Source organism: Elgaria multicarinata, chromosome 18 (genome assembly GCF_023053635.1).
Source record: "Elgaria multicarinata webbii isolate HBS135686 ecotype San Diego chromosome 18, rElgMul1.1.pri, whole genome shotgun sequence".
Taxonomy (NCBI): Eukaryota; Metazoa; Chordata; class Lepidosauria; order Squamata; family Anguidae; genus Elgaria; species Elgaria multicarinata.
The window spans coordinates 2130436-2201916 of record NC_086188.1 but is presented as its reverse complement, the minus strand read 5'-3'; the positions used below and the strand labels follow the sequence as shown (position 1 = coordinate 2201916).

General features: G+C 49.3%; 1 protein-coding gene across 1 annotated transcript; it reads right to left on the bottom strand.

Moving 5' to 3' along the window:
* Positions 1 to 32651: 32651 nt before the first annotated feature.
* RPH3A (rabphilin 3A) lies at positions 32652 to 66737 on the bottom strand. The gene is made up of 19 exons (XM_063143955.1): positions 66591 to 66737; positions 59500 to 59629; positions 58786 to 58872; positions 57744 to 57900; positions 57357 to 57371; positions 56126 to 56161; positions 52375 to 52515; positions 49752 to 49844; positions 48327 to 48386; positions 45410 to 45634; positions 42451 to 42530; positions 41429 to 41503; positions 39998 to 40107; positions 39373 to 39499; positions 37971 to 38027; positions 36562 to 36713; positions 35065 to 35146; positions 33247 to 33343; positions 32652 to 32782 (listed from the first exon to the last, which is right to left on the bottom strand). The coding sequence occupies exons 1-19, from the start codon at positions 66617 to 66619 to the stop codon at positions 32652 to 32654; spliced, it is 1884 nt and encodes a 627-aa protein (XP_063000025.1). The 5' UTR covers positions 66620 to 66737.
* Positions 66738 to 71481: the final 4744 nt, after the last annotated feature.

Below are 71481 nucleotides of genomic sequence, written 5' to 3'. Positions count from 1 at the left end.
GTCACTCAATGTTTTTGCTCAAGGGACAGGCTTAAAACATGGGCCCCAGACTGAGGAAGGAGCCCTGGAGCACTTCATGTCTGCATTCAAGGTCTGGGACGCAGACAGCACTGCTGTGCTGTGATAGCCGGCTGGCACTGGCAACCTTTTCACCAGCTCAGTGCTACGGGCAAATTTCAGACCGGGTTGGAATGAACTGCAAAGACACAACGGCACACGTCTCTCTGCTGCTGTGGAAGCAAACGTCGGTTCCGTGCCCCATCTCCCCTGCAAGCCGGCAACTGACCCACCCTTCTCCTTCCTATGGAACCCATCCCTTAATTCAGCCTTCCTCAACCTGGCAGCCTCCAGATGTCTTAGACTACAGTTCCCAACATCCCCACCCAGCATATCCAACGGAGTTATAGTTTCAGCTGTCCACTCACCGTATAACTTTCTTTAATCTCCCCGGCCACCTTTTCTTTAGTTTTGTTTTTTTAAAGGTCAGTTCTAAAAAGTTGCTTTCCATTAGTATAGATATTTTAGCCACACGCCCAGACACAGGCACACAGGCCATTTTTTACTCGGTGCTGGTCGAACCTGAATAAAACGTAGCACCGTTGACGCGGTTTTGCAGCTCCATTCCGCCCATAAACATGCCTTGAAAAAGGGAGGGAGGGAATCCCTCTTTGATCCCCCCAATTCTGAATCCAAAAAGGGGATTAAAGGTCATTAAGGGGCAATTATCCTGGGCTAGGGTCTCTTGAATACACCATCGAACAGACACACATATCAGCAATCCTGTTACTTGGGTCCAGGCAGAGTCATAAAAGTTCATCAGAAAGGGCCTTCTTTTATTGCCAGCATTCCTGGCACAATTTTCCTCGTCCCCCAAAGCCAGAAATCCTCCTCTCCCGCCGCCCGCCCTGGCTGCAGGAGTTTATATGAGCACCCGGCTTTCCCAGAAAGGGTTTTATTTATCACTTCTCCCAGAAAACAATTCCATCTCATTCAAAGCACCCGCTCTTCCACATCCCATCAAACCCAGAGGGTTCAAAAAGGTAGGTAGGTAGGTGTGTGTGTGTGTGTGTGTGTGTGTGTGTGAGAGAGAGAGAGAGAGAGAGAGAGAGAGAGAGAGAGAGAGAGAGAGATAATACCCTGTCAACCCGAAGCAAAAATCACCCTGCCACTTTTCCAGCTTCATGGCTTTGCAACTCCGGCTGTGTGTGTTTTTTAGAAAAAAAGACCCGCAAGCCATGTTGCTGACCCACAGCGATCATTCCTACTAAACATGTCACAAGCCAGATCTCTCCGCCAGCAGTGGAAGCGACAAGAAAAGAAGGAGAAAAATGCGACCCTCTGCACAAGGTACGAAGCTAAACTTTGTCCATCAGTCTGATGTGCAGCCCTTTTCCTGGCTTGGCCAGAGCTCTGGCTCTCCCGAAACATCAGAGGGTCAAAGGCCAGTGAGCCTTGACAGCTTTGCCTTGATGCCCCCCCACCCACCCAGGGCCTCCTTACCTGAGCACTGAAGCCTTTCGTGGGCAACTCAGAGGCCAAATCGCCACCTTCTCCTTAACTCGGGGGGTTTTCGTTGGGGCATCCCGGACCCCCGGGGGAGCCAGGAGGGAGAAGCGCTCTGCGTCGGTGCGCAAATCCAAGTTGCGCTGGGCCGGATACGCGCTCTTTGCACCCGGACCGAGAGGGTGCCTTCTTGGAGGCTTGCCAGGGGATGGGCAGAATGAGAGGCTCGCCAGAGCAGGGTCCCCTGTTCAGATGCAGCGAGAAACTCTGGTGCCGGAGCGTTTCTGGACAGAGGATGCTGCCAGGGCAGAAAATACCAGTCACTGCAGCGCTTGTCCCCTCATTCATCGGAGCCACACGCGGGGGGGGGGTGTTTCTTCCGTCACTGTCCCTCCTCTCCCGAACGGATGGTCTTCTTCAGCACCCTCAGCTCCCCAACCCACCAAGGAAGGTTACGCCCTTGAACACGGTTCCAAAGTGCACAAGGACTCGCTTATGGAACATCTCTCTCTGGCTGGCTCTCCTTCTCCTTCTCTCTCTCTCTCTCTCTCTCTCTCTGCCGCCGCCGCTGTAGCTCCACCAAGCGCTGTTCTATTCGCAGGCCTCTAGCACTGCCTGCTGCTTAACTCCTTAACTGCCACCCTCACCCTCTTTCGCGAGGAATTACCGGCTGTCTCCATCGTACCGCCACAATTCTCGGGGGGGGGGGGGGGCGTCACGGCAATTTGTTTGCCGGCGCTCAGATCGTCACACGAGAGGCTGACAGGAGGCCCAGTGCAAAAGGGAGGGGCGTTATCTCCAATGCACCGACACAGATTTCTCTGAGACTGTGGAAGGAGGAGATCAAGGAAGCCGGATCTTGTACCGTCCCGGTCTCTGCCCTCAGGAGCTTACAGTACAAATGTCGATGGTCGGAGAGTCATAGAAGAAGGGCTATGCCAGAATAAGACCGGGAGGGTGGTCAGCACCTGCAGAGGTATTGGTTGTGTTTGGATATGGAAGAGAGATGAAGGGTAAAGCCAGAGGATTCCTGGAGAAAATGAAGATGCAATGATGGAATTTTTCACTCTGCCATTTAGCTTTTCAAGGCCTAGGAGCCTCACTCAGAAGGACAAAAAGGAAGCCACCCTGTTCTCATAATCCCCAAAGTCCCCTTAGACAGGGAGGTGATTGGGTAACTGGGAGTGATCAAGCAGTGTTGTGTGGCTTTGGGCACATTGCTTCTCTCTTAGCCTCAGTCTGCCTCTGTAAAATGGGAGCAATCGCAATATTATTACCGCAAATGTCAGGAACTTGGTGAATGTTCACATTCACTGGTATTTAGACATGTCAAGGGGATTCAGTTTTTGCAAATCTGGATATGATCTGGGCTTGATCCGTACCTCCTGGACTAACGTGCAAACCAGAAGTTAACCGCGCACCAGTTTTCTCATGGCCCAGAAGCTCAATTGCAGTTCTTAGCCAAAAAACAAAACGCTCAAAATACACTTGCAGATGCAAAGTTTGAAGAAGAAGAAATACATTTTGTAATATGAATTTTGAGAGAAAATGCATTTAAAAGTACGTATTTAATGCAATAATAATAATAATAATAATAATAATAATAATAATAATAATAGCAGATTAATGCAGAAACAGGCCAGAACAGACTTATAAACAAATGCATGAAAAAGTGACATGACCAGAAATTGACGGATCTGTTCGTCTCTACTGGTAATTTTAGCAGGATGGTGGAGAACTGTCAGAATTCTGAAACTTAGCAGTTAGCTCTTCAGCACTGCTGGGTGTTCATCGTTTACCAATACAAGACAAGGTTTATTATAGCCTGAAAGAGAAGGATCACATGTGTTGTCAACCTGCCTCACATGTGCGAATCAGCAAAACACGAGTTTGTCAAGGTTCTGCCTTGGAGTTCATTTCAACTTTCAACTTGTACCTATATCAGATCACGGGCTGAGTTTCTTTTCTTTTCTTTTTCCTTTCCACTTCAACATTTGTGCCTCTTTAATTTGCATTTTTTCCAATATACACATCAATTCTGTGCATTTTTGAAACACACACACACATTCTTCTCCCGTGGATGAAAGTGTGTTTGTGCACATTTTTTCAGAATTACACACTTTTTTTCCATGAGCATTTTTCTAACGTACACATTCCCCCCCCCCCAAAAATGTTTTGTTTCTGTTAGGGAAATTGCTTTGCAAGCTGAGACAGGTACAGGTTTCGACCACAACTTTCTTTCAGGCCTGTGTACAGTTCCAGGGAGTGTGAAATGGGTAAATTCTGCTCAAAAACAAACCCAAAATAAATTCTCATGCAAAAACAGACAGGTCTCTGCCTTCAGGAGCTTACCATATATGTAAATTTATTTATTTTATTTATTTTATTTTATTACATTTTTATACCGCCCAATAGCCAAAGTAAATGTCTACGATGAACTTTCCTGGGCCACAGAAGATGGGTTGTCCAGCTCAGGACCTCAAAATCAGGTATCTGAACTCAAAGCCAGAGCAGCTAGACCCCAAAATGAAGAAAAGCTTTCTTCATTGGCCATGCAAGAGAAGAAGTCCAGAGTCTTCCAACGTCTACCAAATCTGGCCAATGCAAAGAATCCACATGGCCTACCAGCCACAAGAGCTAATGCTGAATGTGTGCGGCCTGTTCTGCTGCCGAGTCCTGTGTGCATGAGCGCACAGTCCCAGGTAGCTTGCTAAGGTTCGTCTCAGCCTCAAACCACCAAGATTTTCTGTTAAAATGCTGAAGTCCCCCACCCCCACACCTCCTGGCACTTTTCTAACATTCACCAGCGCATGGCAAGATCCAACAACGTCCTTCAAACTGTGGCTGGTTTTCTCCCTAATTTTCTGGTAAATGTTAGCCTGATGTGGCTTTTTAAAGCGCATATGGAGAGTCCTGCCAGGCCGGACCAAAGGCCTTTGTAGTCTAGCATTCTGGCCAACTAGATGCCCCAATGGAAACCCTGAAAGAAAGACATGGCTGCGACCAGCACCCTCCCTTTCATGTTCCCCAGCATACTGCCTCTGATACTGGGGGTGGCATATAGCCATCAGGGTTAGTAGCCACTGATGGCCTTATCCAAATGGGACGAGCAAAGAAAAACACAAATAAATAGAAGGCCGTAGTTTTTAAATGACTAATATATAAGGTGCCTGAAAGCACCCAACTACCCAACACACTAGTGAAGAGAGATGATCAACAAGAAACCCATTTATTTACAATGATACAAAAGTTATAAAAAGGCTGATGTATCCCATAGTAGTTTAACAATAGTGGTGTTGGGTACTATAACACAATAACACAATAATTGGAATGATATTCCTACTTAAAGGAAGGGCTTCTGGGAGTTGAAGTTTTAAGGATGTTTTAAAGATGTTTTAATCATGTATGGTATGTTTTTATTCAGTTTTTAATGTGTATTTTATATCATGTTTTTATACTGTTTGTTTTATACTTTGGATGGTTTTAGTTTTTGTGAACCGCCCAGGGAGCTTCGGCTATTGGGCGGTATAGAAATGCAATAAATAATAAAATAATAATAATAAGTCCAAAGATTTGCCCGCCCCTGTGGTAGAACCATGTCTGTGACAAACTGGTTGTCTCTTTGGGGTCATGGTTTCTCCCTCATCGAATATTTCTTCCTGCCTTAACAACTGAAGCTCTTATTAACCTTATTGTCACATCTTGCAGGATATTCTTTCAGTGCCTTCTTTGCGATGGCCCCCTGAGTGGCGGGAACAATAAAACAGCAACACTGGAGGAGGACTTGTAGAGGCCATCTACTTCAGCCTTCCCCAACCTCGTGGCCACCAGCTGTTTCAGACCACATTTCCTAGCATTCCTCTCCATTGGGGCTGATGGGACTTGAAGTCCCAGGCATCTGGATCTCATCCAACCCTTTGCTCTGCTGGAAATTCAGAGCCAGGGCCTCTTCTTGTTGCTGCCTCAGAGGTCTGCCGAGTGCTGAGCCAGAAATTCCCCAGGTTTTGACTCAGCTCAGCAAGCTGTATCTTCTTATATAACAACGACCTGCCAAAAGAAGTTTCCGCTTACTCTTGCTCTTCGAGGGGTGTGTGGGAGGGGGTTCGCTATTTTCACTTTAAAAATGATCTGCTCTTTTTCCCCTCCCCCCCCACTTTGTAATTTAATTTCCATCTCTCAAGGGCCCGATTCATACTAGGACCATGGCGCTGGGGGAGGTGGCAATTAAGCCTCCCAAGGAGGCTTTTTGCCCCAGTAGGGAAATTTTCCATGGACAGGAGGGCCGTTTTCACCAGGAAAATGGCCTCTTTCCTCCCCACCCCACCCCAGAATACCGTAGTCCTTGTCAAAGTCATAGAATCATAGAATCATAGAATAGTAGAATTCGAAGGGGCCTAGAAGGCCATCGAGTCCAACCCCCTGCTCTATGCAGGAATCAAAGCATACCTGACAGGTGGTTGTCCAGCTGCCTCTTGAAGGCCTCTAGTGTAGGAGAGCCCACCATCTCCCTGGGTCATGGGTTCCATTGTCGTGCTGCTCTAACAGTCAGGAAGTTTTTCCTGATGTCCAGCCGGAATCTGGCTTCCTGTAACTTGAGCCCATTATTCCGTGTCCTGCACTCTGGGAGGATCGAGAAGAGATCCTGGCCCTCCTCTGTGTGACAACCTTTCAAGTCCTTGAGGAGTGCTATCCTGTCTCCCCTCAGTCTTCTCTTCTCCAGGCTACACATGCCCAGTTCTTTCAGTCTCTCTTCATAGGGCTTTGTTTCCAGACCCCTGATCATCCCGGTTGCCCTCCTCTGAACACGTTCCAGCTTGTCTGCATCCTTCTTGAATTGTGGAGCCCAGAACTGGACGCAGTTCACACACACACACACACACACACACGTTACTTCTATTTGCTACAATCTAAAGATATGAAAAATCTGGATATCAATCTCAGCCATTTCGTCCAGTTAGGTTTTCAGACACAGCAGCTTCTCACTAAGAGAAAAGATGGGTTTGTTTTTCAAGGGAGAGGGTAGAATCCCCCCCCCCCGCTTTTAAAGGCTTTTTGGGGATGGTTTCCCACGTCATATTGATAAGGCCAGAGGGAAAAGGTTGGTGATTTTCAACAACAGAGATACTAGATCAAAAAAGTTGCTTAGTGAGGCAGCCAAAACAACAGCCACCCACACTGCTAAACTGAGATCATTGTGCAGGGTTGACTTTCATGCTTAAACGGCCCTTGCAAATCACCATTTTGTTGCTGCCTGGTCTGTTTTCCCAGTGATAAATGCACAGCTTTATCCACGCACCTGGATCGGCTGCCTTTGAACTGTTTCCATTGCTTTTATTCTGATTAATGCAGGGCAGTGGAAAAACCCAAGTCCACACACATCCAGAATTATAGAATACGTCCCCTTGAGAAGTGTGTGTGTGTTTTAAAAAGTTGCAAGACGCTAGTCCTCATGGCTGCAACGATAGGTTTTGGTGCAATTTCGAAAGCCTATTTTTATACCCTGTGAAAATGATTGTTGGTGGAGAGATAAAAATGGACACCTTCATCAAACCCAAGGTGGGGCAGAGGGAGGAAGGGGCAGACCAAAATGTCCAGAGATCGGGGAAATGGGCATCATCATCATCATCATCATCATCATCATTATTATTATTATTATTATTTACATACCACCCCATAGCCAAAGCTCTCTGGGTGGTTTACAAAGATTAAAAAGATTAGATTAAAAAGACTGAACACTAAAAATCAATATACAAGATTTAAAAACAAAAGCATAAAAACAGCTAACATTTAAAACTCTTTTGAAAACACTCATCAGCCCCTCCCCAGGACCAGGAGATAGAGAAAAGTAGGCAAAATAGGGGAACATATGCAAATTGGCTTGGTTTTGCATAATTTAGGCAGGGCGTGAAAGATAGTGATTATTTCTGAGTTTGCATCTGTACAAATAAATCAGCATATGCAAATCTGTGCCTTCTTTTTCATTTATTTTTTGGCAATGCTAAAACAGGGAACCCTCATCAAAGTTAAGGCACACGATTCTGCTTGAACCATTTCTGTATTATAGGACATGTGTGCACACCTTTAACCACAAGAGGAAAAAGGGCACCCCATTGGCTTTTAAATCAATGCACAATATATAAATTAATACCTTCAGCAACATTTAAGAACGGGGTAAGGAGAGGGGACCTCAGGAGCTATCTTTGGGGTGCAAAATAGCAGTGTTTCGACCTTCATTGGTGAAATTTCCGAGTGTTTTCTCTCCTATTCATAGAATCATAGAATAGTAGAGTTGGAAGGGGCCTATAGGGCCATTGAGTCCAACCCCCTGCTCAATGCAGGAATCCACCTTAAAGCATCCCTGACAGATGGTTGTCCAGCTGCCTCTTGAATGCCTCTAGGGTGGGAGACCCCACAACCTCCCTAGGTCATGGGTTCCGTTGTCATACTGCTCTAACAGTCAGGAAGTTTTTCCTGATGTCCAGCCAGAATCTGGCTTCCTGTCACTTGAGCCCGTTATTCTGTGTCCTGCACTCTGGGATGAGCGAGAAGAGTTCCTGGCCCTCCTCTGTGTGACAACCTTTCAAGTATTTGAAGAGTGCTATCATGTCGCCTCTCAATCTTCTCTTCTCCAGGCTAAACATGCCCAGTTCTTTCCGTCTCTCTTCATAGGGCTTTGTTTCCAGAACTCCTTCTCGTTAACTTCAGTATTTTGAGATATGTATTTTGGAAGATTATTATTATTATTATTATTATTATTATTATTATTATTGGTCACTTTGCATTGCAGTGGCTTCTATCGAGACCTTCAAACCATGTGGGGGGGAGGAAAGGTAAAGTCAGGTGAAACATCATTCAGAAAAGGAAAGGGAAAAGAACTACGGCGTTTGGTGCCTGTTCAAGGAACAGGGTCATTGGCCAAGGTGACGTGGCCGGGAGTGGAGCAATACATTGAACCCGGCTGCCCTGCCTTTCCATCTCATTGGATTCCGTTTAATTGAGTGGCAGCCTAAGAGGCCTTCTGTAAATGGGAATACGTCTTTAATCGGATCCACCCAGACACCTGCCTGCCCAGACGTGCGGATTACTCAGCCTGGCAATGCTCTCGGGCGCTTGGCCTTTTGCAAAGTGTCAGCCCGGGGCCTTCCTGGATCCTTAACATACATTAATTAATTAAGACCTGAGCCACCGTCAGCAGGAATTACGATCTCTCTCCTACAAAGAGGAGAGGCTGCTGCAAAGAGGCTTAAGATGACAGGTCCAAGGTCACGCAGGGTGTCAGTGGCAGCGGAGCTGAAAACGGCGGCGATGGAAGGAGACCGCAAGGTCGCATTGCTCAGTTCCAGTGTCCCGCTTCTTTCTTCTGGCTGGTACAGAATAACATTAAAGCTCTCTACTTGCTTTGCTTTTAAGATTCATCTTTCTGCAGTTATTGAGCGAGCATCTCTCATGATGCCCTCCTTCCTGTTGGAAAGTCTGGTGTGACATGCAACAGAGTTGCTTTACATAGAGAAAGCGTGGCCAAAGCATTTAGTACTGGAAGCAACAAATGCAGGCCAGTTGAAAAGAAGTTCAGATCAATGTATTTTATTAGGGCCTTTACACAGTGTTAGAAGCCTTTCTAATGAGAACTCACCAAGCTACAGGATATTCTCTATCGCCCCCTGGTGTCTGAAAGCTGGTCGAGTTATTCCTATTCCCAATTGGTTTTCCCCATACCCATATTTTTTTCTGGCGGGGGAGGAGAGAAAGAAGGCGTGCTTGTTTGTACCACCATGCAATCCCAGTTACTACTCATGGAGACATCTCAAGGTAGCAAGAGTAACATATAATTAGTTATCTAGTTATGTGCCTTCAAGACAGCTTCAACTTACGGTGACCCTATGAATCAGCAACCACCATTCACATCTGTTGTTAACCTCCCTATTCAGATATTGTAATTTCATGTCCGTGTCTTCCTTTATGGAGTCAATCCATCTCTTGTTTGTCCATCTGTGTTCTAGGAAGAAAGGAAGGCACAGACAAACCAGGGATCATGGTTTGGGGACCGGGATTGGTGCGTGGGCCCAAGCAGAGTGCCATAACTGGGTTGCCAGCCTCCAAGCGGCCTTCGATCTGTGCAAATACACATGGGCAGAATTCCTTGTAGCACCAGATCACGTGGATGCGGTCATCTGTTCTTCTGGTGAACTCCTAAAGCCAACATGTGCCTGAGTCAGCTGCTGCTGCTATATTACCAGCTATGAACAGCTGTAGTTCCCCAAATGCAATGTTCCCTTACCCACACCACCACCACCAAAATTTATATCTATGGGGCAGTCTCATAGGAACCAAGCATAATTTTTCGTTGGGGCAGAAAGTGATTCAAAGCCTTCTCTAGTTCATTGTGTATAAGCAGTTGGAGGTAGAAACCCCGGCTATGCCATGGCAAACATCTCCGAAACGCTCCACCTATCAAGGTTCTAGTCCCTAAGACATCCTATTATTATTCATGGTTTCCCCCCTTCCTGCTGCTGCTTGGATGTAAAACCCTAGCGTTGCCCGTTGACAAGGACTTGCCCATCAAGGCGGAAAAGCAAGACCGCTTCAGACTAACCCAGCCATTAGGCTGATGGCTGCTTTCTCCCATATTAACTGCTATTGTTTTAGTGTTTGGGGGATAAAATCCAGAAGAACCTTGGGGATTAATGCCAGAAGCAAGAGGATTAAAAGATTAGAGAGGGGAAAGAGTGCAGAGAATGCTGATCTGAGTGGTGGATACGGGCTTGTTGTTTTCCTATTCCATGCAAGGTTTGTTTGGGGGGAGGGGATTGCTGAAAAGATTGGCTAAGCCTTTGATACCAGGCTGGAGGTTTCCATGTCTCTGCTTTTCTAGAAAACACATCCCCAGGGCCAGGGGAGTGGAGAGAGAGAGAAGAGTCTTCTCAGCACACTTTCACCACCAGCCAGGACCAGCCATAAAGGGCAAGAATCCAACAGCAGCAGGAACAACTGCATCCGTGGCTTTATTGGCTTCTATTTCTTTATCGCTCACCAAGAGATAGGCCTAGAAGAACATTGGAGGATCATATCAAAAGTCCATCCCATCCAGCATTCTGTTCCCACAATGGCCAACCAGCTACCAGTGGGGAAACTCCCAAACAGGACATGAGTGCAACAACGCCCTCCCACCCATGTTCCCCAGCAACCGGTGTACACAGGAACACTGCTTCTGGTACTGGAGGTAGCATCCAGCCATCAGGATTAGTAGGCATGGATAGTCTTCTCCTCTGTGGATGCATCTAATCCCATCTAAGCTGGTGGCCATCACTACATCTTGTGGTACTGAATTCCACGCATTAACTCTAGTGACTAGTTGCCATTAATGACTAGGGACCTTAGTGACAAGTAGCTCTAAATGACTAGTATCCATTAATGTTTAATGACTAGTAGCCATTCACACTAGTAGCCATTCATGACTAGTAGCCATTGATAGCCTTCTCCTTCATGAATGTGCCTAATCCCATCTAAATCGATGGTCATCCCTACCTCTTGTGGTAGCATTAACTCTGGGCCATGAGAATGCACAGCTCATGCTATGAAGTCAGGCTTTGTGCAGCTGGGGAAGGGACAATAAACGGAAGCACCATCCTGACACCGTGGAGGCACCGTCGGCCCACAATTCCCTTGGCCAGGGAGTGGAATCTGGCCTGGGCCTCTGGGCTCCATTCCTGGCATCTCCACTAGTAGGTATGGAGAGGTCACCCCTTCTCACCAGAGTCCCTCCTGGAGGAGAAGGCTTCCTGGAGGAGGAGGCTATCCAGGGCTACTCGCCCTGATGGTTATGTGCTACTTCCAGTATCTGAGGCAGGAAGCCTGTGTGCACCAGTTGCTGGGGAACATGGGTGGGAGGGTGCTGTTGCACCATGTCCTGCTTTGTGGGTCCCTGGTCAACAGCTGGTTGGCCACTGCGCCAACAGAGTGCTGGACTAGATGGACCCTCTGTCTGGTCCAGCAACAGGGCTCTTCTTAGGTTCTCCCTGGAGAACCACTGCCAATCAATCCTGAGCCAGATAGACAAACAGCCTGACGCAGTCTAAGCCATCGTCCTATCTTCCATCTGCATGAACCACCCGGGAATTGTGGATCAGCTTTCTCCCAATCCAACGACCTCCAAATGCCTTGGACTAAAAATCCCCAGCCAGCACGGCCCATGACTGTGCTTGTTGGGGATGATGGGAGTTGTGGTCCCACACATCCGGGGGGGGGGGTGCCGGGTTGTGGGGAGGCGGTTGCAGACGACGCAGCAGGGTGGCATTTTTGCCGAAGCGTTCCATTCCAGAGGCGGCGACCGGCGTCTGCTCCAAATCGCGCCGCCTAAAAGCTGATCATCAAACAATTAAATTTTAATACCCAAGATTACGGAGGAGCAAATTTCCCTCTCCTCAGGTAACAGACAGCCTCTGCATTCCAGGCAGCCAGTCACCTGCTGGTTGCCATAACTACCAACCTATCCTCCACTGATCTACACCCACTTTCCCCCTTCCAGATTGGTTTCGGAGCAACATGTCAAGACGTCTTTATTTATTTATTTATTTATTTTAATGTATCCCCCTATTCTGGAGTCCCTAGAAGATCCGATTGTGGCTATTACTCAAAAGCTGCATCTTGGCTAGCCAACAGCCCCCCCCCCCCGAGTGATTTTTCCTGGCCAAAGCAAGACTTGGGGTTCAGTCTGTCTGGAGCTGGGGTGTGATTACCGGGATCCAGTGGAGGCTGGTGGCCCCAATGTCAGTGGGGCAGTGACTCTACTCTGGGTTTCAGTCAGAACCAGTCAGAAGTCTAAAGGAGCCCTCTCCAAGGTTTTCCAACTAGATCTTTAGACTAGTTAGACCTCGGGTCTGATCTGGCAGTTGCGGTTGCTGATATTCTTAGCCAGCCTGCCCACAACCTAATGTCCTACAGAACTGTTGGACTACACCATCCATCATCCCCAACTAGCATGTCCAGTGGGCTGAGGGTGATGGGAGTTGAGGTCCAAACACATCCTGTTGAGGAAGGCTTTTCTGAGACATGTAAGCACGGGGCGGTCAGCCTCTCCATCCAGGCAGGGCCCTTTCTCTCATCCTCCACAACCAGCGACCAGCCCCACAGCTAGCCCTAAATGGTGAGTCAGTGGGTTAGAATGAGGCATTTAGAGGGCAAACAGAGGACTCTGCACCCTCCTGGAAAAGACAGCCAAGCACAAAGGGTTGCTGCTGCTGGAGCCATACTGTAGCTCTTCGAAGACTTTCCAAGGAGCTGATTGGGATTGGGAAAGGTTCATAGAATCATAGAATTGCAGAGCTGGAAGGGGCCGATAAGGCCATCAAGTCCAAGCCCCTGCTCAATGCAAGAATCCACCCTAAAGCATCCCTGACAGTTGCTTTGTTATTTTGTCTTATGTAACTGCAGGCATATGTACTAGACAAAGGGAGAGATAAAGAGGGGGGGGGAAGGAGAGAGAGACAAATCGATCTCCTAATTTTGCCCTGGGGAGAGATTATCAGACTGCGGCCGGCCCATGTGCCACTCCCTCTAGCTCAGCCTCTGCCTCTTGGCAAAGTTAGAGGTGCACCCTTTAGCTCTGAAGGAAATCCAAAATTATTCTTACCGGACGTCAGGCAAGCCGTGGAACCGGAGAATGGTGGGCAAACTCACCCTGTGTGGATTCGCCATTTGCTCAGAAAGTGATGGGTTGGTCCAGGTGAACTCTTGTGAACTCTGGTCCTCCTTCCATGTGGAATCCCATTCTGGGCCTGTGAGGTTTTGCACATGTGCCATATCAAGGTGCATCTTGGGAACTGCAGTTTGGAATCACATGGTCCGGCATGACGTCACGGGTGGCCATGTTACGTGGCCCCTTCCTGTTGGGTTTTCGTGCATTGTTTAGTCACCAACACGGATCACTGGGACGAAGGTCGACCCACAGAGCTGCCCTCCTCCTCTTCCTCAGAGCCAGAGCTACAGAAATGACGGCAATGCAAGTTTTTGTGGGATCCAGGGGGATAGGACAACTGAAAATTATGGGATACCCAAGTACCCACTGTTAAGGTTTGTCCCCATTCCAGAATATCCCATAGTTCTTAAGAAGAAGAAAAGAATCTTGCTCTTTGATGGAGAGATAGAGGCTCTGAGCTGGCACCTCCCCACCCACGCACCCTGTTTTAATCACCTGGCAGTGTTGACTCCTTGGGCTTCTTCTATAATGCACTTTTTAAAAAATCAATGGGGAGCAAGCGGGGAGGTGGATGGATGGAGAAATTGCACCCTCAGTGAGAAGGTACGTTTTTATTCATCCTAAGCACTTCCAATTGCACCTTCTCATCTCCTGAGCAGCTTGATCGATAAGACGTTACCAGTCACAGCTTTTTCACTGGGGGAGAAGCCCATGATGAACGCACTTGGTCCGGGGCTCAGCACTCCCCCTCCCCCGCTGGGACTGATAATGTGGTGAAGGCAGGGCACTGCCGCCGTCGCTCAGATGTGATACTTCGGAAAGAAGCTGAGCCTTTCCGAAAGCCTCCCCGCCTTCCTTCCATTCACCTATAAGTGAATGACTGTTGTTCCATCCGTACTTACCTGCAGGGCCGGCCCAAGAGATTTTGCTGTCTGAGGTGAACTACAAGGGGGCGCCCTCTTCAGTTCCGTGCACAAAAGCTGACGGGACTGTTTCTTTGACACTGGTCAAGGGACAGCATCCTCCATTGAACTTGGACATAGCAGGCCAGCTTAAGGAGCACAGGACAGACGACGAGTCACGCAGCTCTCTCCTCCAATGCCTTGCTGCCACCTCCCATTATCTGCCGCCTGAGATGACGGCCTCACCCTGCCTAATGGTAGGGACGGCCCTGCTTACCTGGGAGTACATGCCTTTGAACTCAAAGATATTTACTTCTGAATAGACATGGGGAGGGGCGGTTCTCCCGTGATGCAGGGTGAGACCTGTGCCTCAGGTGGCAGATCACTGGTGTCGTCCTTCCCGCCATCACACAAAGGGATTCCCACCACAATCACCTGCCTTTTCCTGGCTGGCTGCAGTGCAACACCCCCCCTACACACACACACACTGCCATGAAGCTCATCCACCGGGAAGTGGCCAGTCAGGGTCTCTGGAACAGTAGGAATGGGTGAATATGAGGTTCTCCAATTTCCTCCTCAGGCGTCCCGAGGAACAATTCCTTACTCTTAAGGAAGGGTGCATCGGGTGTCCATGGAGGTTGGTGGCTCCAATGCCAGCAGGGTGGTGAATTCACTTCGGGGCTGGGGTCCAGGACTTTGGAGAGCTCCTTTAGAGGTTTGGCAGGTTCTGACCGAAACCCAGGAATGGATTCACAGCCCCACTGCAGCCAGAGCCACCAGCCTCAACTGTCTCCCGCTGAACACCAGTGGTTGGAGGGCCCTGCCAGGAGAGGGTCTGTGGCCCTCACGCCCTGCTTCTGGGCTTCTTGGAGGCATCTGGTTGGCCAGGGCAGGGCTCTTCTTTGGCTCTTCATGGGCATCACCGGGCCATGCCCGCCCCTCCGGGTTTGCATTCTTTGGCCGTGATTGGCAGGCTCACCAAGCCCTGGGCTTCAAGCCCGGCCCACCTGACAGCTAACAAGTTTTAAAAGTCCCGGCACACCCTCGGGAAACACCGGCGCCTTCGCGTCCCTCCTCCCTCGGGGGCTGTCCATCCCAACTCACATTGATCACGCCGTGAAAGATCGCTGCTCCCACGGCTGGCCCAAGAGAATCAATTAATTTGTTTCTGTCACTGCTGCGGTTGACCTGCTGCCGCACTCCCCCCTCTTCTTCCTCTCCCCCCTCCCACAAACTGCAACATCGCGCCGGTTTTACTCGGCTCCCAGCTGATCAATACGGGTCTCGTTGATGATACCTGGGGAGAACCTGCCGCTACCGTTGGATACCGTTTAATAAGGCAATCGCTCATCACAGCCCTCATCTGGCCATTTTTATTGGGTAGGGAAGATCATATTTCAGTGCTACCGCATCCGTAGCAGTACATAACTCTGGTCTATTATTACTTTTGAGGGGGAGGCAGCCGGAGTGCAGCCGGGGGGTTGCCGCACTAAGAGGAGAATCATCACCATCTTTCAAGCCTTCAAAAGAAACACACACGCACACACACACACACGAGATTCCTAGCACAGGTCAAGGGCCCCAACAGCTGACCAGGAACGCCATTTTTTAGGGTCAGATTCGGAAGGTTCCACACATACAGACGGAGCAGTCTTGTTTTCTGTTGCTCCCAACGGCAGAACCAACGGGTGGAAATTCCAAGGAAGCCGATTTGGGCTAAACGTTAGGAAACACTTCCTAAGAGTAAGAGCTGTTCAGAGGTAGAAGAACTTGCCTCAGGAGGTGGTGGGTTCTCCATTGCTGGAGGTATTTAAGCAGAGGCAGGGCCGCCAGTGGTCGGGGATGCTGGAGCTGCACCCTGCATATGGAGCGGGGGCGGGTGGACTTGATGATCTCTCAGCTCCCTTCCAACTCTAGGATTCTATGAGCAATTTGAGGTTCGAAACTTACACTTCCTGGACAGTACTGCTAGGAGCCGTCAGAAGATTGGGGCTCTGGCGGCAAGCGGTTTGCCGACCCCAAAAACAGGCAACCTGAGAGTAGCTCAGGCTTAGACACCAGGCCACAGTGAGTGGTTTGGAGCGTCATTGGTCTGTTCAGCCACCTGGCTGGATAACTCACTGGAGAATCCAGAGAAGAGGGCATTTCGAGGATGGCTGGATTTAGTTTCGTATATTGGATCAAAAGTGCAAAATTCGGTAAGTTCACCGTAAAATGCAAAGTGAACACATTTCTCCCAAGCGGAGACATTCTTCCCCTCCCTACCACCACCACCGTACCATCTGACGCATGTCCTGTTCCAGGCTAGAATCCCACAGGGATGCTGGCATCAGTGAACGACCGCCAGGCCAGAGTTCAGGACCCCGGTCAGCTCCATGTGGCCTGGCCCTCCGAGGCTGGGTACGAGATGCTGAGAGCAGCAGCTCAAGGCCATAAAATAACTAAAACAGCAAGAACCTTAAACTATTTAACTGACACATTAAATATGCTGTGAAAAGGCTGGGAATGAAAAGAGGACAGTGTTGGTGGCACCAGAGGGGCCTCACTGGGGAAAGCGTTCCATAAGCGGGGGGCTGCCGCTGAGAAGGCCCCCTCTCTTGTTGCCATCCTCCGAACCTCCCTCAGAGAAGGAGGCATTCAGAGGTAGGCCTCAAATGTCGACCGTAGGTTATGGGTAGGTTCATCCTGGTCACAGGTGATAAGAAAAGTCCCTTCTCCCCCAAAACCTCAGTGAGCCACTACCCAGCTAAGTAGAGCATCGGTGGAGAACCCCTTGCATTCCGGGATGGTGTTGGACTACAACCCCCATCATCCCTGACCATGGGCCAAGCTGGTGGGGATGGTGGGGGTTGGAGTCCAACAACATCTAGCAACCTATGAAACTGTTTAGTCTCAGTCAGACACTTGATCCATCCTGCCCAGTAGTGTCAGCACTGACTGGTAGCAACAGTTCTTCCAATAGTGTCAACACTGAGTGGCAGCAACAGCTCTTCCAGTCATGTCAACACTGACCGGCAGCAACGGTTCTTCAGGATTTCAGGCAGGATTCTTTCTTAGCCCTTCCAGAAGACGCTGGGGATTGAAGCAGGGGGCTTCTGCATGCAAAGACTGTTCTCTTCCTACTGAGCTGCAGGCCTTCTGAAGTTGCCACAAGTTCCCCAAACCTGGTGTAGACAATCTTAGATTCGATTAGATGGATCCACAGTCTGAATGGGTATATTCAGGGGCCGCCTCCGCTCCTAAAACCAGGAGCCCTCTTTCCAGAGACGTCGCATGGAATCGTGGTTGCTCATCATTTAAACCCCCTCCTAATATGTATTTAGTAGTATCTATGCCCCATTATCACCAATCAATATAACAGTTATTACTTAATGGGCTTAAAAATTTGTAATTCTTGTGTTTCTCTAGATCTGTGCATAACATCTCAGCTAATTGCTGCAGAACTTATTTGGGGATCTTAATGAAAATGCAAATACAGAGGCATTAATCAAACAATTATTTCTTAACCAAGAGACAGGCGATGCTCAACCTAATTAAGAAATAAACAAAGTTAATCAGGGAGCCGGCAACATCGGTTAATCGTACGTATGCGGCGTGAAAAGAAATATTACACGGTGATTTATTAAGGGGAGAGTTTCTCTCCCCCCACCCCGATCTGTTATTTCCCTGCAAATCCTAATCATGCGACGATGAAGATTCAAGGGAGCAAAACGTTCATTTCGTTTTTGTTCTTAATAAGAACTTTCTTCTCTTTGAAGGTCTAGTGGGCACCAGAGAACCAAAAAAAAAAGGTGGTGGTGGGCAATAAAACAAATGCTATTGCATCAGAAAAAGTCATAATAATCACAGCGATTCACAGGGATATGCCTGGGTTGTAAGACTAAGAATGCATTCGATCCATCTCAACGACCCACCTAAGCCCAGGGCATTATGGGATTTAATTTGCAGAGGTTGGCTTGACAAAACCTTTTTTTGTTCCGCCAGGCCTTTGGGAAATAGTCTGGGCCTCTGTTTATGCATTGGCCTTTTTTTTTAAAAAAAAAATGTTATTTGTATTTTAAATGTTTTTAAAAGTTTTAATATTGCATCATGTTTGATTACATATTTAACTTTTGTAGATTTCTATTTATATGTTTTAACTGTGTGTCTTTTAATTTGTAAAGCTGCCTTGAGGCCCAGCATTGGGGAAAAGGTGGGATGATATTATTATTATTATTATTATTATTATTATTATTATTATTATTATTAATAATAATAATAATAATTGTGCCAAGACATGCATCAGAATTACCTATTCTGCTTTTCCACCCTCCGAAACAAGAAGGACCCCGCAGAGCAAAGCATTGGACCAATGTCTGTATGCCTGCACATGTGCAAAGTTCCCAAACCCACTGCCTGGTGCAGATAAATAAATAAATGGCTCACTCCTGGACTAAGGCAAGATGGCAGCTGACTGGGAAGTACCAGCAGCTGCCAGAGGCAGGGGGAATGCCACAGCCCCGGGGGTGGTAGCTTCGATGTCAGGTCGAGTCCACCCCTACCATCTATTTGAGTAACGGTCTCCTTGTCAAGCCACACGCTACTAGAACCTGACCAAGCGTGTAAGACTTGCGATCTCCAGAGGAGAAACGGTGCCTCTCGACGCCCACCGCTATGGTGGAAAAGGCTGAGATTCCAGAACCCCAAAGGATGTCTCCTCCCTCCCCTCCTGACCCACGTCCTGTGTATGACACTGTGGGTGTCATGTACAATAACATCGAAAGTGAGCAAAGCCGCGGGAGCGTGCCGTGATGCGACGAGACGAAGCAGACTCTCCGACCCATCTCCTGTTTCCCGGCCTCATCGGGGCTGTCGGAGCAAATCCGCCCCGCTCTGCTCCAGGAAACGGGAGGCGGTGTTGAAGGATGGGCCGGCTGGCCAGAGCCGCTGTGCTGGCGCTTTGCCCTAACCGAAGGGCCTGCCCCCAGAATGCCTTGGAACGGAAGCAGGGCCTGCTGAGAGGCAGCCCCGGGGTGGCGCCCACCTGATCCCAGGATCCTTTGAAACCTTACAAGGCATCCTAGGGGCATCCCTCTCAGACTGCAGACCGCCGCCTTGTTCCGACACAGCGAGCCGGACTGTAAGATGATAGTAAATTAAGTGTGAGCCTGGAAGCACAGAGAGACACTTCTGGCTTCAACGGGAAACCCCTGCCTTAGCTCACCCATTCGTGAGGCTACCTTTGGTTAAGAGGAACTAACTTGCAAAGCATTGCACGGAGGGATACCAGCAATGTTCTCCCAAGCCTGGCTAGGGTACAAGGCTGGCGTCCAAAGTAGCCATGCTTGGGTCACTGCCATGGGCCCACATTCCAGGAGGGGCCTCACTGACCAAGACCCCTGGACATTGCTCCTCCTCACCCCCATGGCCACGCCTTTGTTCGTTTGCCTCTTGCTCTGGCCCAGGGAAGGGCTGCGGTGGTGAGGAGGCACAGGAGATGTCATGGCCTGCTTGCTCAGGGGGTCTCTGCCCGTGAAGCCAGCCCATGGCTGCAGGGGTGAGAAGGAGGGTGAGGAGATGTAGCAGCTGGTGGCAATGTGTGGGGGGGAGACAGGCTCACTGAGAGAGGCGGGCAGGTCGTTCCCAAAGGCCCTCCAAAACCTGGAACCAGCACTAGTCACGCTTGCCCCAAAGCTTTCATCCCCTGGTTTCTGCTCACAGAACAGATCCCCTTGCTCAGATCTGACCCCGTCAGAAGATATTAGCTAACTCTGTGAGCCTTACTGGGGAATACGACAGCTTTTTCCTTCCCACCCTAATGGGCTGGGTAACAGCATGGGGATGATGGGAGTTGTAGTTCTCCCATTGGGTGCTCCTTTTCTCCCTCCACTGCTGCTTGAAGGAAAAGTGGGAGTGTTTCAGGGTGCAAGTTGGGGCGGAGGAAGACGATTGGGGGATGCGAGGGCTGGAGAAGATGAGGGGGGAGCATTTTTCTGGGACCTTTCATCTCCCGTCATCCCCAGCCAGCATGGATAATTTCAGGAGTGCCGGGAGTTGTAGTCCAAAGCATCCAGAAGGCACCAGGTTGGAAAATGCCACCCTAATCATCCTGAAACCCCAGTGAACGAATCAGTGGGCGTGCTGGGCATCTTTTTATAAATGCATAATATCATGAAACAAATGAATTTGATGGCCCGAGGGTTAAGGGTGACCGAAACTAATCTAAAAATTGGTTGGCTTTGGAATCGCAGCAGCTGTTCTCGGCTCCGCAGGGTGGATTTGAAAGTCAGACCGTCACAGGCAGCGGTACAGTCTAACGCACTTGAACAAGCCAAGATAAAATTAAAAACCGCCCCCACACATCAGCAGCTCGCTCAGAGCACACGTCTGAATGCCGTCCACATAGGACCCCACCCCCAACCCTCACTTCCATCAGAGTGAATCAGGTTTGCACAAGAGCACTGGTGGACAGGGAAACCATGAAATATGTGCTCGGGTTCAGGGTGCGCCCACTTGGCACGGAAAAACGCCCTGTGCCCTTACATGGCTCAGGACCAGAATACCTGATGGGATGCCTCTCCCGGCACAAACGGGCCCGTAGACCACGCTCAGCATCTAAGGTCCTCCTCTGGGTGTACGAGCAGGATGTGACGGCGAATGCTTCTTCCGCCTGGCTTTGTCCCCGCATCTGGTATTCACAGCACACAGAGCCTCTATTTATCTGCACTGAGCTGGATGTGGAAATCAACTAAAACCCAGTTCTCCAAGTTCTTCCTCAAGACTCCGTTTGACCCGGAGCCATGCCAGGTTGGGAGTTTGTTCAATTTTTCTTTTCGCATGAAAATGACGGAGCACTTGGGGGTGCACGTCCCAAAGTAGGCCGTCTTCTCCCGTTGATGAAAGCTGTTTGTGTCCCACTGTTTTTAAAAGCACGTGGGTGTTTGGGTGTGTATTTTTTCCCCACAGTGAGCATTGTTCAAGCCCAGCTCCCACCCACTCACAGCCTCACATGGGAATGGACGAGCATCGACCTGAAATCGCACTCAAGTTTGAGTTCGACAGGTGCAGACAGGGTAAATTCTGGCCATAAACGAATCGAATCCCATCGCTCCTACATCTCTAGCAGTGGGATCGCTAGGGTTACAGGCAAGAGGTTCGCCCGGTCCTATTGGAGAATGCCTGGAATCGAACCTGGAACTCTGCTCTCTGTTCTCACCTCTTCACACAATGCGTCATCCTCTGGGTTCTCTCCCATGTGCCTCATTGCAATGAAGAGCAGTGCCGGGCATTTTTAACGGCGCAAAACATGTGCCCAAATGCAAGCCGTAATAGAGATGAGATGGGGAGAAATTAAGAGATGGGGAATGAGCAGTCCATATAGTGTCAAGTTGCTCCTCAGGCATCAAACGAAGCCCTACTCCAGCAGCCAACTCAGGAGACACCACAAGAAGCATTTTGTGACACAGATATGAGCCACGCGGGAACGTTAAACCTGATCAATATCTCTTTTCAATTAATGGAGCGCCGGCCGGGCCCTCAGCTCTGCAGGCACAATCTCCGAGTATTGCATAACTGTGTCCGATTGATCCATCAGCATTAAATGTTCCATTTTGAGGATTAACCAGGCTGGGTATGGAATCATTTCCTGAGAATCATTAACCTAATGAGAATGGCTTTCCATAAACTGCTTAGCCCGGCTGCAGGAAAATGGGTTTAATGATTCCAGATTTGGAGAGGGGTGTGTGTGCCAGGAACGGGTGAACACTGCCCTCTGTGGCAAGTGGTGTCATTGCAGCTTCTCAGGGGAACGTCTGGACTAGCTCCGCCCAGGAAGGAGTATAAGAAGACTTCCTGTCGTAGCAGAACTTTGCTTGAGCAATGAGGTCTACTTCAGCTCTGGTTTGTCTTGTTTTTCTGAGCTTGCTCTTTGGTCGTCCGGACGCCTAGCTTATTTTCCACTTTCTGGTTCACCCCTGATCCGGTTTGCTTTTGGGTCCTCCCACCTTGTTCCTGACTCATGCTAGATTGATGCCCATGGCCTAGCCTTGACAGAGAGGGAATATTTTTGGAAGACTTGTGGAAGTCTCTGTGCTCCTAGCCATCAACTGGATCTGAGCACAGGTCAACCAGCCAGTGCTATGACTGATCAGCCAAGAAATTGCATTTGCTCCAAGGAGAAACCACCACATCCATCTTTCCGACTGACTGAAGCATGTGTTCTGCTGCAGTTAACCAGAAGACCAAAAAAGAGAGACGCGTTGGAATGCATTGTTTCATGCTCTTGGGATATGAAGGCCATCTGATGATTTTCAAATGCTTGGACGTTGGCTTTATTTCAGTTAACAAGGAGATAAGTCTCTCTCAATCACGCAACTTCCTGCTTGCCAGGTGTATCTTTCACAAAGTTGTTTTTGAAGACGACCTCTATTCCAAAGCTTGCCATTCAGCAGAGGTGAAATGCTTTTTATTTTTATTTTTTAAGAAACCGAAGTCCCATCCAGAAAAAGTCACACGGGTCTTCAGATAGAACCTAGACCCACCCCGACAGTCTCAAATTTGCTTACAATAACAAAACATGATGATGATGATGATGATGATAAACTTTTAAGCTAGTGGTGAGCAACATGTGGGACTCAACGCTTTGCCACTGCCACAATTTGTGGTGGCAGCAAAAACCACACAGCCACGTGCCACTAGAGAGTGGCAAATAGGTCGTATTGAGCTTGTTCTCGAGTTAATTTTGACTAAGATTTGGAACCTTTCTTAAGATGTGGGGCTTGTCTGGAATCTGAACGTGGGCCTTCTCACAAAATAAGGAAGAATCCTTCCCATCTAGTGCCTTCCAGATGTGTTGGGCCACAACTCCAGTGGCTGGGGATGATGAAAGTTGTAGTTCAATACATCTGAACTGCACCAGGTTGTGGGGGACTGCTGTAGACCAACTGTTACAGTGGGAAGACATGACTCTTTTGGATGAAAGAGAAGACGAGTAAGGGATTTGGGGGAAAGGTGGGGTTTGAGAAGGGATTCGAAGGGCGTTGTGTACGTTACAATTACACTCCAGTTGTTTGTTAAGTAGGTATGGTTACAACAAACGTTTTGCTCCAGGCATCTTATTTTTCCCTTAAGAAAATGATCGTCCCGCCTCCTCCTCTGCTGGACCTTCAAGGGATCGTCGGGCACAATTTAAATATCATGGGAATTCCAGCCCGTGCTGAGTTTCTCACTCTGGTGTGGCAGTGAGTGCTTGGCAATTCCTCGCCTGTGCAAGGGGCCCAGGCCTCTTTCCTGTTTCAGCCTGATCACCCTATCTAACCTTGGATGGGTACCAGGAAAACAAACCCTCTGTTGCTGCAAAGGTGGATCCCTCCACCTCGGTGTGAGCTGAAAGGATACAAAAGCAATCTCCGTCTCCATCATGCTCTTCTCAGCCAGAGAAGCGATCATCTGTTCAGCTCTGCTTAAACCACCCTTAATTACTAAAGCCGGGGCTTACTTCCTTAATAAGGACGATCTGGGGCGAAGCATTGCCCTTCGCATCCTAGACCTTCCACCAGAGAAGAGCTCCCATTTAATTATTCAGATTGAATGGAGAGCGGGGAAATGAGATTCCAAAAAGCTTATAGTCTTTGTGGAATCCAAAGAGCCCAAAGGAAAAGATCCCCTCCCGCAGGCTCGCTTTGAATGCTAATCTGGCAGCAGAAAAGAATGCACGCCGGTGGATCAGGACCGACCTCCAACATGTGTAGGGAGGGAAAACATTTTTAATCTTCCAAAAGATGTATTCATCTTTTGGTCCATCGTATCAAACCATCAACTAACATAGTGATCCTCTGCATGTCTACTCAGAAGTAAATCCCACTGAGATCACTAAGGCTTACTTCTAGGTGGAGTGAGTATAGGATTGCTGAATAAGAATTGCAGCCCTGATAAATATCAGCACACACACCCTTTACAATATGAAATAATAAAACATTTATCACCTTTCTAAACCCGGTTGGGGGAAAAACATTTTTTCTGTCTCTACCTTTTATGGCCCATTCTTTTCTTCTTTTTTCTTTTTTGGCTGTTAAAAATTAATACCTAAATTGACTCTGTCCTAGTTGGCCCCTCTCAGCTGGAAGGCTCTAGGGCTGAATTATTTAGAGGACAGGAGACGGGGGGGGGGGCGTGCAAAAAAGAAATCAACATTTTTTCCTTAGATGCTCTCTGTGAGACCATTCCAGAACTGATGGCTGTGGGTGTCCAGGGCTGCGATCCCGATTGGGAAGGGGGCAAACGGAATGTCCACTTCACCCACCCTCAACTGGGGTAAAAAGCCCCAGAATAGCACGGTAGCTTTTACATCGTGATGGAAGAACAACTGGGGGGGGGGGAACACACACATTCTTCCTCTTCGAATCAAGAAGCAAGGGGGGATGTCATTGGCTGTTGCCTAGCAACGCGTTACAACTTCTCCCACCGCCTCCTAGATGGACCAGATGCAAAAGAGGATGTCAGGGCTAGAGATGGAGCATGCCCGACTGAGTCCGGCACACCGATCAACTCCTCCGCGTCTGCCCGCCTGGACCCAGTCAACGTGAGCGCCCAGGAGCCGGCCCCCCTCACTGAAAAAATTGTGCACTTCTCCCTGTGGTGTTGATGGGGGCTTTAAGGCTAGGGGGGGGCACAGTTCCTGGAGCCTGCATGGTGCACATTTCTCCCACTGAGTCCATGGCGGCCATAAAGGTCCAATTTATGCAAGTATAAAGGCGTGAACGCCAGACAGGTAGAGTGGGCCACCAGGATGGTTTGCCTACTGACTTTGAGTTGCTGGAGGGATGTCTCCATGGAACCGGAAGGCCAGAGCCGTGAGGATTTTAGGCAAACAGTGGCTCTTCTTGGCAAGGACGTGGCTCACGGTTTTCCTCCGCTTGTGCGCTTCCTGAAAAGAGCAGCCCTCCAAAGAGTAATTTTACAGCGGCTTTCCAGCTAACAGAATTTGTGTTTCATTCCAAACACCACTTCTGAAGCCTTAGAGAGAGTTCTTCAGAACTAAACTCCACTTCTCATAAATCAACCCCCCCACACACACACACAACTACACACACACTTTCGCTCTCTGCCCAAATTTTGCAAACGTCACCTTGCTGACAACATACTTTATCCGCCCTCTATAAACTGGAGACGAGGGACACACCAGAGGCGCCAGAGGCCTCTTCTGAATATAATTCCAATAAAAACAGCATAATGCGCGATTAATATTCAAAACATGGTTAATCAAAAGACTCTGCCAGCCTCCGCCTTCCTCTTCCAATTGCATCTGCTGTTCACCTTCAAAGTCAACGCCTCGGCTTATCAACGCGGATGGAGCCCTTCGGTGGCCAGGATTTATGGCAGTAGCTGTAAGCTACACAAACTGACAGTGATAACTTATTTTCCCCTTTGTGCTGCGTACAGTCCTCTCCATAATTAAAGAAACAAAACCACCCTGCAGCCCTGATATTAATTCTCTGAGGGGGCGGAAAAATTCGCAGAGACTCACTTAGCTATGTACTGCACGGATATTTCGCAAACAACGCCGGCAAATCTATGAAGCTTTGGGGAGGGACGGAGGGAGCTGTCTGCACTGCAGCTCGGGTCTGTAAAATTGTAGCCTACCATATGTTTTTGGCCTACAATTTCCAACATCCTCACCATTGACCTAAAGACGGTTGTGCACGCGCTGGTAACCTCAAGGCTTGACTTCTGCAATGCGCTCTACATAGGGCTACCATTGTACCTAGTTCGGAAACTTCAACTCGTTCAAAATATGGCATCCAGGTTGGTCACTGGTACATCTAAGGGTGACCATATTACCCCAACATTAAAATCACTCCACTGGCTGCCAATTAGTTTCTGGGCAAAGTACAAAGTGTTGGTTATTACCTTTAAAGCCCTACATGGTTTGGGTCCAGGTTACCTGCGGATCGCCTTCTCCCATACAGTCCGCCCCGCACACTCAGGTCCTCTGGGGTGAACTTACTTCAGTCAGCTAAAACTAGGCTGACATCAGTTTCCCAGAGGACCTCATCTTCTGTCGCCCCCAGATTGTGGAACGGCCTGCCAGAGGAGATTCGTAAAATTAACTCTCTGTGTGATTTTAAGGCAGCTTTGAAGACGAGCCTTTTCCGGCAGGTCTACGCAGATCAATGTACAATCAAGAATTTTTAAGATGTGTTGATTCCTGTACTAATGTTGTTCCCTGCCTCGATCCAAAGGGAGAGGCGGGTAAGAAATAAATAAATATATTATTATTATTATTATTATTATTATTATTATTATTATTATTATTATTATTGACTATTCTGTCTAGGGTGGATGGGAGTTGTAGGCCGAAACATCTGGGAGGCAACACAAGCTGCCCACCCCTGCCCAAGGTTGAGGCGTTGACGTTCTGGAGACAAGGTTTTGCTCAGGGGGTGTGGTCTTCTCCTTCAGGGGCGGAGCTTCTCTGGGCCAAGGGGTGGAGCCTGCATCTTCCCCTCTATTCAGCCCGTAGTTATAGCCGCCGGTTTTCAGCTCCACCGACTGAAACTGTGGAGTCGCCAAATGGGACCTCCGTCCCAAAGCGACAAGAAACCAGATTTCATGCCCAAACCGCTTAGTAGTCTACTGCTCTCTCCTCCCCCCTCCACCCCCAGCAAAGAGCAAACCCGTATTGATTTTGGAGCGACCGACACTGTAAATTATTGGCTGTGACGACCAGCTTGGCTGGTTCCAAGATGAGAACCCATCGATTGGGCCAGAGGGCTGAATCTCATTAGCGTGCAAAGAGACCACTGGAACAGCAAGTCAAGTGCTCTGTGTGTGTCGGTGGGGGGGGGGGGAGAAAAGCCCCATCCCTTGGAAAACAGGCGGAAATTGCACCAATCAAACAAGAGACGTCTGGTTGGAAACCCTACTCCCTGATTGCAATGCTGACCAAGCAGCCTGTGATTACTTAGCAGGGGAAGACGCTCTGCATATGCTCAGAGACACCTGTTTTTAAAATATATTCCCCAGCCAATCAGACCCAGATGGGGTAGGATGTCTTCAGCAACCCTTATCTCTCCCCCCACCCAACCACCCCCCAACACACACACACACACACACACACACACTTCAACCCCTGCATGGCTCGCTGCGTTCATGCCAGCAAGGGGCGGCTTTGTTGGGATGCTACTGCCACCTGCTGGACACTTTGAGAATTGCAGCCAGGTCCTGATTTTCTTCTGACTGAGTGTCATGTCTAACCCTACTGCCCCTGTTTTGGGAGAAGATGTTTCAGGTAATCAATCAGAATCAGAATCAGAACTAGAGGAGGTGGTGCCAGACACCGGCCAGCCTGTACCAGTGGGGGAGGAAGCTCTCACGGATGATTCCCCAGCTGAGAATCAGCCCCCTCCAGAGCTTATCTCCTCAAGGCCAAATCCTACACACTCAGTGGGAAGTGAGCCTTCTTCCGGAGGTGAGCGTCCCGACAAGCTAGCTGATGCTAGGGTCCGCCGGAAGCTAAAACGCACAGAGCGGAAGGAAGGCGTGAGAAAGTTGGTTTGATTCCGCCAGAATCAGGTGCAATTTGCACAAATATCTATTTACGCAAATAAAAAGAAATGAAAAAGGTTTCCAGATTCCCGGGAAAACCCGCTGCTCAAAGTTTCATATTTTGGGGGGAACATCTACATTGCTCAAGGTTCATTTTAAAACAAAACAAAAAGAGCAAAATCAGTCCGGCAGATCTCGAGTAATAAGCCTTACACTACTTTATTCTTATATAAGTTTTGTCCAATCACCTTTTAAAGCCATCCAAATTGGTGGCCATCATCACATCCTGTGGTAATGAATTCCACACTTTCATAGAATCATAGAATCATAGAATAGCAGAGTTGGAAGGGGCCTACAAGGCCGTTGAGTCCAACCTCCTTCTCAATGCAGGAATCCACCCTAAAGCACCCCTGATAGATGGTTGTCCAGCTGCCTCTTGAAGGCCTCTAGTGTGGGAGAGCCCACCACCTCCCTAAGTAACTGGTTCCATTGTCGTACTGCTCTAACAGTCAAGAAGTTTTTCCTGATGTCCAGCCGGAATCTGGCTTCCTTTCACTTGAGCCCGTTATTCCGTGTCCTGCACTCTGGGAGGATCGAGAAGAGATCCTGGCCCTCCTCTGTGTGACAACCTTTTAAGTATTTGAAGAGTTCCATCATGTCTCCCCTCCATCTTATCTTCTCCAGGCTAAACATGCCCAGTTCTTTCCTCTTATGTGTCCTGAATCTCCCACCCATCAGCTTCATGGGATGACCCCACTGGGTTCTAGTATTATGGGAGAGGAAGAAAAATGTCTCCCGGCCCACTTTCTCCACACCACACAGCATTTGGTGTGATCCAGTTCATCTGAGGTGAGCTCGTGCGACCCCTCCCACCTCTGGCTTCAGTTGTGCAGGCGCGCTCTAGAAATGCTGGTGAATTACGACAGAACACAAGGTGGGGTGAGGTTTCTCCCCATGGTTCTCACTTTATTAGGTATGGCATGAAGAGTGGGGAGGGTTTTTTACACCTGCATGCAGTGGAAGACCAGGTGGGTTTTCTCATCTTGGTGGTACGTTGGCTGTTAAATAGTTGTAAACTGTGGTTTGTGGGTTGGTTTTATTTCTTTGTGAAGTCATTGCATGCTTAAAAGAATGCAACTGTCAAGAAGAGGAGGTTAGGGGAGGGATATTTGGGGTGAGGGGAGGGGTGGAGGTGTTGCACCATTCCCGATCCATATGTGCATGCTTTATTTACAAAGAAAGACCAAAGGGAGTCCTTGTTCAAACAGTCCACGCACTGCCAGGGAGCGGGGAACCATTTCTTGAAAAATGAGGAGGGAAGGCACAGGGGTCTATGGTTGGCCTTTCAGGTGGGAATGTCCACACGCCACTTACAAAACCGTATCGAAAATGGCGGAATTTCTGAGAGAACAGAGGACCTGTTCAAAATGGATGTCTTCCAATGGCACATGGGATGGAGAGGAAAGGAGATGCTGAAACCAGGGAGAAGGAATTCCGACTTGGGAGACGACGGGCATTTTTTTTCTTCAGTTGTTATCAGGGTTGCAGAACCTCTTTCGGTCCAAGGGTCCGATCCCTTTTCTGAGACGCTCTCAGGGGCTGCATCCCAGCAGTGGGCGTGGCGGCCAAAGGCAAACTGGGCAGATCCAAAAATACCTGCATGTTGTCGCTGGAATGGCTTCCCACCAGTGGATCAAGCCTTCGGAGAGGGATTTCAACCTTCCGAAAGGCGGGCGAAACCTGCACAAAAGCTGGGGAAACAGTCGTCCGTCAGGAAAATGAGGTGGGAACAGGGGAAGAGGCCCATGGCCTTCTGGGAACCCCCAGAAGGACAAATCAGAATTTGGCCCCCTGAGCCAGAGGTTTTGCACTCCTGATCTCTATGCTTAAATGATCCTGACTGGCATCAGCCAACTGATTTCAACCCCGTCACGTATTTTGGAAACAAAGAGCCGGCAGCAGCAAAGAGGGCGGTCTGTGTGGTGTCACATCTGCACAAACGGCACGCGTGATCAGGTTTCATCATCTGACGCCATCTCGCGGAACGGCCATCTCCCAGAATTCCACTGGGAAAGCCCAGACCGTTAAACCAAGTCTAAGTCTGACAGAGGGATGAAAAGTAACTATTTGTGTAGGCCACACCTAATAAGTATCCACAAGGCCATCCAATGATCTAGCTTAGCAACACCAGCCGGAGAGTTTTAGGACATCGACTACGCATTTCAGGCTATTGACAAGTCCTAGCAGCTCCTGGAGATGCACCAGATCGGGGATATATTGCCACAGATCCACTTACGATGCCACCATGTTACACCACTGGTAGGCGGCCACCAGCGTAGCAAGACAACTGGATGGTTCTTCCTTTCCACTGAAGGAACAGCAGATCCAAATCATTTTTATAAAGTTCCAGAAGCTTTAAAATCCAAAATGTAACCCAAGACCACAATAACCCCAAAGCCGTCATAAGAACAGCTAAACATTTGTAAATCGCCCAGAGAGTTTTGACTATTGCCCGGTACAAAAATAACATCCCATCACATGAAAATAATAAAGTGTCACACGATGGATCCAACAGTTGGTGTTGGCAAAAATATGTCCCTAGATCGTTCAGTTGAGTAAAGCGGTTGGTTGAGTTTTCGGGGATTGAGGGGGGAAATATTTTAGAAATTGCGACAAGGGAGAGGTGGATAAAGAGGTGGATAAAGAGGCGTGAGGTCTCCGAGGGTTTGTATCGGCCTTTCCCAATCTCCTGCCCTCCAGCATGCTTTGGACTTTGACTCCCACCAGCCCCTACCACTCCCAGCCCCAGGAATGCTGGGAGTGGTAGTCCAAAACATTTAGGGGACACCAGAGGTTGGAGGTAGCTGCTTCCGTACTGCCCAGGTTAAAGAGTAGAAATGAAACTTCCAGGTGGGACGAGACAGCTAGGCCAGCTGCTCCTCAAGGTGTCCTTCTCAAAAGACCAGGACAATTAGATTGTGTTTGGCAAAAAAGACGAGAGCAATGAAATTACTCCTGGAAACCCCAGAGGAATGACCGAGAGCTTGCTGATAATGGCTCGAGGGGACAGATGCCACAAGTGTGAACCGGCAGACTAAAAGTAGCAGAACGGGTCCTCCTGAAGCTCGGGTGAGTAGATGCAGGTAGTCACTCACCAAGGTGTCCTCTCTCTCGGCAAAGGACCGTAGCTCAGGGGTAGAGCCCTGGCATTGCATGCTGAAGGTCTCCAGTTCAATCCCTGGCATCTCCAGAGGCAGAGGGTGGGAAAGACCCTTCTCAGCTGAGACCCTGGAGAATTGCTACACCCAGTGAGATTGAACAAACTTGGCCCAGATGGGACCAACATCCTGAGGTGAGATAAGGCAGCATGCTACGGTTCTGGGAGGTGCACAGTTTCTCCTTCCACCTGCCTGGGAATCCCCCATTTCCAAGGCACCAGACACAGTTGCTTGTTGTACGAACAGGGAGAAGTCGATGACGTGCAGGTCCCACTTGGCCCCACCAATGTCCATGGCACAGTTCTCCAGGGCTGCTCTTGGGAGGCCAACCCAGTGCTAGCGAGCAAAGGTGTTTGGCTTCCAAACAATGACGCAAGCTAAGAAGAACATCAAAGATGAAATGCTTGTCAGACTTCAAGCTGCAGTGAATCCTAAATCTGGAAGGCATTGGGTTGGGCTTTTTTTTTTTATTGGGCCACCTGCTAAAAAATCACTGGGAAACCAGCCAGACCAGCAAGAGGCTTTCTTGGATAGTGGTGGGCCAGAGTGGATCATGTGGTGCTCCGTGATCTTCAAAAAACCTTCCAAATTAGGTATGCTCTTTGATCTGAGCAAGAAGAGACGCGGCCATCAAATGTTCTACGTAAGCGATAGAGGAGGAAACTCCACTTGTTCAAGCTTCCTTTCCCTCCAGTATACTCGAGAACGCTGGCTCTCCATTTTCCAGATATGGTCCACAAACAGTTGGACACGATCCATGGGGAGCATCTCCTAGGTGAGCCCCATTGACATGAGCAGGTCTTGTCCAGCAACATGGGGGTGGCAGAGAAGAGGAGGACCACCTGGATTGGCTTCGGAGTGGCCCTCCAGCCCATACAGTTGTCACACAGGGAAGGAAAAACTCTGTTCTTTCCTGCTTCGAGGTGATGTGCTGTCAACAACTCCCGTGCGCCCTTGGGAATGGAAATGGACATTCTCAGAATTATACTGATGGCAGAGGGCGGGAAACGCAGGACTGAAAAGAGCCGGTACTAAGTGAAGCTAAGAATCGGAGACCGAGTGGAACTGCTCTTTTGCTTATTACAGCCAAGGAATTGGTTTCAAAAGACTCACACTGCCTGGCTGTTTTTGTTTTCTTTTTAATCAGCTGCTCTCATGCTCAAAGCAGCCGGATCAAAGCACCGTAGCCGTGCATTTTCCATTAGCGATGCTAAAAGTGTTTCAGTTCCGCAAAGGGAAGGGGAATGAGTGGGACGGAGCGAGAGGGCCTTCCCACATGCAGAGATGGAAAGCAGAGGGAGGAGGGCGGGAGGGTCAAGGGCACTTCAAGAACAAAGGCCTTCGGCAGAGAGGAGAAAGCACACCGGCGTCAGGGGAGCGGGAGGGGGGATCTGTCACTGCCGAAAAGCAGAGGCCAAACTTAAGAGTTTCAGTGTTGGGCTATTGCTTAAAAAGAAAAAAAAATCTGTACAACAATGCACCCATGGCAGTAGATGGTCACAATGGCGGTAGGAATGGGTCACATGACAAAACATAAAGTAGAACCAGGTTTATCCTTGGTGTGAGACTAGTGGAGGAGGAGGAGAACGAGGAAGAGGAAGAGGAGGAGAACAAGGAAGAGGAGGAGAACGAGGAGGAAAAGAAGACAACGAGGAGAAGAAGGGCCGTAGTTCCTGTGAAGGGGGCAAGAGACATTGGGCACCTATTTTTTTTTCCAGGAGCAAAAGGGATACAAATGTGTTGGAAGACAAGATGTTTGGAAATCTACAAGGGAGGGTGGCCAAGGAGGGTGGGCTTTGGGGGTGCCCCCTAGTCACTGGGCACGTGGTTCTCATTCTGTAAGGCATGCCAGCGCTCAATCTTCTTGTCCTTGTTCTTCAGGCACTCGTACCAGTGTTTCAAGCGTTCGCCTTTGGCTGTGATGCCCAGCTGGCACCCACCTGCGAGAGAGAGGGAGAGAGGGAGAGAGGGGGGAGGGAGGGGGGAGAAGAGGCCGCTGTTAAGGTTGGGTCTGCCCTGGCTGTACGTGAAGACGCCCCAAAGAGCGGGCGAGCGGTGCACGTTGTCACGCGGGCTGCCCGCAATAAGTGCTCCACTTCCGGGGAGTGTTTTTCTTAAGCTTGGGATTTGGCATCTTGTTCAACTGCCCCTCGTTCTGGCCCGGGCAACGTTGGTGGCAAGGAGGAGGATCAGGAGATGTCGCGGCCTCCTTGCTCCCTGACTCTCTCGGCCTGCCAAGCAAGCCAGCGGGAGCGAAGAGGAGGGGGCATGAGCAGGCCGGTGGCCCCGGTGGAGAAAAGGTGGGCTCAGTGGGGGAGGTGGCTGGCCCAGAGAGGACACGAAACCCGGAGCTCACACTGACCCTCTGCGAACATCTTCCGACATCCTCAATGGAAGCACTCACCAATATAATCGTTGGACTTGCCAATGTCATAATCCCAAACTGATATATCGAGCGATTTCTTGGCGAGGTCGCCGTGTTTGATATCATAGAAAAATTCCTGTAAAAAAGACAAGATTGACACCAGGCATCAAGAGGCAAAAGGAGAGGCTGAAAGATCTGGGCATGTTTAGCCTGGAGAAGAGCACCTTTTATCAGCTTAGGCTGATATACTAACTACGCCCTTATGTGGACGGAGATAGCCTAGCTACAGTGATCCATGCTCTGATAACCTCTCGTTTGGATTACTGCAAGGCGTTATACGTGGGGCTGCCTTTGAAAACGGCAGTTTCAGCTGGTACAAAACAGGGCAGCCTGTTTACTAACAGGGACTGGCCGGCAAGATCACATTATGCCAGTCCTTTTACAACTTCATTGGCTGCCAGTCCAGGTCCGGGCCGATTCAAAGTGCTGGTACTAACATGCAAAGCCCTAAATGGCTTGGGGTCAGGCTATCTGAAGGAACGCCTCCTCCCATATGTATCTGCCCAGACCCTAAGGTCATCCTCAGGGGTCCTTCTCCGTGAGCACCTGCCAAAGGAAGTGAGGCAGGTGGCTACTAGGAGGAGGGCTTTCTCTGCTGTGGCACCCCGGCTGTGGAACAACCTCCCCAGAGAGGTCCGGCTGGCGCCTACACTGTATTCTTTTCGTCGCCAGCTGAAGACCTTTTTATTTTCTCAGTATTTTAACACTTAAATTTAAACTTTGCTGTTTTAATTCTGTATTTTAATCTTATACCAATTTCTGCTGTGTGGTTTTATCCTGGTTGTACTTTTTATATAGTATTTTGTATTTGGGTTTTTAGATCGTTGGATGTTTTATTATGTTCTTAATGGTTTTAATTTTGGTGAACCGCCCAGAGAGCTTCGGCTATTGGGCAGTATAAAAATGTAATAAATAAATAAATAAATAAATAAATAAATAAATAAATAAATGGAGATTGAGGGGAGACATGCTAGCACTCTTCAAGTACTTAAACGGCTGTCACACAGAGGAGGGCCAGGATCTCTTCTCCATCATCCCAGAGTGCAGGACGGAATAACGGGCTCAAGTTACAGGAAGCCAGATTCTGGCTGGACATAAGGAAAAATGTCCTGACTGTTAGAGTGGTACGACAATGGATCCAATGACCTAGGGAGGTGGTGGGCTCTCCCACACTAGAGGCCTTCAAGAGGCAGCTGGACAACCATCTGTCAGGGATGCTTTAGGGTGGATTCCTGCATTAAGCAGGGGGTTGGACTTGATGCCCTTAGAGGACCCTTTCAACTCTACTGTTCTATGCTTCTATGAAAGGAGAACTTTACAAAGAAGAGAAGAACTATGGGTAGTGAGGCTAGGGGGAGAGCAAATCTATCACTTTCAGATTCTCATTTTTCCAGTCTTAAATTCACTTTGTCTCCAACTTTGAGAATTTCTCCACTCTTATGTTTGGCTCATCCTGAACCCTGAGCATTTTTAAGATTTAAGTTGGCATGAAAATTCATAACCCCTTTTGTGCTCCTTTCTCCAGAGACATGCCTTTTGGTATACATTTTTGCCTAATATCTGCTCCTCTTTTTTGGCTAGCAATTTTCCTGATTTCATGCATAGTTTCCCGAATATCTGCCTTTTTGCACCGTTTTGCACTCCAATCATTTGATTGGAGAAACCCATTGCAAAACTTAGAGAAGAGCGATTTCTGAAGGGGAACTGAGTCTCAGCTCACATACTGGTTCTATCACATTTCAGCCTATCTGGACATAGGGCACTGAGTGGCACAAACGGAGGTGGTCCCGGCCTCACCTCGTTAAACTCCGGGTTCAGGGTCTTCTTCTTGATCTGCGTCTTCTGCTTCGCTTTCTTGCCCATGTCAGGCTTCAAGCAGCTGAGAACGAGAAAATGCAGGAAAAATATTTTTAGAAATCGCAACAAGGGAGAGGTGGATAAAGAGGTTCAGAGGCATGAAGGAGCAAAATCGAGGCGCAAAATCAGGGCATGCGCAGCAGGCCGGGGGAAGCTTGTGAGCCAGCCTGCTAGGCTGAGAAATAAGGTCTGTTTTCCTTTTGTTTTTTTCAGAGGGGGCATCAGAAAAAACCCCATCTAGAATGACAACAGATATCTTCAAATGCAACTCCCATCAGCAAGAGATGGCTCGGCCATGAACTCCCATCATCCCCAGGCATGCCAGTGAGACATTAACCCACTGAATGCCAGTGTAAGGATGCGTTATGCTTACAAAAACGGCTTTCCGTCCCGCTCCAAACCTGCAGAATTGGGTCGTGTTGCGGGAGGCGTTTGCAGGGAAGAGTGAGCTGGTGGTGGTGTGTAGCTCAGCCCTGCAGCTTTTGATGCCCCTCCTGCCCTTTCCCCTTCCTTCCCAGCTGCTTCTGCCCCCAAACAAGCTTCTTTCTGCTCTTAGAGCCGGGCTGAGGAGGGCAGGAAGTGTTCAGTGGGTTCAGGAGAGCCGCACCCCTGCCCAGGCCCCTGCAATTCCCCCTTGCAGTGTTGGTTCCCATGTTCCCATTATTCAGCAAACACAGAATGGGGGACCTGTGTTCAGGATGTAATTCTCGCTTGGGGCTCAGCTGATCTGAATTCCAAATGCACGACCTCTCTGGTAAATCTTGGAACTGTGGAAGTCCATCATGCACCTTCTAAAGGACTCCTCTTCAGATAAGGACCAGGAGTCCCCAAGCCAGAGGAGCTACCTGTGTCTGGGGAACTTTAGGCAGATCTGGGATACCTGGGGCCCTCGTGGGAGAGACACCCATTGACCCTAAACCTCATGAGATCTTTAGCCCCCTCTTAGGCTCAGAGACAGATGTCAGGTGGCCACCTAGCCCAGGGAGCGCAGGCATCAAAAAGTCAAGGCCCAGTCAACTGCCGGATTCAGAAGTCCCTGCCTGAGGAATAAGGATTCCTCATGAGTAAAGGTGTATGATGCTTCTGGCGAGTAGACCTTTCCTCAGGCGGCACTGATGGCCTTCTGGGTGGGTTCTGAAGCTCAGCCTTAAAAGCCTTCCCTTCCAGACATGAGGTGCTGGAACAACATCTGAGGACCAGTACCCTGACTTGGCTTGCCCTGCCGTCCCAACTCTTCTCTGGATTTCCCTGCATTTGGCTTTGGACCGCATACAGAGCTGGCTCCCTGGAACTCTGTCCGAGCCAGACGAGAACTCGCGGGAAACAGCCGAGCCTTTTCCGAGCATTCTCCAAGAAAGCTCGTCATCACAGCCAAGCCGAGTCCAAGCTGAGGGCCGTTTGCTCCATTGCGAATAGAAATATGGAACCGGAACGTACATTTTCACGAAGGGGTCCGAGTAGCCGTTGGCGTCCATGGCCGCTAAGTGGACGCAACGCACGACGCCGACAATGAGCCCCCCTTTCTGGGTGCTGTACATGAGGGACACCAGGATCTTCCCCCGTTCCTCCACGTCACCGACTTGGCCCATCTGTGGGGAACAGGAGGGGGTGGAGGAGGAAAGGAGCCGCGTTTCGGACAGAAAAACACACCCACCCTCCCACTCCACAGAAATCATATCCAACCAGCACCTTGACATAGGATAGCCTTCCTCGACTGGTAGCCCGTCAAAAGTGTTGCACTACAACTTCCATCAACCCCATTCATCATGGCTAATGGTTAGAGGTATTGGTAGTTGTAACCCACCAGCCTATCAGCATTCAAGAAAGCTATCAAGACTGATCTCTTCCGGGGGGGGGGGATTTTAGGATGTTTTTAGGATGTTTTAACAATGTATATTATGTTCTTAATTCAGTTTTATGTATTTTATATTTACTGTTGTTCCCTGCCTCGATCAAAATGGAGAGGCGGGTAAGAAATAAATAAAATAATAATAATAATAATAATAATAATAATAATAATAATAATAATTATTATTATTATTATTATTATTATTATTATTATTAAGGGCGGTGCACCATGTTAGGGTTAGGGTCTACTTCTGCATGTTCAGGAACTCAAAGGCATGTTGACGGCATTGGACAAACTCTATGACAGTCCCATCACTCAGCAAGGACTCCCCGACGTGCACATGCGCACGGCTTCCTCCATTAAACGCTATCACACTGGCAACAGAACCCATGCATGCTCCTTCCATCCACAGGGGTTAAACCCACAGTTCCACGCATTCAAATGGGCCCTGGGTGTTGTGGTCGTCGAGTGATCGGTGCCCGGGTTTCCCCAGAGAATCGCTCCAAAATGTGGCAAAATATAAATCAGACCACATGAGGGCGCCATGTGCAAGAAAACTCCACAGAGGATGTGGGAAGGATTCGCTCCATGTGCCCTCCTGACTTCTCTTTACACCCAAGCTAGCTGTTTCCTGTTTCGTTCACCCAGGAGCCCAGCTCCAAATTCATTAGCTTCCCTAAGCTTCGCTGTTTGCTGCAGAGGTATCCCACAATCCACTGAAAAGCACAGGGAGTCCCTTCCAGATGTTTGGGACCACAAATCCCACAATCCCCAACCATTGGCCGTGCCAGCTGGGGCTGTTGGGACTTGTAGTCCAAAACATCTGGAGGGCACCAATTGAGCAAACTGTTCAAAAGCGACGAGATGTAAACTTCCTTTATTAGGAAAGCGTGTTTGCTAAACGAAATAATGCCCAGAACATTTCTCCTTGACAGGTTGGCTCTGGCCAAGGAAAGCCAAACAAGACCCAGCAGTGGTGAAGGCGTGAACGTCTTACCTCATCTTCGTACAAGGCCATTCCGCGGGAGGATCCAGTCGTACCCCCACGCTTCATCTGAGGGTTGCATGAAAAGGAGGAGGAGGAGGAGGAGGAAAGGGACCATTTAATATCAGCCTTCCCCAACATGGCACCTTCCAGGTGTGTGGGGCTACAACGACCAGCATGCCCCGCCCTCTGACCCAGGAGTGAAAGGGAGAAGATAGCTGTGGCTGCCCATGATTTTGGGTCTAAAATAAATCAACAGTTGCTGTCATTGTGTTTAACTGGGAGCCCAGCTGCCATGCAGATGTGGTGCCCAACAGGTTTTTATCTTGATAGTGCGCCTTTCAGCAGGGAAACGTCTCTCCGCCTTTACTTTCAGGCAGGGGAGCAAAAACTCAGGCTTCTCCAGATGGCCACGCCCCTTCCCCTGGCCCCACCCCCAACCACTAATATTCTGGCGGCTCCCCAGCTGTTGTGCAGCTCCCCCTCCCCCATTCTAAAAACATTGAAATGCTCTCCTATTGGCAGGAAGGGCTTTAAGCGACAACGGGCTGGCATTTTTGCTTCTGCTTTTGGCCCCGCCCCCATAGAATCATAGAATAGCAGAGTTGGAAGGGGCCTACAAGGCCATCGAGTCCAACCCCTTGCTCAATGCAGGAATCCACCCTAAAGCATCCCTGACAGATGGTTGTCCAGCTGCCACTTGAAGGCCTCTAGTGTGCCTTTTTGGCTTTGGCCCCACCCACTACTTGGACACCGCCCCCACCCACCCTTGCAAGGGCATCTCAAAATGGAACCCGGCCCTTGGGCTGAAAGAGGCATCTATGTGGGAGGTAAACATTTCCAAGTTCAGCCTCCAATCAAAACAGAGTCAGGAAGCAGGCGATGGAGAAAAACACTTTCTCTGTCTGAGATGCTGGAGAGGCAGGGCCAGTCGGAGTAGAACTTAGTGGCCTATTTATTTGTTTAGCTATTTATTACATTTATATCCCACTTTTCTTCCGTTGTGAAACTCAAGGTAGGGCTACCTGTGGCTCCCAGGTGGTCTCCCTTCCAAACGCAGACCAGACCCAGGCCTGCTTAGCTTAAGCAAGCTGGCTGCTTCTTGTTTATTCAGGCCACGTCTTAGGTTAGATGGACTTATGGTCTGACTTAGCCTCAGCAGCAGCAGAACAGAAGGTTCTGCCTGCAGAAGGCCCCAGGCTGAGTCCCTGCCAAGCTCCACTACTAAGCAAAGGCTCCTCTCCTAAATTCCCTGTGTTCGTTCTGTATCAGGAAGACCACATCCTCATCTGGGGTCAGGTGGTCAACTTCTTCTGTTCTCTCCATTCCTTTTCATGCTACAGAGCTCATGTGCCCATGCTCAGTTCAGCCAACAGTTGCTACGGGTGCAACAAGAAGGGGCAGTGAACTGTACCGGGATGACTCTCTCCAAGCAGATGTTGAAATTCTTTTTCTGGTTGGCCTTCACTTTCTTCAGAGCCACCCTCGTCTCCCCAATGAATTCGTTGTGACCAAATTTGTCCTCGTCGCACACGGAGATCCTGAAAGGAACAACCAAAGATAGATAGATAGATAGATAGATAGATAGATAGATAGATAAGGTCTTGCTCAGTTCTGCTACTAGAAATCCTTTCAACTAGACATGCCGGGGATCAGGCATCTCTAGTTGAGCCCAGCCAGCTCCTCCAATAGAAGCAGAGCTGATCACACCACAGGTCTTGCCAACCTCCAGAAAGTTTCAGTTGGCTTCAGCTCCCTGCTGCGACAACAGCCTCCTATTGTTGTAGTAGGAGAAAGTCCCAGCCAACAGAACCTACTTGGAACTATCCAAGGTCTTCTTTTCTCCCTGCCTTGATCCAACTGCCATTGGAATCTACCACTTTGCCCTGCAAAGCCTCCAGGGACCACAGAACAGGATACTGCCAGAGATCAATTGGTGGTAGATTCGAAGAGAGGAGCCCCAACATTTGACTCAAAGCTTGAAACTCAACTCTGCCGGCCGCCAGACCAGGTACCGAATGTCAAAGCCTTTCACTTGCCTGAGTGTTTTCCTCTGCATGTCTTCCTCTGTGATGCCATGATAAACCAGGGTCTCATTCCATATGGGGTTCCGGGTATTTCTCAAAGTCTTGGTCCTCAATTTGTTTGACTGGCAACAAAACACACATACTAATTATAGCAGGCATCTATCACAACAAATACACACTCCATCCAGATCTGAAAGGTTCGAACAGGCAATTTCTACTAACTAACCATTATGTTTAATGGACTGGTTTAAGCCACTGTGGAGTCAACGAAATTTGTTTTCGTGTACGACACCAACCCTCTATATTTTAATAGGTATTTTATTTTGCTGGTTTTATCCGGCATTCTTAATAAGGCATCCAAAGGGAAATTACAAAACAGCCTTCATAAACTTGCTCAGCTGCGTCACGGGAATTTTCTCCCCTAAAATAACACTCCAGAGGCCTCATTACAAAGAAGCGACGGGGCGAATTTGGGTTTCTGCTTTTTCCAATCATAAATTCTGCTTGTCCCAAACTTTGGGATTTTTTAAAAAAAAAACATGACAACTTTTTGCATGCATTATTCTAATAGACAGGTTTTTGTATGCAATTGTCTAAAATACCCATTTTTGCAAGCACTTTTCCTCATATAATGTATTTCACTGTCATTTTCACTTTTGTATCCACTTTATGTGTCCCATAATAGTGTAATATAATAACTGAGAGAAAGTGCAGTATAGTGGTTAGAGTATTGGACTGGAACCAAGGAGATCCAGATTCTATTCCCCACATGAAGCTCATTGGATGACTTTGAGCCAGTCCCTGACTCTCAGCCTAACCGACCTGAAACCATGAATCAAGCTAAAACCAGGATAGAATTTAAAAGCAGTAGAGACAATGAACACAATTAAAACTGTGTACAGGGTTGGTGAATTTAGCCATCAAAGGGTTTGTTAAAAAACATGGCGCCGAAATGAAGCCAGTGCCGGTGCCAGCCGGGCCTCCAAGGGGAGGGTGTTCCACAGCTGGGGTGCCACCACAGAGAAGGCCCGCCCCCATGTCCCACCATAGCGCATGTCCCACATTGGTGGCACATGGAGAAGGTTCTTCTCATGCACTTAATGATGTGTAGCGTAAAGAAGGACTTCTCTTCGTCTGTCACGAGAACGTAAGAGCCATGCTGGATCAGAGCCAAGGTCTGGCTAGTCCAGCATTCTGTTCACACAATGGCCAACCAGATGCCCATGCGAAGCAGGACAGGAAAACAAAGGCCCCGTCCTCTTCGTGTTCCCCAGTATACTGCCTCTGACCCAGAGGAGGCTTTTTCCCTTCCATCTCAACTAAGCCAGAACATGCAAGTCCCCTAAATGTCACACTGCCTGAAGAACTTTGTCTTATTGCAGAAGGAAGGAGGTCCAGGGAAACACCACGAATGTTTGGCTACACAATGACATTCCACGTTACCTTACTGGCCCCTGGCAAAAGATGGAGCTTCACGTACGGATCAGCCAGCCCGTTGGAGTCCATTGGCTTCAAGCCCTGGGTGGGAAGAAAATGAACACAGCTTCGTGAACATCTCCAGCCAAGGGGAGGGGAGGCAGAATGGCTGCGCATTGCCAACGAGCAAGAAAATGTCTTGGAAGACGGCTGCAGAGCTGGGGCGTTTTCAAGCTTCCCGCCTGGAGGGAACCCTTTTCTACCCAGGAATCGTTGCCCACAGCAGAGGACCCTGGGATGTTTTCTAGGGCACAGACTCCAGGCCTGTTCTGACGACGACGATGACGACACACACTTCCAGTGAAGCGGATTCCTTTTGGTGCCTGACGCTAGCGATAAACGGATTTTGTGAAGTCCATTCTGTCTGCATTTGGCAGGTTGTCAGCTGTCTTTCATTCCGCTCATTGGCGGAATCAGTTTTTTTGCAATTTCCCAAATTTGCGCAAATGCACAAATCCCTCCCCCCAGTCCACGAATCCCTCAATATGCAAATCCCCCGCCCAAAATATGCATTTTCATGCTTCAACCTATGGGCAAATGCACATTTTTGGCCAGTGGGGGGATGGAGATTATATATTCATTTTTCTACAACTAAATTTGCATAAATTCTGGAAAGTAAAAACAAACAAACAAAACTGTTGCACAAATCCATAGAATCCGAGTGACTTGGAAAATACAATCCACTGTGGAATCTGTGAGTCGGATTCATAAAAGTCTGAACTCCTTTGATTGTGTTGCAGATTCCTCCGACATCTGCCTGAAGCAGCGCCCCCTTCATCTATCCCACGGCCCCCCCACTCCTCATGGTGCTGCCTGAAGCCAGCCGTTTGATCTAGGGTTCCCTAGTCAGTGGGAGCGAGGGGGAGAGACTGGGATATAAGGGCCAGCACAGCTCTCCCCAAAGGAGAACTGTGCATCCCGGACACCTCCGCCCGACCAGAGAAGCTCCTCTTTAGAGAGCCGGACATGATTGGGAAGACAGCGCTTACCTTGGCCTTGATGAGGAGACATTGCAAAGAGCTGTTTTCCTGGTCGTACAGGAGGCTGAACTCCAATGCGCCCAGGGTAGCTGGCCAGAGAGGGGAAAAGACGGAGGGGTGGATTGAAAAGACGTTCTTTACGCCACCCTTTCCCCCCTCCCCGAAAGGCTCCGGGAGGGTCTGACAAAGATCGATAGCAAGGTGGTCCCTGCCGTAGGGCTTATAATAAAAAAGACATGACACATGAGGAAAAGAGATGGTGAGGGAGGAGGAGGAGGCACACACAAAAAAGCCAAGCACCGGTTCCTAAAGTGACTGCTCTTATTAGGGCCAGCTGGGAATAGAAACCGTTCTAATAGCCGGCTGGAATGGGCATTTGCTAGGGGGACAGATGGGCAGCTGGTGACGGCATGTTCCTGCTTCTAAAAGAGCTATCCAAGGTCCTGACTGATTCTGGCTGAAACCCGGAGCGGATTCACTGACTTCAGAGCCACCGGCCTCTACTGGGGGCACATGGACCCCAACTTTGGCCAGTTCAAATCTCGGCAGCTCCCACCAGTCCCTGACGGTTGGAAATTCAAGGAAGAGAAGACGACCAAGGGATGGGATGGGCCAAGAACGAAGGGGCGCTACTCCGAGGGAGGCACCTTTGCCCCCACTTGGGGTTGGAGGCTGAGGGGTTGAGGCCAAGGCTCCGCAAGGGAGGAGGGTTTTGGGGAGAGCGGTCCAGCTCCACGGGTTGGATTCGGATTCCTGCGCTTGCCTTTCCCTCCGAGAGTTCTGCCTCACACCCACAGATGCCGGCTCCGCTCAGGAGTTCAAGGGTCTGGGTGCAGAGGGAGGCCTCCAGGCTCTTCCGTCTCTGATGAATGATTCCAACCCTCCGACGAGGATTTTTTTTTGGGGGGAGGGGGAGGGGGAGGTTGTTGTCTTCCAAGAGAGAGCGAAGAGAAATAGCTGCACGCAACCATCCCCTTCCCAATTACTTATTTACCAGCCATTAAAAGCACTTAGTGAGTCCCCGAGAAGACATCGCAGGCCTCAAGGGATCTGAGCCACCGTCGCTTTCAAAACGACAGCATTCCTGGGCCAGGGAGAACCGTCAGACGTTTTAGAACTCTAATCGAATCATTAAAAATACAAGCATTGAAGAAAAGGTGGTGGTGGAGGAGGAGGAGGAGGAGGAAAGCCAGGTCCAGGCACCCTGGGCTCTCCCTCCCCCGTACCAGTGCAAGGCACTTCAGTATCCTGTGCCAAATGAACACAGCATCTTGAGCAACGTTCAAGCTCCTAGTCCTTAAGAAATCCACTCAGGGTTCATGGGTGGTGCTTGATGAAAGCCCAGTGGGCAGAGGCAGAGGGGGAGCAGGACAACCAGTTGGGCTTCAGGGGGTTGGGCTTCAGCGATGTTCATTGTCCCCTTAGAATCATAGAATAGCAGAGTCGGAAGGGGCCTACAAGGCCATCGAGTCCAACCCCCTGCTCAATGCAGGAATCCACCCTAAAGCATCCCTGACAGATGGTTGTGCAGCTGCCTCTTGAATGCTTCTAGTGTGGGAGAGCCCACAACCTCCCTAGGTAACTGATTCCACCGTCGCACTGCTCTAACAGTCAGGAAGTTTTTCCTGATGTCCAGCTGGAATCTGGCTTCCTTTAACTTGAGCCCGTTATTCCGCGTCCTGCACTCTGGGAGGATCGAGAAGAGATCCTGGCCCTCCTCTGTATGACAACCTTTTAAGTATTTGAAGAGTGCCATCATGTCTCCCCTCAATCTTCTCTTCTCCAGGCTAAACATGCCCAGTTCTTACCACCAGCAGTATGTCTAGGAGAATCCGAAATGGAGGTAGAGCCCAGATGGCTACTCTATGCTCAGTGTTCCAGCCTTGCTCATCTTGGACCTGCAAAGCCTGGCTTCCCAGTCTAGCACTGGGCAGGTGTCCAGCCGGGCAAGGAACAGGCTCCAGGACAGGATTGCTGAAACAGCAGGGGAACTGCACAACCACTTAGCAAGATCTGGATCTGATAACTGACGAACTGATCAACTGCACCGGCACGAGCCAAGCAGCAAAGAAAAAGGTCCGCTAGTTGACCTTACAACTCCACCCATTTCTGGATCATCAGTAGCAAGGCCCCAATCCTAAGACTTCCTGGGTTCATGATTCCTTCTCCTGAGCAGGGCTCAAGACTGGAAGGCCTTGTGGGCTGCCCCTTTCTGACAGGGCTTCAGCTTGCACTCATCGCTGTCTCTGCTCCCCAAGTCCTGGGAGGGATTGTGGAGAATATGGACCAGGAGGTGGGATTGGGGAAGGTGCCAGAGCCTGGTTGGTGGGACACGACATAGGTCAAGAAGGGAGTAGGACCACCCTATGGGGAAAGGTTAGAACATCTGGGATTGTTTAGCTTGGGGGGAAAGGAGGGTAAAGGGAGACACGACAGAGGTGTACCAAAGTATGCAAGGTATGGAGAATGGGGATGGGGAGACATTGTTCTCTGCCTCTCATAGAACTAGAACCCAAAGGGGTCATCTCATGAAGCTGATTGCTGGGAGATTCTGGACAGACCAAAGGAAGGACTTCTTCACACCATACATGGTTAAACTATGGAATTCGCTCTCTCAAGATGGCCACAAATTTGGATGGCTTTAAAAGGGGACTGGACAAATTCATGGAGGAGCAGGCTATCAATGGCCACTGGTCCTGATGGTTCTGTGCCACCTCCAGGATCAGTTGCTGGGGGACATGGGTGGGAGGGTGATGTTGCACTCAGGTCATAGAATCATAGAATAGTAGAGTTGGAAGGGGCCTAAAGGGCCATCAAGTCCAACCCCCTGCTCAGTGCTTGTGGGATCCCTATTGGGGCAGCTGGTTGGTGAAGAGAATGCTGGACCGGATGGACCCTCGGTCTGACCTAGCATGGCTTTTCCTGCGTTCGTATCAGCCTTAACCAAGTTGATTCCGTTTCTACCTACTTGCTTCATCCGAATCGTAGCTGTTGGCCTCGTCTTCTTCCTCCTCTTGAGGAGGCTGCCGCGCAGGTGTCGATGCAGCGGGCGGGGCAGCAGCTTGGCTGTATGGAGCCACCTGCCGCATGGGCCTCTCAGCCATGGGGGAAGAGTATCCAGCCCTCTCATCCTGGGATGTCCCCAGAGTGGAGTAGTTGGGATCCGCTTGGGGCGGAGCCATCGAAAGACTTCCTGTGGAAGCAGAGAAGAAATTGGTCCTGGGGGAGAGTCCTGGGGTAGTTTGCCAACTGCCCACTCACTCCACTCCCCCCAGAGCTAGCTTTCTACTCACAGAACAGTTTTGGTCCCAAGCATCCAAACATGTGGCTTCTCCCAGCCCACTGTACCTGCTATACTGTGATACTTGCTATACATGTTGATCAGATGCGGGGTTAGGGCACCATTGCTCTACTGACCTAAATTGGTTTAATAGAGACCTCCTCTCCTTGGAGGGCTTGTTGTTGTGACTGCACCTCCGGGTGCCTACTCCAAGGGAAGCTCGGAGGACAAGGGACAGGGCCTTCTCAGTGGTGGCTCCCCCAATTATGGTACGATCTCCCCAATGAGGCCCGCCTGGCACCAACATTGTTATCTTTTCAGCTCCAGGTCAAGGCTTTTCTTTTCTCCCAGGCATTTATCAGCATTTAACAGCATATGCAGAGTTTTATAATTGACCTCAGATCTATATTTACACCTTGCTGAGAGTTCACAGTTGTTTTAAATATATTGTCCTTGTCTGTTGTCTGTTTTTATGCTTTTACATTTTGTATATCGATTTTTAATGTTCAACATTTTAATCTTTGTAAACCTCCCAGACAGCTTCGGCTATGGGGCAGTATATTAATAATAATAATATTGCTATGGGATTTTATTGCCCAGTTTGAGGACAGGGAAGCAGGGTATGACATTAAAGAATTTTGGAAAATATTTCTGCCAAGGGCGGGGAAATATGGAGATCTCAAACACTGAATTCTGGGCATCCTCACCAAAATTAAAATCCCCAAAATTCCTTGGGGGAAGCCACGATCGTGTTAAGCCAGTATCAAACCGACATAGGTGTGGACGTTCAACAAAATGTTGTCGTGTGCCATGTCCTTTGTTCAGGATCCTGTTCCATTTCTGTTTGCACCTGGCTTTGTGTCTCCCCAACTCCACCCCAGAGTACCTAATAGCTCAGAAAGATTTCATCCTGCACTACAATCACTTTTGACAGCAAAAAATGCACCCTGAAGCTACTGGCTCACTGCAGCTCATGATAAAGGCACCTCATGGAAGGGTGATAATTGGGTAGGTTGACAACTTGCCATATGTTTTGCGAGGATGAGTTTTGCTAGGCAACCTTTGGAAGGTTTAGAATCTGCTCTAATGCTCTGCTCCCGAGAGTCCACTTTTCCAACCCTTGTATCATTCAGGACATGGGTTTTGGTTTAGTCCTACTTAGAATAGACCCATTGAAATCCATGGGGTTTCAAAAGTTAGGCATAAGTAGGAATGGACTAATCTGTCAATTTCAGTTTCTCATTTTTCCAATCTTAAGCTCACTTCGTTTAGAATTTGGAGAACTTCTTCCACATTAAATCTGGTTTGTCCCAAACGTTGAGTTTTTTTTTAAGTTTGCATGAAAATTCATGACATTGTGAATGTTTCATCCTAATACATGCATTTTTGTAGGCATTTTGCATAATGTTCATATTTTTTTCCCCAACCAACTTCTACTTTCATTATATCTTTGAGCTCTACTCATGAGGAGGGAGCATGTTTTAAATCGGGGCCCCACTGACAAGCCAAGCAGGCGTAAGACAACATCATCCCTTATAAAGCTGCTCAGGTTGCAACTAAGCCCTCGCTGAAGCAACATCTCTCTCCCTGTGCTCTCCCTGCTGGACAGCTCCCCTGCTAGACTGATCTCCCTGGTCCTTGAACCACAGAATTGACCCTGATAATGTTGGAAGCTGACTTCCATCGCCTGGTTGTCAGGAGTAGGATAATCTCCAACCCCAGCAGTGGAAAACTTTGCTCTCTCTCAGATGCTTTCGGAATGGCTGCTCTCACGCTCCCTTTAGAGGTGCCCTCTTGTGCATTTCACATCTAACGGAGCTTTTCCCACCACCACCTTGTTCTTTTTCTGCTGAGTCGGAACCTCTCCGGCACTGGGCTTTCGATAAAAGGGAACAGAGTAAGCTCAGATGGGGGAAGAGCTGACCCATTTCTAAGCCTCTGATCATGGGAAGAAAAACAACCCCTTGATCACAAGAACGAAAAGACAGAGGATGTGAAGAGAGCACTCGGGGAGAGGGAGCCAGAGATGCCGTGCTTTTCAGGTGTATATGAGGACATCAGAAGAGCCCAGGTGGATCAGAAGAAGAAATCCGTTGAGTGCCGGAGCTTTCTCTTTAAGCCAGAGCTGGGAAGTTGCCTCTGGGATGCTCCAAAGCAGGATATGAGACAAGAGTCCTTCCTGTCGTCGGACCAAGCCAATGGTCTCCTTTGGCTGCACCTTCCTTCATTAAGGCCAGTCATGGGGTGGGGGAACTGTTTTTCAGGGATGCTTCATTGCAAACGAGCCCGGCGGATGCCAGAGTTCCCGGGCACTCGGCTTGCAGATCAGCCACCCAGAGCAGCGGCCCTCGGTTCTTCCGTGAACGAGGACTGTGTCATTAGCTCTCTGCGAAGGCTCCGGATGTGCTTTGACAAACCTCAGCCACCTTTTTCAGCGGCTGTCAAAAGAATAATAGAGACAGCCTCTGGCCATGTGCAGAGTGCCTTTCCCTGAAAAGCAGCCCACGCACATCTGGGATTCGGAACAAAAGTTCCCGGGATAAAAAGCGCAACGAAGACTCAACCGCGCCACCTCTGTTATTATCAGTGGAGATGGACATTTTACCTTGTCTTTCTGTGAAGCGACCAGTGGGACCGACCCCTTGCCTGCCCCCTCCTGCAGGTCCTGCAAGGGCAAAAAAAGTGAAGGGGGGAAGCCATGTTAAGCTGTTGCTAATGAAGACGTTCTATTTCTCGCTCTTTCTCCATTTTACCTTTCAAAAGCACAGAGGTCGCTCTAAGACCCCCTTCAGTAAACCTTCCTCAAATTGGCACTTCCCGGACATGTTGGGCAGCAACTCCCATCAACCCTATGCTGGCTGGGGATGGTAGGAGTTGTAGTCCGACAAATCTCCAAGACGCCAGGCTCTCTTAAGAAGTAGGACTGAGCAAAATCGCCACGTGTTTGCAGACTGCAAATGGGGGACATTTCAGTTACGTGGGGGAGGGGGGACATTTCAAGTCTTGGGGGGGCACAACACCCTCGCACAACCTTGCTGGTTCCTTGCTGCTGCCAGGTATCCTTTTCGATCCCGTGATGGGTGAAGGGAATTGGCACCAGTAAGGAGGAGGAAGAAAGAGGGACAACCTCTGGTGCTGTGTGTAAATAAACAATGAACATTTTATTTCTGTAACGATGTGAAAAAGCCCTTTTTTCGGATTCAGAAGAATCCTTCCTCAGGAGCTAAAACAAATAGATTACAAAGCCATTATTTCATATAAAAGAAAAAGAACACCCATAAAAATATAACTGAAAATTTGAATATCTATAATAATATAGTTTTTCGACCTGGCAACTACAATACTGTGCATATCTCTCTGTCGTTACAGAAATAAAACGTTCGTTGTTTATTTACACACAGCACCGGAGTGCGTCTCTCTTTCTTCCACCATTTTGGATCCCCCAATGCCCCAGTTCAATGCTACATCATGAAGTACCTTTATTCTGGGGGAAATGGTGGCCAGGAACAGCAAAGGTATCCTGGGAGCACCCTGCCCTCAAAATTCACCTCACCACCAGGAAAACTCAAATGAGGGAAAGCAATTTGACCCCTCTCTGTCGCTGCAGTTCAGCCCTCGCATGCACACAATGCCCGGGTTCAGGATTAACGTGCGCCCTGGTGAACATTCAAACCCAGCTCCGAAAAGAGACTCCACCCCTGGTCCAACCTAGGAAGCCCGCTCAAGGCAATAAGGGCTGTTATTCTAACAGTCTGGGTTAATGGCGTCTTGCTAGAACAAAGTCTGTGGGAAGGGGAAGGGGTCTAGGGCGGGCCACCGCTATCCCCCAACAGGTGCCGCACAAGGGTGCGCACCAGTTGCTGGGGAACATGGGTGGGAGGGTGCTGTTGCACCAGGTCCTGCTTGTTCATCCCTGGCTGATGGCTGGTTGGCCACTGTGCGAACAAAGTGCTGGACTAGATGGACCCTTGGTGTGATCCAGCATCAGGGCACTTCTGATGTTCTGATGTTCTAAGGGAGCCCAACGTACCTTGTTCAGCCAGCTGGGGGGTTGGACTCTGGTTAGAAGTTGGGGGAGATGGCCTGGCCCCGGCAACCTGGCCAGGATTGGCTCTCTTGAGGCCTAAAAGGGGAGAAGGCAAAGAAAATCAGGGCTGGGAACCCTGTTTTCAGGACAGAACAGCCAACGTACCTCTCCTACAGGGTACCACCGCCCTGTGTAGGAGATGCAGCTATGTATCTGGAAGGGGGTGATATGAGCAGCTGGATATAAAACTTGGATCAACAGCCTGAAATGGCCATGACACCGCTCCTTCTAGTTACAGGCACTTATTGTTCTCCAGATCCTTCATCAGTCAGCGAATGGGGGTTATGAAAAGGGGGTTTAGGCGACTTCGCTCTTCCCTGGAGGTACAGGCGAATAAATATGTCCTTAAGAAGGTACAGCTCTCTGTTAGGCAGAGACCTCAATTGGCAACATCTGAGAAAGGCAGCTGATAACGTCTCGCTCACTTCCTATTCATGTAGGGCTTTTCTCTGTCTAATCATGCCTAGGATTAAGTCACCTTTAAAATTTCAGAATCTCCAAAGGTCCCCAAACGTGTACATATTTAACTGTTTTTAAATGGGGGAGCATTTTTGCTCACTTGCTTTGATGGGCTGACCTCCTGCTTTGCTCACCAGCTAGTTCAACAAGAGGATGAGCTTTGAACCAGAGAGACTACGGCCCTTTCTACACCTAAGGATTTTCCCAGGCAAATGGAGGGATCACCCTTGCCTGCTCCTGGGATCCTCTGTGTGTCATTTGGATGCACAGGGACGATCCCGGGGGGAAAGGCAGATGGTAGAAACGACCAGAGTCACTTGGTCACATTCTCTTAGACCGCAATGGATACACGGCAGCCTTCTGGCGTGTCGGACTACAGCTCCCATCAGGGGCTTTCAAGATCACAAATCAAACTCTGCAGCCTCTTTTCTGCAACTCAGCCAAGACGAAAGCCATCTCTTCGTACGGCAGGCGGAGAGAGGAGGACGTGACCGGGATATTTCTCCTGCAATATGCTGTTGAAACATCATGCCTTGCATAGCCAAGGAGGCTTTTGGATTCCTCCCATCTCACGTTTAGCTTGCAAAGCAAAACCCACCGATTCAGCCCCCCCCTCCCAGCAAAGACGACCCACCCCCCACTCCATCAATCTACAGTCCCCAGCTAAAGAGAGTCAGTCCTTGACAACTGCCCGTTATCGGTTTTTACTTAAACAAAGCTGTGCCGTATGAAAGCCAACGGAGACAGGAGCACGTAGCTTGAAGCAATACAAATGCCGCAGATGAGCTAACTTTAACGAGAGCAGCATTTATTTGACTTCCAGCTTCGTCGCTGGGCATCTCCAATAAGGATACATGAGAAAACTGTTTCAGATGGTTTTTGATCAGGATATAGCTGGTTTGCACCTTCTAGAGTGAGCACAGACTCAGGCACAGTCTGCAGTCAATATCCATACATTTCTGAGTTTGGAATGTGATGCGTGGACCCCCCAAAAATGCATTTGACAGCATGCATACTTTGGGGAAACGTTATGGAAATAAGTACTTCCAAAAAAAGTGCGCAAATACGCTTTGACCACTGGGAGGAGGATGCGTACACTTCAGCAATGCAGGCAGTTGTGCGTCCATTGGGAGTTTCATGCGAAAAGATCAGAAAACTCGCAATCTGATATGGATTTGAGTTGCAACGAGATTCAAAAAGGAATTGTGGGAAACTTTGGTGAACTTAGGTTTTGCTGATTTGCACCCCCCTGATATTCGCCAGTTTAAAAGGATCAGCAAGCAGATGGTATCAAAGACCTCTGTGTGAGACCCTGGAGAAAGCCACGAACAATCAAAGCAGGGAAACAGACCCACACCGAGTAGAAACCAACTCCCTTTGTGAGGGCTTGATTAGGGCAAGCTCAGTTTCACTCAGGTTCACATTTTTCTACAGCTAAGTTCTTCCCATCCTGTTTCTGCATCATAGCGTGAACTTTTTTTATCCCTCCCCATTAAAAATCATATGTATTTTTGCGTGCAGTTTTCAAAATATATGCTTTTAGTACGCGTTTTTCAAATAAACACAGCGTTGTATGCCCTTTTCCAAATGTATCCGTTTTTTGCAACTTGAATAAAATTTTTGTGCGTGCATTTTCCCAGATATACACCTGTTGGGTATGCACCGTTTCAAATGTACGCATTTTCAAATGACAACAATGTTTGCACCTTTCCCCCCGCCCCAAACTGCATTGCAAGCTTTGAGAAAGGATAGACCTCCATGTCTAACTGTATTCCATTTTCAGGTTTGCACTGCAAAGCAAACCAAGCATATTTCTCATCTGTCACTACTCCCTCCCCGTGTTCCCTCGGCCCTCGCAGACGGCGATTAGGCGAGGACAAAACCAGACAACAGAACGGTCAGTCGTTGGCCTGGACCAACTCTCCCAACTCAGTGCCTTCTAGATGTGTTGGACTACAACTCCCATGCTGGGTGGGGGATGCTGGAAGTTATGGCCCCAAACATCTGGAAGGCACTACGCTGGGGAAGGTGGACGCGGTTGTTCAAGAGGCACCAGAAGATGATTCTCGCGCATGCACAGAGGGTTCTCTGCCAGCTTCGGTCTCACCTCCAGGGCTTCGGTGGACTTCGCTCTCGGCGGCGTAATCCTGGCTTTTGGCGCCCTCGCCGCCGCTCGGTGGCATCCTGGCCTCGGAAGGTTTGCGGTGAAGCGGTGGATAATGGCCCTGGCTGGAAGGAGGAGCAGCAGCTGCCGTTGTTGGCTCAGCGCCTGGATACACAGCAGGGGAAGAAAAACCGGACGGCGGCAAAAGTCACTTCCCCGCGGTGACAGCAAATGCAAACAAATGCTATAGAGCCGCCCCAATGGCAACAGGCGGGTTATAAGATTGCTGAAGACCGTCAAAAGAGTGACCGTATGGAAAGGCGGCAGGGCTCCTATATCTTTAATAGTTGCATAGGAAAGGGAATTTCAGCAAGGGTCATTTGAATGCATGCAGCCCCTGGTGAAATGCCCTGTTCATCACATGAGTTAAAACTGCGGGAGCCCTGCCCTCTTTTGTATCTGGTCACTCTACAAAAGAGGGCAGGGCTCCTGCAGTTTTAACTCATGTGATGAACAGGGCATTTCACCAGCTGTTACATGCATACAAATAACACCTGCTGAAATTCCCTTTCGTATACAACTGTTAAAGGTACAGGAGCCCTGTCCTCCTTTTCATAGGGCCACCCTACCTTCAACCTCTTCAGAGGGGGGATCCTGTGACCCACAGAATGAACATCTTGGAAGTGGGACTACTTAGAAGTCGCAGACCCACCCACCCGAAACACCTTCCCAGTGTGGTTTGGGAAGCAGAAATCGGGGCACATTTTAAACATGCCTCCTGAAAATGAGCTTGTTCTGGCTTGCGATTAATCCTAATTAATCTGGCTGCTGCTCCACTTTATTGTTTTTGCATTGCAGTTATTGTTACTGTAGCAGAAATGGTTTTTAATCGTCTATTTTCAGCTGAGATTTTTAATATTGCAGTTTAAGCTGTCGTCATGTATGTTAAGCCGTGATTTCAATACTGTTCTATGTAAACCACTTAGGGGTTTTATTACATTAAGTGGTATTAGTATGTATCCGTAATATGTAATGAAGAAAATAAAGCTGCAATTAAAAGGGGCCGTAATTGGCTGTCTGAAAGCTCTCTCTGGCTAAGCTGCAGTGACATCACAGAGGCAGTGACATCACAGAGAATGTTCATGAACATTCTAACTGAGGAAGGGGAAGGCGTTATTAATTAGATTAATTAATAAGTTTTTATCAAATGTTGTAATATACAAGGGGTCTTATTAACTGTTAGTCATATCTAATATATCACATACAAACTGTATATTGTTTTAAAATTTTAAATCATACATTTTAAGTAATGTCTGTTTGTTCTTAATGATTATGTGATTTTTTGAAATGGTCAAAAGACTCATTCAATAAAGGTATTCATTCATTCATTAGTCATGGGAGGCTGAAAATGAGCGTGGCTACCAAGAAAAATATTTCCCCTCAGTTTGGCTGGGGAAATATACATTGTACATTGTGGGTAGGGATGTAGGTGAGTCTAAGAGGCTGAGGCATTAGGGGGCTGAAAGGCAGGAAAGTCATGGAAGCAAAGGAATGCAAATAGTCAGGATGGAGATAGGAGAAAAAATCACATTGTGCTACCTCCAGTATTCGAGGCAATACGCCTGTGTGCACCAGTTGCTGGGGAACATGGGTGGGAGGGTGCTGTTGCACCATGTCCTGCCTTGTTGGTCCCTGGCCGATGGCTGGTTGGCCACTGTGTGAACAGAGTGCTGAACTAGATGGACCCTTGGTCTGATCCAGCATCAGGGCACTTCTGATGTTCTTACTTTCTTAGGGATAATCACAAATCGTCTGGAAAGAGGGCGGCGAGATGCAGAGGAACTTAAACGGATATGAGTTATTGTGCCATCGTGGAAGTTGAGAAGAATCATAGAATCATAAAATAGTAGAGTTGGAAGTGGCGTATAAGGCCATCGGGTCCAACCCCCCGCTCAATGCAGGAATCCACCCTGAAGTCTGGATATTAATTTAATACACACCATCATTTCATATATTTATTGATTCATTATCTAACAATATTTATGGATCACTCACCCAAAAAGAAATGTTTAAGTGGTGTACACAAATGCAGTGTAAGTTCATAATTAAATACTGTATATAATTATTATCTACAGAGGAGCTGCAAGGATTGGCTATGGCTACTAAATACGAAGAGCACGGCACTCTGCGTAGGCTCAGAGGCTCAGCCCTGGCATGGAAAACAGGTCCCAGGGCTACACACCTGGGGAATGCTACATTCGTATTAATCCACGTGGCCCCTTGATCCGACTCAAGAATGTCTGAAGGGGCTTTCAAATCAGAGGTTATTAGCCTACAAAAGAAATCAGTAGCCCATCTGTCAATATAGCTATTCTCAAGAGAAAGAGAGTTGGCAACAGATCCCAATTCCTGGTCACCTGAGAGCAATTCTATTCACCCTAGGTGAGCAGGTGAATGGATGTTTGCCATGCCTGCTCTGGAAGGGAAAGGCAGAATTCTTTGCCACAAGAACAGGAAGCTCAGCTCTCCGTCCAACAGCTAAAAGCCGGGGTGCAACTATGGCTTCTCAGCTCCTGCCCGGACCATCTGCCGCTCTAATGAGCAAACTAATGACTGTTCTGACAGCATCAATCACCCAGCCAACGCCTGGCGGCCCCAGGGGTGCGCAGCAATTCCGTGCGATTTACAGAGTGATCCGGATTTTAATAATGGGGCAATCACTCAACATTAGCAGCTCCTGATGAGCAGCTGACAGCCGTGCGGAATAATTGCGGACGATCCCGTTTGGAGCCGGGCGCAACTCCCCCCCCCAGCCTAGACCCCCCCTGTGAGCAGGGGGGGTCTATGCGCTATCTTGGCGCAAGCATGTTCCCTCAAGCTGCATTCCCTGAGATAGCACGACTGTGTGAGCATTTGCAGCCGGGGACACGCAGGCAGAAGGCTTCGTAAGTGTCGACGTTTTAGGCTGAGTTTTTCCCAGCCCTACCTGGAAATGCCAAGGAATTGAACCCAGGGGCCTTCTGCATGCAAATCTGCCGCTGAGGAACGTGTGGGGCTTGACCCCCACCACAAAGCCATGATGACATCTCATTCCCCACTTAGTCACTGAACCAACTAGTTAGACTGAACCTTCAGTGCTCAGAGAACAATAATCCGGAATTTATGCAGACTCAACCTCGGCTGCCAAATAATTATTCAGATACCAGCTCATCTGCATCTCTCTGAAGTTTCTTTTGGCAGGGAAGATGGGGGGAATGGGGGGGGGGGGAGAGAAAAACGCAGTTTGGTTCGCTTCCAGAGGTGTGGAAGACACACAGTTTTTCCCACTGCAATGCAGCCTCTGCCCAACCCAGTGTTCTCCAAATGTGTTGGACTACAACGCCCATCATTCTGGGAATGATGGGCGTTGTGGTCCAACACACCTGAAGGGCACCAGGTTGTGGGGGGCTGTCCTAGGGATAGGAGGATATAAACCCCCTTCCATTCCTCCATCGCCTCCTTAATTGGAGAGAACGGCCCCTGTACCTTGCTACTGAAAGATACTCTGTGTGTGCCATTTTACGATCTTTCCCCCCCTCAGAGAGGATACAAATGCAAAATCTAGAGCAGCCTTCCTCAACCTGGGGCGCTCCAGATGTGTTGGACTGCATCTCCCAGAATGGCTGGGGCATTCTGGGAGATGCAGTCCAACACATCTGGAGCACCCCAGGTTGAGGAAGGCTGATCTAGAGACAAGTTGACTGGAAGAGGTTACGTTCCTTACCGTAAGATTCTTGTGGAGCAGCGGGGGCTTCTGCTTGGCCTTGGGAAACAAAAAGATGGAGCCATTTATAGAAGCGGTGGGAAGGCGGGGAGGGAACGAATACAGCAAATGGAGACTTTCGATCCCGACCGGGCGTGCTGTGAGTCTCCGGTAAACACGGACGCCCCACATTCTGCCATCAGGGATCGTGCGACGGCCAGGCGCAAAGGTTGGACTCGATGGCCTTATAGGCCCCTTCCAACTCTACTGTTCTATGATTCTATGAAAGGCACCACCTGTAACTAAGGTTTGGCCAATACCTGGATGTGAAAACACCTGGGAATAGATTCATATGGCAGGAGAGGTTGAGTCTCCGCCCCGCGAGCCAAACGCGGCCTCCAGGATCCACCACATAGCCACGTCCATTTGCCCTGGCTCCGCCCACTCTGCTCAAACATCAATCATTTGTGGGCTTCCTGGCTTTTGTGGTCTCCCCTCCCTCTCCTGTTCTAAAAGCTTAATTACTTTTGAAGCTTTAATTCCTGGCAGACAGTGCTCAAAGCTAAAATAGGCTGGTACTTCGGGCATTTCTTGTCTTTCGGCCCCAACTCAACCATTTGCCTTCAGGTCCGCCCATCACCGGAATTCAGCACTTGAACATTTCTCTGAAATGGAATTTGGCCTTCAGGCTGAATAACGTTCAACCATCTTGGGCTACAGGTGATGCCATATATTTGCCAACTGGCCACGGCGTTCAGGGTTGTCATTCGCTGACCTGGCATGTGAATCTCTCCAGCTCGTAACATGCGGAGATGTTATGAGTGCAATTTCCTCTTCACTGTCTTCTCTAGCTCAGAACAGTGGATGAGATGATGCACATGGACCATCAATGCTCAGGAGACCAGGCAAGCAACATGCGTGAGCCGCTCCTCAACGTCCTCATTCATTCATTCATTTTTCATTCGTTTATTACCTGCCCAATGGCCAAAGCTCTCTGGGTGGTTTACGGATTCACCTGTGAAGCTACCTGGACTTTCATCACTAGATGTGTCCTACAAATGCAACGCAAGCGACCACACTACCCATCTCGAGGGACAATGCAACCAGGCGCAAGCAGATGGCACCCGTGCACAAAACAGGAGTTGCCGGGCTGAGGATCCCCGGATGAACTTTATCCAGAAATATCGAACCGATGTTGGATCAAGGAGAGGGGAATTCACCCCTCCCTGTCTTAAGCCATTGCCCCCCTCCCGTGGGCCTCTTCGCTCCCTGCTGCTGAAGGGGACATTGTAAGCTGCTGGAGGCAGAGAACTATTGGGAGGGCGCTGCGTCTGCTGTAAAGCAGGGACGTGGGACCTTTTCCAGCCCGAATTCCATTTCAGAGAAGCTGCGTTCCAGCCATGGGCGGAGCCAAAAGCAAAGGGGTGCGGCCAAAAATGAAGAGGAGGAGCCATACATACACACACACAATATATATATATAATACCAGTGTATCTTAGCTTAGAAATCTTCCTGCCAGTAACTCTTAGGAGAAGCATTTACCGCTGCTGAAAAGGGTCGGCTCTGTACGCAGGCCAATGTCAACAGTGGCAAAGCGAACGAGAACGCTCTCCACACGCATTTGGCCTACCGCGGTTCGGCTGGCGGGAATACGGCTTCGGGCCTTGGGCGGATGGGGCCGCTTGGCTCGGCGCCGGCTGCGGCTTTCCCTTGCTGATGGGCATCGGTTCAGGGAGCATTTGCTTCGGGACGCCCTTGAAGAACCAGGCGCCGGAGCGCTTCCACACCTGAAAATGCAGGAAGTCGCTGAGGACGGAGCTCTGCGTTCCAAGAAGACGGGGGCAATCACCGGGCTCCCAGGAAGAAGGCGCCCCTGGGCTGGCTGTGCGTTAAGCCGGGCTCCGATGGCCTTCAACACCCCAGAGCCAGCCTGGGCCCACGGGAAAGAAACCGGCAAGCCGCCAAGCCAGCCAGCGCCCTTGAACGCAAAACACCCGCGCTTCGAAGGGAGCGCCCTCTGACACGCTGGTGGCACACAGCCCATCTCGCTGGAGGAGGATGGGGATTGGGGAGGATGGGAGGAGAGATCCCTTCTGTCTTTGGGAAAGAGGACCGGCCTTTCACCCCCCTCCCCGGTCTGAGTCATCCCCAGGCAGGCATCTCCCGTCCAAACCACCTGCCTGCCGTGGAACAAAGCGTCCTAATTGCCTACCTAGCTTGACAGCTCCGGGCCTGCAGGGCGCCTTTGATGCAAGCAGAGGGGAGGGAGGGGGAACGATCCACGCCTCCCTCCCGGCTGTGATCCCTCTGCAGGAGCTGCCGGCATGCGTCTCGGTGGATCAATGGTTTGGGCACTGGGGAGAATGCCCCTCCCTCGCCTTTCCCACTTCTAGCTCCGCTTCCCCCCACCCTGATGTCCTCCGGATGCGGCCTGTCTAAAGCTGCATCTCCACGTGTGAATTTGCATATTCAAATTGTATGCAAATCAGCACCCCCTTTTGTCTTCGGGGGGGGAATGTGTGTCCTCTTTTCTGGGCAGTTCTGGGCAGCCCTGGTAGCAGGGCAGGGCCCTTCTGACGGAGGCAGGGTTAGGTGGGCCGATGGCGTCTCAGCTTTGCCCCCAAGTTCCCGGGGCGGGGGGCTTGGATCTCACCAGCCGGTTCTCCACTGACCTCTCTCTGTTCGATGCAAATTTTGCACAGCCAGATGGAATGCGGGCGGTTGTTGGTGGTCTGGATGCCGCATTTGGTGCAGACGTTCTGCATGGGAGGGAACGGTTAAAAATAAGCAAAGCACGTCCAGACTGGGTTGGATCCAAATTCTGCCCGGGATCAATCTCTCCCCACTCACCCCACGCCTGTGTACTCCTTCTCAAAGGCTTCATCGGAAGAGACCCCCACGAGAGCGGCATCGCCCAGCCCCACAAGCGTGGAAATGTACGGTTCTGGCTGAAACGGTGCCAGCATTTGACAGGGCCACGGAAGCAGATGGAGCGGCTTTCACACACCAGGTGTGCCACACGGCCCTGGCACTGCCAGCCACGCTCTTCCAGGAGGCCGCCACAAACTTAATTAAGAACTTCATTATGGCAGCAAACGCTTGGAAAGGGGACCAAAGCGGTTCGCTTTCGAGAGGGCCAAAGGAAGGCCCGCCGGGGCCTTCCTCCCATCAAGACCTCTCTGATGGAAGGTGCGTGGGTGGAACTGCAAAAGCAGGCAGGCAATGACTTCCCCAATGACCACCCAAATGGCACCTTCGACTCCAACCCCCATCATCCCCAAGCTGCATGGGGAAGCAGTTCTTCATGCCCTTTGCTCCTTAATGCAACCCTTCTGTGTGTGTGAATGCGGCAAGAGAGAGGCAGACAGAGCTCTTCGGCTACTCACCTTTCTGCAGTCTTCGCACACCACACACGGCGACCCTGGGTGACCCAGCTGTTCCCCACACAAGATGCAGCGGTTCACTCCGTCCCCTGCCACGTTCTTCCGCATGTCCTCCAAGCGGTTCATGAGGCGCCTGAATAAAGGGGTACACGACGTGGTGGTGGGGCGTCAAAAGAGGCAAGGCGAGGGCTAATGAGCTATTAGCTGACAACCATTACCCAGAGGACCTTTTCTGCTGCCGCTCCCAGACCCTGGAAGGGCCTGCTGGGAGAGATCCACCAAGTCTTTCTGAATTTAAAAAAGCCATGAAGATGGATCTCTTCCGGCAGGCCTACACAGTTGATGTCTGGCTGTTATTTTAATAATGTATTAGTTTTCTATGTTTTGAATCCGTTTTATGTATTTTATAGTATTTTTGTATTCAGTGTTGTTTCCCGCCTCGATCCAGAGGGAGAGGCAGGTAAATAAATATATTATTGTTGTTGTTGTTGTTGTTGTTGTTGTTGTTGTTATAAGAAGAGAGGAAGGGAAAAAGAGCAGTGTTGAGTTGGGTTATTCTGCATCCATTGTCTATCAATCAACTGTTGTCTTTTTGCTTGTTCCATCTTGATAACCAAAAGACTCTGACTGATGTCTTGGGCCTGGCAGAACCAGAGCCCAACTCAACGCAAGAGCCCTGATGCTGGATGGTCCGAGGGCCCATTTCGTCCAATATTCTGTTCAGACTGCAGCCAACCAGCTAGGCAAAGTGGGGGCAAAATGCCCCTGCAAGTGGCTGTTATCCAGTACGTGGGGAACAGAGTGCTTCAGAGCGTACGCAAAGTGCCTTTCTCCCACCACTGTGATGATCCAATATTTCAGGGCCAAGCACCACACAGCTCAGATTCAGAGGCCGCTTTCTCCCAGAGCATGGGGGGATTTGTGTCTCTCCCCCACCCTGTTTAGAAATCTGCCAGCATTCCCACTGCGAGCATCATCCATCAGCAGGAATTCCACGGAGAGGAAGGGGGGGTCGCGGAGGCAGCCGCAGCCCCCGGCCTGGCCTGAAACCTCCCAACAATCCTCTCTCTCTCTCTGCTGAGCCGAGGAGAAGCGCTCTGAGGCAGTGCAGCCGGAGAGAGAGAGAAAGAGAGAGAGAGAGAGAGGCCCTTTGCGTGAAAACACAGAGAGATAAAAATAGCACATGCAATAAAAAATAATGTATTATTTATTCTCTTCCGAGGGAATAGAAAAGAGAGAGAGAGAGAGAGAGAGAGCACAGAGCCTGCTGGAGAGATTTTTCAGAACATCCATCCCACAGGAAATTTTATACCCTCCCATTGTGGTGTGACCCAAATCTGACAAACCCATTAAACTGGCTCACGTTATTAGAGGAGGCGCTGGGCGGTTGTCAGCTTTGGGTTTAAAAACAGAAACAGCGCCTGTCGCCTCGGCCCACGGCTTCCATAGGGAAGTGGGTCCGGTTCTGCCCGCGATCCATAGTGGAGCCCAGCGCTCAGGAGTCTCTAAGCCAGGGGTGCAGAATTGAAGGTGCAGAGAGCATCTTGCGCATAATATGCCCAGCAAGTGCTGTGCGGTGGGGGGGGGAGAGAATGTGCTCTATTTCGGTGCCTTCAAAGCCATTTAAACGCCAGCGGGTTTTCCAGCAAGGGGCCTTGGCGCAATGCCAATGGCCGGCGAACTGGCTCTCCCACAGTGCCCATTTGGTCAATGGTGCAAGCGCATGCCTGCGCATGGCAATGTCCCCATTGGCAGAAGTGAGGGCTGGAGGCAGAAATCTCGGGGGTGCAGAGTACGGGTTCTGGAGACGAGCAGCGAAGAGATGCAGAAAGCGGGCCAATTTTGGAGGTTTACAGCTGAGGCTACCTAGATCTGGCCTGCTTTGGTTTTTATCCAAAGTCCGTGGGGAGCATGGGCTCTCTGGGACTCATAGAATCATAGAACCATAGAATAGCAGAGTTGGAAGGGGCCTACAAGGCCATCGAGTCCAACCCCCTGCTCAATGCAGGAATCCACCTTAAAGCATCCCTGGCAGATGGTTGTCCAGCTGCCACTTGAAGGCCTCCAGTGTGGGAGAGCCCACAACCTCCCTAGGGAACTGGTTCCATTGTCGTACTGCTCTAACAGTCAGGAAGTTTTTCCTGATGTCCAGCTGGAATCTGGCTTCCTTGAACTTGAGCCCGTTATTCTGTGTCCTGCACTCTGGGAGGATCAAGAAGAGATACTGGCCCTCCGCTGTGTGACAACCTGTGTGACTCTGTCACTGGATGTGCCTGGCCACTGGCTGCTGCAAAACACGATCATGGAGCAGCGCAAAATCTCCAATTTGGAGACCAAGGAGATGCCTGTGGGCCAAACTATTCATCCATTGGCACCTGTCTCTCTCCCAAGCTGCTGGTGGTGAAGGTCCCACCCCTGAATCCCCTATCCTACGTTGAAGGCCCTTCTCCAGCCCGGCTTTCCACCTCCAACCCAGCCATTCAGCACCCTGGACAGCGGGAGGAGCCAAGGTGCTGAGCCCTGGCCTCAAAATACGGTTGGTTGGCTCTTTTAGAGTTCTGGCTGGTTCTCACTGAAACCTGGAACGGATTCACAGCCCTGCTGAAATGGGAGCTGCGATCCTGTGCCGGCGCAACCCCTTCGTAAAGAGGAGGACTTGTCTTGCTTCCTGCGTGAACCTACACATGTTCTGCAGCGTTAGTGCAACCTGTTCTGATTGCAGGGGAAACGGGCACGCCTCCTGCCATAGGCTGTCCGTCGGCCATGGCTACAAGAGATCCAAATTCTGGCGGAGAGCCGCCACATCCTCCTTACCAATGGCACACCTGCTTCAGATGAATTACACAACCCAGGTGGCCTCAACTAACCATTTGCGACCACAAGGCAGTGAGTTAGAGTTGTACTGCTCTAACAGCGTACTGTTAGAGCAGTACGACAATGGAATCAGTTCCCTAGGGAGGTTGTGGGCTTTCCCACACTGGAGGCCTTCAAGAGGCAGCTGGACAACCACCTGCCAGGGATGCTTTAGGGTGGATTCCTGCATTGAGCAGGGGGTTGGACTCGATGGCCTTGTAGGCCCCTTCCAACTCTGCTATTCTATGATTCTATGAGGTGTCAACTAAGAGGCGGCAAAAGGCAGTAGAAGGGTTAAAAAGGCAAGAAACGGACCAGAAGGACCCCTTCAAGGCACTTGTTCAGATTTCTGTAAGCATAAGCTGACATGGAGAACAGGACCCCGCCAAGGCCTCGGCCCTGTAACGATTTCCTAGTGTCCGGGAACTATTCTACAGAAACTCAAGAGTTCATTGGTGACAATGATTATTTTTCTCAGCTAAATTGCCAAGAGGGGATAAATTTTCTAAGTGGATTGCAGCTGGAGAGGGAACAGTTAACTATCCTTTCCCCTGCCTGCTGCTGCGACCTACACAGCCTTCAGTACATCTCTCCCTGCATAGCAATTAAGCTAGGGTGGCGTGGGGGGGGACTCCCCCCCCATTACTTTGGAATGCCTCTGGATATTTGTGCTGAGTCACTGCCACTGAATAAACCAGGACCCGGGAGAGTTGTGAATGTCTGGATCCTGGGGAAAGCAGAGTCAAGACCAAGGGCTCATTTCCGTCCATTGAGAAAGCCGCTCTTCCTGTGAATGGATGCCTTCGCTTTCCAGCGGCTGAAACGGCCGTTGCACCTGTCATTTCCGCTGATAAAGAGAGCCTTGGCTTAAGTCTCTTGTTCCAGAGTTTGCTCATGGAGGGAACCAGATTTTTTTGTAGGGATGTTTGAGAATTTTGTTCCACTTATGCGTTATCTGTACATTCTCATTATATATTCTATATGTGCATTATCGGATTCATAGAAATCCGACTTCATTTGAATCCCTGCCTGTGCCTGCAGATGTAGTGTACTACAATTCCCACCCACCCCATTCCCATTGGTGGGGATGATAGGAGTTGTAGTCCAACACATTTGGAGGAGACCCTTTTCACTTGTTTTGCAGCTGTGCTAAGGTTCGACTGTTTTCCCTGAGGAAAACCTCCCCTTGTATGCACAAAACCCAATCCTAACCTTTTCTCTCTCTGACACTGAGTGTGAAGCGTGAGTGCCTCTGAGCATGCACAGCCTGCTCCCTGTCTCACAAGTACCAGAAACTGTTACACCTGTGGGATTAGATCAAGACGTAGTCATACTTAGAGTTGATCCACTGAAATCAATAAGACTTGGGTGAATTCCTAACATAAGTCACACTGAATTCAATGGGTCTCCTCTATGTATGGCAAGGTCTGGATCCAGCCTACCAAGGACTGAGCGTGCAAGTTGGGAGATGTGCATTTTTAGCAAGAATTGAACATTTGTACGTGTGTCCAGGAAGACTGGATCGTCTTTCCTTCTGCATATTCAATACAAAACAAAAAAAATCACCCTCTCGTTGGTATTTTACAACAGCTGCAATTCTCTGATACCTTTTTTCCACCCTGTTCAGATTGGACAAACAGCCAATTTCTCAGGCAACATCACTGCCATTCTAGTTTGCTGGCAGGGAGAAAGCTCCCTCTGCTGCAGAAGACGAGGGTTTTGCCTCCCAAGGAAGCGCTTTAACCCCCCACAAGCAAGCCCTCTTTGGACAGACAGCTTCCCCGCTTTTAATCGTGTCTGACTTACTGCATGCGCCTTTCCCCTTCAGCATGAGAAAACCGGAGGGATTTCTCCCACCAGTCAGCACTAGGAAAGGGGGAGGAAAGGGAAACCCCTTCTCCCTTTTCATCAGCATTTGGGCAAAGAGGATAAATCACAGCTTCAATGCGGGGATTCGATTTCGCCGCTGTTTGAACCACAACAGGGAAGCAGGCAAGTTCAGCGAGAGGCACAGGCAATTTGCAGGCCTGCATTTGTTCTCAATTGAATTCCCCCCGTGTTGCTCAATCCATTTGGGAAAGACGGCAGCGTAGCGCCGATTCCTTTTTACAACTCAGCGGCCTCCTGGGTCAAGTCGCTTGCTTACGTTTTGCTCAGTAAACAATTTGGGCTGGCCGTCACGGCCTCTCCACATTGCTCAAGCCTCGCTCTGTCTTTTCATGCTCAAGGAAGTTAAACATCCACCGTAGGCTACAGCTGCGGAGAATAATACAACCTGGCCTGTGTATAGGATGTGGGACTGGCGCGGAATTCAGCACCGGTTCCATTTTAAATCCGGTAAGGCACGTTTCTAGCCCTTAGCGTGCTTGTAAAACTGCCATAAAATGCCACCTATGACAGAAAAGTGGCACACACCATTTTAAAATATATTTTTTTTAAAAAAATAAATGGTTGCAATTTCAGAAGACTGATTGGGGGAGGAATAAGAGTTGGTGAGTGGGGAAATGTGAAGAAGTCCTTCCTCAGGCAAGCAGGAGAGATGCATTGAACTCCAGGCGCACTGGACTACAATTGGGCCCATGCTGGCTGGGAGTAATAGGACTTGTAGTCCAACACATCTGGTTTGACGAAGGCTGCTTTAGCACCGTCCCCAAATGTCTTTTCAGAAGCTCCCTCTGAGGCCAAGGACGCCTGGCAGCCCAGAAAGTGTAGACAACATCGCTATATGTGTATGAGTGAAAGAAGAAGGGAGAGAGCCCAATTTCAAATCAAATGCCTTTTCAAAGACAGGGCAGTCAGTTTTATGTCAGATCGCAGAAGTCAGAAATGAAAAGAAGAAGAAAAAGTGAAGATTATTATTAATTTTTGCAACACACACATCAAATAGTGCTGCTGGTTTTATGTTAAATTGCAGCAGCTGGAATATAGCAACACACACACACACACACCCCAGCTTCCTAGCAAGACACGGTTTCCCTCTCCGTGCCTTTTCCTAGGGAGAAATGGTGCAGTGCAGTAGCTGTTAGCAAGAAAATAAGTCAAGCCAACCATTTCCTCCCTTCTGACTGGGCTGGTGAGCGAGGAGGAGGATCAGGGATTTAAAAAAGAAAGGAAAGCTCAAGAGGCCTTGGGTGGAAACAGACTGCAAACCTGCCGCAGCCCCGGCCGGGAAGCAGAAGAACCAAACGGCCCTTCTCCGGTTTAGGGAGATCTTCTGGCTGCCTGCAGCGTCTCCTAAATGGAGAAAGAAAGGATGCAACCGACAGAGGCCCCGATGCTACAATGCAGCAAGATCCACCATGCCATGTTTGACATCTTCGCCCTGCCTGCTTTTTAGTGGGGGGGGGGGAGTGGCGTTCTTCCTGGTGTAGAATTAAAAAAGAAGGTTCAGGCCCCAACGGAAGTCCATAAGGCTCCACTTTCTTGACTCAGACCAGGGGCGCACCGCAGCAGGACGCCAGAGGGTGGCGCCCCTGGCAACGATTTCTGATGCACTTCAGTGCCACCCCTGGAGGAAGTGGCCAGAGGGTGGTACTGCAGCTCCTAGCTGGTCAGGTGATGCAACTGACCAATTGGGTTCCACCTGGGGCTATAAGGCTGACGACTCCAGCCTGACTCTCTAGGTCATTCAGGCCTACCTAGCTCTTGACCTCCTGGGCTCAGCCGCCATTTTGCTTCCAGCTCTCTAGGTTTTCCATAGTGCTGTTGAGACCAGCTCAGGCTTCCCTGGCTGAAGTAATCATAACAAGCACCTCTCCAAGCACGCCAAAGTGTTTTGTTCAACACCAGGACGACACCCATGGGAGGCTGGTGTGTCCGATGTCAGTGGGGCAGCCACGCATACGCTCCGGGTTTCAGTCAGAACTCTAAAGAAGCCATCCAAGGTGCTTCGCTGGTTCTGACTGAAACCCAGAGCAGATTCACTGCCCAACTGACATCGGAGCCACCAGCCTGCACTGGTGACATTTGCCCCCCTTTTCCACTGTCCAGTATCCTTTGGAGGGGATGATTTGCCCCCTACATTAGGGGCAGGGAGATGGGTGGACAGAGAACTCACACAGAGTGACACCCACTCAAGCAAAGCCTCCTCCTCCACAAAAATGGATCCCGTCACCTGGCTGCCACGTTGCTGTCACTGAAGTGAGTCTTGAGCCGTGGCTAAGATGTCATTGGAATGAGCAAATACCTCAGAGTCCATCCCTTTCCATTCCCGGGGGGCGGGGGGCGGAGGGGAGGCTCACCCGATCCGTTCCTGCTCCATCTCCTCCATCTTCTCAGCTCTCGCGATGACTTGGTTGATGATCTCCTTCTCTTCATCGGTCAGCTCTTCGTTTTTCCGCGCTCGCTCCGGCTGGTTCCCGTGGGGCGACCAGTTGCCGCTGGGGGCTCTGGAACAAGCACAGAGAGAGTTTGGGAGCGGGCCGGAGCGGAATGCCAAAGCAGCAAGAGGAACGTCGGCTGAAACCACAGGGCGCAGTGCAAACCACCCACCCACCCATCAAGATGGCTGCCTGTCTTCATATGGACAATACCTCGCCAGTTGCTGAGCTTTTCATGTTCTCATGGTTACCCTGTATGCAGAAACAGAAGGCACACCAGAAATGTTGCTGCCTTGGAGGCATAAACTAATTTGGGCTAAAACATCTCACTAAATGGTGCCCAAGGAAAAGGTGCCATCCCACCGCACCCACCATTTCACACAACTCAACCTCAGGGACTGCTGTATTTTGGCCCAGTTCACTGGCTCTGCCCCAGACCTCCTCAGCCGGCACGAATCGGAGGAACAGAGATGAACGGATTTCACCCAATCCATCCGGCCCTACTCCCTCCCTGGGCTGCTATTTGCAGAAACATTAAAGAGACAGAGGAGCGTTCGCACATCTCCATTGTCACACCATTAAGTCTGGGCCATTGAGTGCGAAAGAGTGTGAAAAGACATCTCAGGAGAGGGTGTCCCGTGTGTGTCTGCATGAGTCTGGGCTGGCCTGCTCTGAGGGCAGAGAATTCTGTTCCTTCTTTATATCGACAGTGGTGGCCAAAATTGTGGACACTTTTTGAAATGTTCATGTTTTGCAACTTTGCAGGCTTATAGAAAATGTTCTGTTTCACGGAATTCAAATGTTTATCTATCAATTGAAAGACTTGATTCACGTAATTCAACCACCCTGCTTCTTTTCCTGGGGGTCCAATCAACTCTTTTGTTGATTGAAGACAGTAGTGCACGCGCTGGTAACCTCAAGGCTTGACTTCTGCAATGCGCTCTACATAGGGCTACCATTGTACCTAGTTCGGAAACTTCAACTAGTTCAAAATATGGCAGCCAGGTTGGTCACTGGTACACCTAGGGGTGACCACATTACACCAACATTAAAATCACTCCACTGGCTGCCAATTAGTTTCCGGGCAAAGTACAAAGTGTTGGTCATTACCTTTAAAGCCCTAAATGGTTTGGGTCCAGGTTACTTGCGGGATCGCCTTCTCCCATATAGTCCGCCCCGCACACTCAGGTCCTCTGGGGTGAACTTACTTCAGTCAGCTAAAACTAGGCTGACATCAGTTTCCCAGAGGACCTTTTCTTCTGTCGCCCCCAGATTGTGGAATGGCCTGCCGGAGGAGATTCGTAAAATTAACTCTATGTGTGATTTTAAGGCAGCTTTAAAGACTAGCCTTTTCCGGCAGGCCTATCCAGATCAATGTTAAATCATGAATTTTTAAGATGTATTGATTCCTGTTCTAATGTTGTTCCCCGCCTCGATCTAAAAGGAGAGGCGGGTAAGAAATACATTTATTATTATTATTATTATTATTATTATTATTATTATTATTATTATTATTATTTTCTTCGGTGCCATTGCCCTCTTTAAGATGCACGTACGTACACTTTCAATTTGAGAATTTTATTTATTTATTTATTTTATTACATTTATATACCGCCCCACAGCCGAAACTCTTCAAATATTCACACAATCTCCCATTGTGCTTCGGTTACAGAAGAAACAGCAGAACTGACTTTCCCTAACTTGGAACATGATGTGTTGCAGCTACGGCCATGTGATTGGTCCCCAGAACAAGGACTGTGATTGGCCAGTCAGGTTTGCAATTCCAATCCGCTTCTTCACTCAATCACACCTGTGTTTGTTTTTAGACTAAAGTAAGCATAACTTTTTTTGTACTGCAGATATTTGGATTCTGTTTTTTTGTATTGAATTCAGCATTAAATTCTCTTTCCATTGATATATAAACATTTGCATTTTGTGAAACGGAACATTTTCTATAAGCATGCAAAGTTGCAAAACATGAAAATTTCAAAAAGTGTCCACAATTTTGGCCACCACTGTATATTAGGAGCAGTTGGACGACCCTTATCCCACCCAGAGTCATAGAATCATAGAATAGCAGAGTTGGAAGGGGCCTCTAAGGCCATCAAGTCCAACCCCCTGCTCAAGGCAGGAATCCACCCTAAAGCATCCCTGACAGATGGTTGTCCAGCTGCCTCTTGAAGGCCTCTAGTGTGCGAGAGCCCACAACCTCCCTAGGGAACTGATTCCATTGTCGTACTGCTCTAACAGTCAGGAAGTTTTTCCTGATGTCCAGCTGGAATTGGGCTTCCTTTACCTTGAGCCTGTTATTCCGGGTCCTGCACTCTGGGAGGATCGAGAAGAGATCCTGGCCCTCCTCTGTGTGACAACCTTTCAAGTATTTGAAGAGTGCTCTCATGTTTCCCCTCAGTCTTCTCTTCTCCAGGCTAAACATTCCCAGTTTTTTCAGTCTCTCTTCATAGGGCTTTGTTTCCAGACCCCTGATCATCCTGGTTGCCCTCCTCTGAACACGCTCCAGCTTGTCTGCGTCCTTCTTGAATTGTGGAGCCCAGAACTGGACGCATTACTCTAGATGAAGCCTAACCAGAGCCGAATAGAGAGGAACCAGCACCTCACGTGATTTGGAAGCTATACTTCTATTAATCCACCCAAAATAGCATTTGCCTTTCTTGCAGCCATATCGCACTGTTGGCTCATATTCAGCTTGTGATCTACAACAATTCCAAGCTCCTTCTCGTTTGTAGTATTGCTGAGCCAAGTATCCCCCATCAGAGTCATCTGCCCTCAGCAGACACAGATCGAAAGGAGAGCACTAACACATTCAGAGCCTCCTATGCAGGTGAGTCTTTTCACCGTTTCTTCAATTTATCTGTCATGGATTTGGGGGAAGCCCACACACCTCACATGCACCCTGTCGAGTGTCTGTTCAACAGCCAGCTCAGGTCCTGTGTGAAAAGGCCGGGAAATATTTTGTTTTCTGAGGACGTCAGAAGCCCCTGGGTCATGTTCCAAGACTCTGCCACTTCCTTTCCGCCTTCCCTGCCAAGCGCCTTCTCCGCTGTCTCTTTGTGTATGAAGCTGCTTGTGACACCCAGCTGTCGCTCCTTTCTACAGGCCTGCCCAGAGACGGAAGTTGGAGGAGTTGACTTCATACACACAACACAATGCCCCATCTGCAGGCTGAAAGGCAGTTAAGGAAGGCGGGGAGGGCCGGGGGCAGCCGGCTTTTCTATCCAAGGCTCCCAAACTGAGTTGCTGGGAATTTTTTCAATGGCAGCTGAGGGAGGAGGCATTTCCACCTTCGGCTGTACAGATTTGATTTGTCCTTTCCGTCTGAGTTTCATAGATTGACAGGCGCCTTTCATTCCATCCTCCGCTCATGGACAGAATCAGATTTTTCTTTGGGGATGTGCAAGGATTTCATTCCGCTGCGGAACCTGCAGGTCACCGTCATAGATATCTGAACTCATATGAACCCTTTGCTGATGTCTCCATCATTCCTATTTCCACCGCCACTCCCAGTTTCCAGCCTGGCCCAATTTAGGAGAAGAAGAGGCCATGAGATGGGAGGAGGTGTCAGACTGCAACCTATTTCTTGTGCCTTTCTGCTGCTAGTTAGTGAGAAGGCCTCTCGGAGACCTGCATGCTGTTTGCTTTGCGGGGACCGATAGTGCATTGAAAAGGTTAGCAGATGAAATTCAAACAGAACTTCACAAATTACTCTTTAGATAGTACTTAATTCCACGCAGGCTTTAGTCAAATCTATAGGCAGGGAGAGAATACATGTTGGAGATATGTTTCCAGTGGAATAGATATATTTACCGGTTTTTTTAAAGTCCTGGCCCCAAATAGTAATTTCTTGGAAGGTGGTAAAGGGTGAAATTGCTAAAACTGTCATTGCTGAGCTGTCTTTAAACCCTTTGGTAGTTTTAGTTGTATCTATACAACTAAAATTCTAGATTGAGGGGAGACATGATAGCACTCTTCAAATACTTAAAAGGTTGTCACACAGAGGAGGGCCAGGATCTCTTCTCGATCCGCCCAAGGTACAGGACACGGAATAACGGGCTCAAGTTAAAGGAAGCCAGATTCCAGCTGGACAGCAGGAAAAACTTCCTGACTGTTAGAGCAGTACAACAATGGAACCAGTGACCTAGGGAGGTTGTGGGCTCTCGCACACTAGAGGCCTTCAAGAGGCAGCTGGACAACCATCTGTCAGGGATGCTTTAGGGTGGATTCCTGCATTGAGCAGGGGGTTGGACTCAATGGCCTTGCAGGCCCCTTCCAACTCTGCTATTCTATGATTCTATGATTCTATATAAGAATACGGTAGTGTGATATTTACTACTAGAGATCTACCAGACCGATTTTGCTCATTTTTGTATTTAAATTGAAGCTTGAGCAGGGTAGACCTGCAGAAAATTTTGAAACTTCAAAAAAGTTCAAACCCCAAGCCTTAATAATAATATAAAGTGTTTTATATGCTCCACACTAAAAAGTCCCCTCTTCCGCTATGGCTCAGGGCCAGTTTATTAGTTCCATGCCAAACAGTGCCTGATCTGACATCACGTGTTTTCAACCTCGAACTTAAAGAAATGCTAAATGATCTTTAAAAATATATACATATCCAGCTGCTTTATGTCTCCCATGTTGCGATACCCATAATATCTCAAAAAGAACCACAGCACAATTGGGGACAGATGCTGCCAGGTTTGAGTCCCAAGAGGCAGAGCTGCCACTCAGCTTTGCTTTTTCCTCATTCAAGTGATGCAAGCCGGGAAGGGGGGAACCTCCCGAAACGATAAAGTGCAAA

Coding starts and splice junctions, on each gene's coding strand:
- RPH3A (XM_063143955.1), bottom strand. CDS start 66,619: ATGGAGGAGATGGAGCAGGAACGGATCGG. Junction 48,387..49,751: donor CCCCCAGCTGGCTGAACAAG/GTACGTTGGGCT, acceptor TTGCCCTTGCAG/GACCTGCAGGAGGGGGCAGG. Junction 45,635..48,326: donor TCGCTTCACAGAAAGACAAG/GTAAAATGTCCA, acceptor CTGCTTCCACAG/GAAGTCTTTCGATGGCTCCG.